General features: G+C 32.8%; 1 protein-coding gene and 2 long non-coding RNA genes across 3 annotated transcripts; all 3 read right to left on the minus strand.

The window, feature by feature from the left end:
- Positions 1–5,380: 5,380 nt before the first annotated feature.
- Positions 5,381–40,514, minus strand: LOC127734753 (lon protease homolog, mitochondrial-like). The gene is made up of 22 exons (XM_052244758.1): positions 39,952–40,514; positions 35,559–35,647; positions 33,422–33,550; positions 32,875–32,915; positions 32,299–32,582; positions 31,779–31,840; positions 30,935–31,002; positions 30,177–30,238; positions 28,760–28,843; positions 27,969–28,100; positions 24,014–24,102; positions 22,030–22,168; positions 21,214–21,336; positions 17,763–17,818; positions 16,620–16,707; positions 13,052–13,174; positions 11,555–11,671; positions 10,651–10,791; positions 9,826–9,991; positions 8,193–8,404; positions 7,621–7,785; positions 5,381–6,942 (listed from the first exon to the last, which is right to left on the minus strand). Exons 1-22 carry the CDS (start codon positions 40,507–40,509, stop codon positions 6,790–6,792), a joined length of 3,081 nt encoding a protein of 1,026 aa, XP_052100718.1. The 5' UTR covers positions 40,510–40,514; the 3' UTR covers positions 5,381–6,789.
- An 8,683-nt stretch (positions 40,515–49,197) lies between these two features.
- Positions 49,198–52,968, minus strand: LOC127734765 (uncharacterized). Its single transcript, XR_007997745.1, has 3 exons — positions 51,983–52,968; positions 50,317–50,377; positions 49,198–49,440 (listed from the first exon to the last, which is right to left on the minus strand). It is a non-coding gene; the product is annotated as an uncharacterized LOC127734765 (long non-coding RNA).
- Positions 52,969–53,028: 60 nt separating this feature from the next.
- Positions 53,029–55,777, minus strand: LOC127734764 (uncharacterized). The gene is made up of 3 exons (XR_007997744.1): positions 55,695–55,777; positions 54,565–54,627; positions 53,029–53,397 (listed from the first exon to the last, which is right to left on the minus strand). It is a non-coding gene; the product is annotated as an uncharacterized LOC127734764 (long non-coding RNA).
- Positions 55,778–72,089: the final 16,312 nt, after the last annotated feature.

The raw sequence follows: 72,089 nt of genomic DNA on the forward strand, positions 1-72,089 counted from the left end.
CTGGGCCACGTTCATTATAGATAGAGATAATTGTAAGCAGCAAGAATGTTCAGTAAAGTAAGATCTACAAACACATCACCATCACCAAAACACAATTTTGTCATGAATCCATCTGTGTCCTTTGCTTAATATGCACATAGACCAAGGTGAGCAACACAGGCTCTTTAGAGCCTCTAGTTTTTATACCATTTGTTTTGTGTGAGGTTTCCAGCATGTGGCATAACTTTACCTTATTTAAGTACAAGACTTGCCTGGATTTTGTTGTTTTGTTAACAAACGAATGAAAAAGAAATTACTGTCCTGTTCACTGCCGGGAAGTAGTGCTCTCATGGCAGGAAAATAGCCTCTATCCTGTCCTCTGTTCAACAATGTGCCAACCATGGAATGAAATTTTGTGCTGGTTTTCACAGACAAACAGGTTGTAGTATGTTCATTTGTACTGAGATTTGATATCAAAATGTGTACCAATTTGAGGGGACACATATGAAATTGCGATTAATATCTAATTTTGAGGGTTTGTTCAGTAAATAAGTACTGAATTTGTGAATTATACATCGTGTAGAGTAAGACGTAAATTCAGGTTTTGATTAGATATCTGCGATCAAAACTGGTGCTTGTTCTAACACAAAATGTCCATTTGATTTAAAACTGTGCGAGATAATGTCATAATCATGACATGAAAAATTCAACATAAATCAAATTATTTGTGCATCAGCGTGTATTTCTTTGTTATAATGGCATTTTCATGTAGCGTTGCACAAAGCAATAATGTACAGAGAATTTAATTGCAAGAAAAGGGAAGAAAAACAGTCACGAAATACGAAAAATTGATGCAAGACTGGTGTGTTATGTTTCATTTAGACATTAAATTCAAATACAAATGAAGTAATATTTGATTTAACAGATATTACGTAATTTTTGTTACGTGATGTAGTGGTGCCACAGTATGAGGGTCTGTATGGGGTCCTTCATTTCTGTATTCTTTAATTTTTTAGGTCATTTTTCTCTATTCTTTATACTTTTTGCCCATTATTCTCTATTTTGTAAACCCCCATCCACACCCTGCAATATCAGTACGATTATAGTGATTTTTCTTCTCCTACTGGAATCAATGAATCCTTTTTATGACATAGTTTCTTATGAGATTTGGTACTGTGCTAGTTAAAGGATAAAATAATCAAAATTATACCCAAAAAGTAAACTCATCATAGATACCAGGCTTATAAAATCTTGTACACCAGACGCTCGTTTCCGGTTTACAAAAGACTCATCAGTGACGCTCGAATCAAAAACATTTTAAAAAGACCAAATATAGTACGAAGTTAAAGAGTAGTGAGGACCCAAAATTCCGAAAGGTTTTGCCAAAAACAGTTAAGGTAATCTATTCCCGAGGTAGAAACCCTTTATAAAAAAAGGGTAAATAACATCTGATGACGTATTTTTTATCTTCTGATAATAATACATATCCATTGTAAGACGACGTGTACCTCTTCTATCCTTGTTAACAGCTAATGAATAAAACTAAAGGCTAATAGAAGTCCTCATAGACTCCTGCATCTTGACAAAATACATTTGTACACCGTAATTCACAAAGAGAAGATAAAAGATGACAAATTAGCTGCTGTGCTTTGTTTACATCAATCCCAATATGTTTCAAAACATTTCAACTTTTAATTTAAATATTTTAATGGTAAATCCAAATCAAAAATTGTATTGCAGCCCTGTCTGTTATCCGATCAAAACCGATTAAGGATCATTTTGTAGAAGACCTTTCGTACAACATGCGCGCAAAGTTTGATCAAAATTTGCTTATAAGTTTTAGACAAGAGTTAACAATGTAATTGTCCATACGGTTTCAGAGAGAAGTATAATTACCATTAATGCCGCCTTGTTTGCCAACCGATCACCATTAAATGAGGATCGCATGTAATCTTTTCAAAACATTTGTTATAGAGATTTGTTTTTAAATGTTGTAATCAGAAACTACGATTGGCTCTTACAGCCATGTTTTTTCATTCAATTGGAACTAAATAAGAATAACCCGTAGAGGATTTTCCCTGGAACCCTCTTATTAAGTTCGCGAGTAGTTTCGAACAATAACTGAAGGTGAAAAAGATTATTGTCATATGCTTTCAATATTTACTATCTGCCACAAATGCCGCAATGTTTTCTAGCGATCAACATTAAATGGTGATCGTTTGTAGACAAAGTGTCTTCTTACCATTTATCTCCTTAATGGCTGCCATTTTTTTTCATCACAAAGAACTTGATATTGTTATAGAGACGAGCGGAAGACAAACGCAAAAGTTTACATGACGCTATGGGCTAATTTGAGCTAACAAGTATTTGCATGAATTCTTAAAATTTGACAAACACAAAAATGAATATATAAGCAAAAGTAATGCTAAACATGTATTTCTCTATCAACAAAGATCTTTCTTTCAGCTCCCTTTGGATACTGGATTTTCTGATGTTGTCTTTTTAGCATTGACAACAATTGTTTCAATAACCCATCTGATATTTTTTTTCTGATGGTAAGGATAATTAATTCGATCCCGGCAAACCAATAAAATTGGCGGTGTATGCTGTATATTTTTTCATCAAATTAATGGATAATTCAGAATCTAGCCAATAATTTTCGTGTAAACAAGAGATCATTTATAAACTTTAAGTAGCAATTCTTGCTTTCTAAACAAGGAGTTTCTTCAATTATTTAACATTTTGCTTCTTTCTTTTTTGGGTTATTAATTCATGAAGTGTTTGGGCGTGATGTTTTACAAAAATATTTTATTGGTAATTTGACAGTTTTGTTGTAGAGATTGTAATTCGCATCAATTCATTTTTGCAGACTTCTCCTTGACATCGATTAATTCACTACACGATGTCTGTATTTTAGAGATTGATATTTGAATTTCTAGTGGTATTCTTCATACTGAAACTTGCGTCAAACAGCACATTTTTTCTTTCCTGTTTTAAGTTTTCTAAATATGGATGTTCCATTGGTTCCTTCTTATTGAGGGTTTTGTTCTCGGTTGATTCAACATGGGTTTGCAGTGACGTCTTTTATTTATGTTTTTATTCTCCTGTAGAGAATTTGTTGTTGATAACCAATCTGAGTCTCTGTAATGTTTATTCATAACTTCTGCTTTTGGTGATATAAATGTTGACTAGTCTGTCACGGGTCCAACTTATTGAAGTATCCACAATTTACTCCCTGAAGTTAACTTGGATTGTCTAAGTGTAGCTACATGTACCCTTTCCAACTTTTTCATAAAATTTACTCATACAAGTAAAAGAAGAGTGTACACGCTGAAATGTCTCGCCTGCTTTACTTACAGTGACTAAACTTATGATAAATGTCTGCAATATGAAGGTTTTACAGTATTACATTAACTAAATATTATCAATTGAAATGAGTACAAGGTCAGGTCAGGTCAGGTCAGAGGACAGACAGACATGTACAATATACAATCACACCATATATGAAATTAAATTAGCCTGCTTATGACATCTGAGAATCAGACCTAATTCCGAAAAATGATCATTGACCAATGAACCATGAAAATGAGGTCAAAGTCAGATGAAACCTGCCAGTCGGACATGTACATCGTACAATCATTCAATACACCAAATATAGTGGCCCTATTGCTGATAGTATCTGAGAAATAGACAAATTCACAAAAACTCCACATTGACAAAAGAACCTTGAAAATGAGGTCAAGGTTAGATGAAACCTGCCAGTCAGACATGTACGACTAAAAATCATTCCTCACACCAATCACAGATGTCCAATTGCTTATAGAATCTGAGACAAAGACTGGACTACTAAAACTTAACATTCATCACTGATCCATGAAATGAGGTCAAGGTCAGATGAACCCTGTCTGACAAACATGTAGAACTTGCAATTATCCCATATACCAAATATAGTTGTCCTATTGCTAATTGTAATGATGTTTAATTATGCTTTGATACGATTGTTCGAAAATATTATTTCTGGCAAATTTGACGATTTTGCATTACAAAATTCTGCCAACTTATGGCATACAAATGACATCTTTTTTTTTACACTTGTTGATAATCCTACATTTTAATGTAGTACCTGCTATTTGCCTGCTTTATATTCCTTAATAGGTGTCAAGACAAATGAAATTGTGCTTACATCTTAAATCTGCCGTATTTAGGTACTTGTTGACCGTGAAAAGTTATTGAATGTTAGCAAAATATTTTTTACACGCAATGTTATTGTGTGCTTTGAATGTTATAAAGGGATTTCCAACTGTCAAAAAAACGATTCAAACTGATCAGCTAATTTAGGTAATTACTATAAATTTACACACAAACATTTTACAATAAACTGCTTTGCCGAGCGCAGCTGGATACGACCGCAGAGGTCCAACCCTGAACAGTTGGGGCAAAAATGGACACAAAATTCAAGCTCGATACAGGTCTGAATTTGGATTGTAATTAAATATTTGACACATTATAGGTTTCTGACACAGAATAAATGTAGTCAAAGAACTTGAAATTGGTTGTATGATTTGAATTTATATTCAATTGAAGATTTCTTGCTGTTGTGCAATACACTGTGTTGTTGCGCAATACTTAGTAAATCTGTTTTCAGACTATATACAAAGAATTAGCAAAATAAATTGTGACCCCTAATTTTTTCTTTGAAAAATTGACAATTTTTTAATTCTTCATGGAAAAAAAATTGACCCCCCCCCCCCCCCCCCCCCCCCCTCCAAAAAAAATAATATTTGAAGAGAATTTTCTTGAGGAAAAAAAATTGCCCTCCCAAAAAAAAATAATTTTTTTAACCCCCCCCCTCCCCCCTTCCAAAAAAATTAATTTTGAAGAAATTTTCTTTTTGTAAAATGTGGTACAAATTAAGAGACATTCATACACTTAAACAAAAGTTATTGTCTGAAAACTAGAAAAATGCTTGTTTTAGACCCTTTTTGGCCCCTATTCCTGAACAGTTTGGGCAATTACCCCCAAAATGAATCCCAACCTTCTACTTGTGGTATTGATGTGTTCAATTCTTTATCATTCAAGATGTAATATGGTTTCCTTCACTGGTATAAATTGCTAGGCAGTGACTTTAAAATCCATGAGCAACTGTTTTCTCCCAAGAATCATAGTTTTTTTTAAGGAATCATGTTTTGGTTTTTAAATTAAATTCTATCAAAAATACAAATGATGCCAAAAAGACATTTGCAAATGTAATGTTCTTTTAATGCAATCATTTTGGATGTGTGTTAGAATATTCTTCTTGTTTTGGACTAATCATGTATATTAGATTCTTCTCTTGTTTATATCTAACAAGATTTCTGACTTTTCAATGGCCTGTCAAGAAAAGAGAAATTGGCAACAGGTGTTGTATTTTAACATTTATTCTATTTACATTATTTTTTTTAGTATACTTTTTTTTACATATCACAAAATGCAAGGGTAACTACAACAATCTACAATTTGTTCAAATATTGAGCAAAAAGTGTATTTCTATGAATGATAGTATTAATTTGATCTTTTACATATTGAAAATAAAAAATTAACACTTGCATGAAACTTTGATAGATATTTAACTCTAACCAGTGGTAAAATATAGTACATATATATCAATCTGCTTGAATAATATACTAAGAATTAGTATGTATGTATCCAGTGCTATCTACAACTATAACAGATCACTTCAAATAATAGCCTGTTTCAACAATGATATATGGATGAAAGGACAATGCAATCTTTTTTTTGTAGATTCTCCAAAATAACAAGACAATTTGGTCTTAAATAGGAGAATTTTTTTTGTTTTTTTTTAATTTTGGTGGGGTGGGGAGGGGTGATTTTTTTCAGCAGAATTTCCTTTTTAATACATTTATAGCTATCCCAAATTCATAGATTGTTTTATTATGAAAAAAAAAATATTAAATTAGAACCTCAAAATACCCATGAAGCTATGACATTGAGGGAAAGGCCCTGGTGAGAAATATATTCAGTGGAAACTAGTCCTACAGATTTATTGGCAAAATTGAACTAAAAGTAGAATACCTAATTAGCAGTAAACCATGGCAGTAAGTTTATCATAGTAATGTAAGATGCGTGCAACAATTATGTATTCATATACTGACATTAAATATTGTTGTGTAATAAATATCATTATTTGATACAAATATAAATTATATACATAATACAAAAACAAAAAATATCATATTAATCACAACAAGGTTATAATGAATAAATTAAGAGAAAAACACTTCTTCCTTTGAGGCCTGACTTCACGTAAAAAGGGCACATTAATCTAGTATGATTAGTTGCACTGTATTTCTAAATAAACATATACCTGATTAATAATTACAAAACATATAACTCCAGTCACAAATATGCCTACTCATAGAAATAACTTGTTTGTATCAATAAATCATTTTTGCAGTCTTATCAACAATTTATAGAAAAGAATCAGTAAAATTTGGCATTAAAAAAAAATCAAATTCTTATGTTAGATTAACATTTTAAGGTGAGTATTGTTTAATCAGTCCAACATATTTTTATGTTATATTTTTTTGTTGAATATTTCATTTTACATGAAGGAATTGTCATAAATATGGGATATATGCCTTAAAAAAATCTAACTTGGTGGTTGATTTGGTGAAATCACAGTTAAACATTTTATCATCATTAATAAATTTGCCTGCGACTTTTTATGTAACACTGAGATATAATACAAAAATATCTAATTGACTTTGCATTAACCTATGATAGAATCGTCTATTTTACAGTGACTTCCTGTCATGAATCTACAGGAAATGCAATGTCATATACTTGTTGATAATTCTCTACAAAATGTATTTCAACTCCATCTTTGATAAAGTCTGGTAAATCAGAATAATCTTTTCTGTTCTCTTCAGGCAAGATAATGCATGTAATTCCTGATCGCTTTGCCTGTAAAAATAATCATATATCATAGCCTAACTGATTTACTGACATTTAATAAGCTTTAATAAGCAAACAATACAATTTCTACGGCTTTTAAGTGTTCATGTAAACAATCAATTGATCCTTGCACAAAGTCTCTCAGTATATTCTGGTCCTGAGGACAATGATCTAGCCACAAAATCAAGTATCTTCATGACAATATCTTTTTTCTTAATCCAAGAAAATTGATTTTAACAATATTAATAAATAAATCAACTAATTATAATGGGCAAAATATGATATAAAGCTGTTTTTTTCCAGAAGTTAAGTTCAATTTAACAAACTATGGCTTGCATGAAATTATGATAAATTTAAATTATAAAGTACACTCTAAAGTTTAAGAAAGCTTAATAGTAAGTTAATTAAAGTAACATGGTTGAACCATTACTTGTTTTATGATCTGATATATTCAATGTTCTCATTTATCATGAGAAACAAATATTTCAATAAGCTTGAGTAAGCTGTTTCAAGAACCTTATGCATTCTGGCTAATATTTTTAAAATAGTACACCAAAACGTCGCGATTGGCTAATAAGGTCCAAAACAATTGAAATTCAACCAATGACGTGAAGTTGTTTTCAATTTGAGGTATGAAACAAGTTTAGATTAGCTGTGTAAGCACTGTATCTGAGACTTTTCACTTACAGCAATAGTTTTCTCCTTAATACCTCCCACTGGGAGCACCTTTCCTGTTAATGACACCTCTCCAGTCATTGCTAGGTTCTGTCTACATGGTCTCCCTAATGTCAGGGACAATAAAGCTGTTACTATGGTACATCCAGCACTAGGTCCATCTTTTGGTGTAGCTCCCTACAATAAAACATTTTATAGTAAGTATTGTAAAAGTGATTAAGGCTGTGTACTTTTCTTGTCTGGAAATTGCAGCATTATATTAATTTTGAATTTCAACTGTAGTCAAATTAAACAAGTAAAAACCTTCTCATATGATGCATAAAACTTTATGTGATCCATTTTTTATCAGAATTTAAAGGCATGTAAGCAAATCAGTAAAAGAAATTAATGCTTACTTTAACCAGCTTATGCAAAAGATGTAATCACTTTGTTAAAGGTGAGTGGAAAGTACACCTCTTACAAGATCTTATCCAATGGTAAAATAATCTCTACTTGTTAAAAAGATAGACAAGACCAAGATATGTATCTTCAAAGTGATGGCAAAATGAAGCTGACTTACAGAAATGAAAGCCTGGATGTCTTACCTCAGGGACATGTAAATGAAGCTGTGCCTTCTGTAGGAAGTTATTATCAGGTTCTGTCTGTGCCATGTATGATTTAGCATATGTATAAGCTAGCTGTATACTTTCTTGCATTACTTTGCCAAGATTGCCAGTTACTTCCATAGCGCCATCTTTGTCAGCACCTGCTTCTAAAGCTCTTTTCAAGACTGTTTCTATATATAACGTAGCACCACCTAAAACAATATAGAATACATTCAGAACATGAACATGTTTAAAATATAATATGCAACTTCAACAAACATATCATGGTGTTCAACACAATCAAACTTAAAGATCTTCCATGCCCATGAAGAAAATGAAATGTCCAATATGATTTTAAATGTCTTGTCTCAATCTATTGTACAGAACTCATGATATGTTTTCTTTTCTTTTCCAACTTATTTGTTATTAAAGTTATTCTAAAAAAACTGGATACCAAAACTAGTGTACATTGTCTTGATCAACTATTTTTTGGAAAAATATAATTGAGTGTTATAAAATCAGTTTAAAAAACGATGTTTGTTATGCATAATTGCTAGAATTTAAAAAAACATGTGCATGTTACTACATGAAGCAAAACAGCATCTAAAATATTCTGAACAAGAATGTGTCCATAATTCATGGATGCCTCACTTGCACTATCATTTTCTATGTTCAGTGGACCGTAAAATTGGGGTCAAAACTCTAATTAGAAAGATCATATCATAGGGAACATGTGTACTATGTTTCAAGTTGATTGGACTTCAACTTCATCAAAACTACCTTGACCAAAAACTTCAACCTGAAGCAGGACAGACAGAAGGACTAATGGACGGATGAACGAACGGACGCACAGAACAAACAAGCATTCTGTGAGTATTGCATGGCAATACATAGTCCCCTACCGGTTACAAATTTATTGTAATGGAACGAAATTCTAACTTGATCTATAACTTTTCATGGTGTAAACTACATAAAAATATCAAGTCAAAATCTTCAAGCATGACGAAAAAAACTGTTGAAAACTGATTATTTAAGTGAATTTTCTATGTCCAAAGACCATAACTCTGCACAAAATTATCAGACTGGAACAAAATTCCAACTTGATCTGTAACTTGTCATGATATACTAATTGTCAAATCAATATCTCCAAGAATGACAAACAAACCTACCACTAAATTCTTCAAACAATTTACCAAAGAAAAGGAAAAAAATCCAAAATGTCATTTTGTCTTTTAAAAAATGAGTTACTAGTATTTCCCTTTGAACAGAAATCTGTTAATTAATAAGTATTTCATCAAAAATTTAATTCTAGGGAAAGGGCTTTAACTGAACAAAGAGAAAAGCTAAAATCGTGAAAATTGAACTTGACCTGTAACTTGTCATGATAAATCAATAAACCAAATATCAAATCAATACCTTCAAGCACTAAGAAAAAAAGTCTGGAAAACTGATTTGCCGGACTGACAGACAGACACACAGACAGACAGACGGAGTGCAAACCTAAAGTCCCCTTTGACTTCGTCGGTAGGGGACTAAAAACATAATGCCCCTAGGTGGGGCATAAAAAGCCTGATAGCTTTAGGGACAAAGATGGTCATTGATATCAGTGCTCTTTCCATCTCATTAGACCTACCCATAGCAGTCCATGCTAATCCTGTGACAACCCCTGGTGGAGTTGTATTATACATCCTGTCTGAAGTAAATAATGGCTTCCCTACATAGTCTGATAAATTATCTGTAGATATCTCTATATTTTCTGTGTTTTCCTTAACCATTTTTAGTGCTGCTTTCCTAAATATCTGTAAACAATACATATCATTTCATAAACTAGGCATAATTTTTTTTCTCAGTTATATATAATAAACTGCTGTCAACTGTCACAAATCGAACACATAACATCCATGATCAGCAATAGAGAGAGAACTTGCTGTACATCAATTTCAATTTTAAATGAACAAATGTTTGTCTTTTGATAAGAACTGTATGTTGACCTCTAAATGACTTTTGGTTATTTGTGTTCTTGGGTTACTGTCTCATTGATGAATACCTCATATATCCTATTATTAATATTAAACATGCTAGTGACTTTACAGATAGGCAGAAGAATGAAAATCACAAATTACAGATAAATAGAACACCACATTTACAGATGGACTGAAGAATGAAAACCACAATATAACTAATTATCAGATATCAGTTTTCCCGTTTCACCTTGTTTACACCCTAGAAATGACAAGATTCTACATTTTTGACAGCAGAAATACTTGAGCTTATATCACACGATATTTTTACGCAAAAATCTTTAGTTTTGTTAAAAGGATATTATAAAATGTCACATGCTTGACTTAATCCATTTGCAGAAAACAGGTATCTTATAATGGGCTTATCAATGTATTTTGCCTGCATACTGTTGCAGATGAAGAGCAAAAATTACTATGTCCAAAAAACTAAATAATACCTTTTCAACCTGCTTTTGTAGATTTCTAACACCACTCTCCCTACAGTATTGTTTTATTAAAGTATTCATGGCATCATCTGATATAGAAACACCCTCTTTACTAATTCCAGTATGTTCCTGGGCTTGCGGCACTAAATATTTCTGAAATATAAATGTACATACGTTATACATTCCATCAACTTAACAGTTCAATTTGGCTGTAAATGATAACATTTAAATATATACTTTCATTTCATTGGTGGAAATGATGGAATTCTCAGTATTTGTCAGATAAATACTTGGTATTATATTTATTAATAAAAAAATAAAAATCTTGGGAATATGATGCACCAGTGAGCTTTGATTGATTGATTGATTGGTGTTTAACATCGCTTTCGGCACTGTTGGCTATATAGTGGCGACCAGCTTTTATTGGTGGAAGAAAGCCCGAGTGCCCAGAGAGAACCACAGCCATTGGTAGGAAAACTGACAATCGTAGTCAATTAAGATTGGAGTCAAAAGCACCTGCCAGCGCAAAATAATTTGATTTTTTTTTGCTAAATGTACTTCACTAAGTTTATCATACTAAACACTACCTACCTTTATCATACTTAACACTACCTACCTTTATCATACTAAACACTACCTACCTTTATCATACTTAACACTACCTACCTTTATCATACTTAACACTACCTACCTTTATCATACTAAACACTACCTACCTTTATCATACTAAACACTACCTACCTTTATCATACTTAACACTACCTACCTTTATCATACTTAACACTACCTACCTTTATCATACTTAACACTACCTACCTTTATCATACTAAACACTACCTACCTTTATCATACTTAACACTACCTACCTTTATCATACTTAACACTACCTACCTTTATCATACTAAACACTACCTACCTGAGCTATAGCTAATTTTTCTTCTGCTACATAACCAGAAACATCTATCATTTCCATTCTGTCTTTAAGTGGTTCTGGGATTGTATCTGTCACATTGGCAGTGCAAATAAATAATACCTTAAATTATAAATTATTTTCAAATTGTTTTAAAACAATAAAACTAGTTTTAAATCTAAATGAATGTTTATTAAAGCAAATAGTGCAACCTAATCAGACAATGATGAAATTAATATCATAATGAAATTATAAATATAAGTCTCAGTTAATACTGTTTAACTGCTGACTAAAAAATTAAACAATAACATCTGTTATAGTTAATTGGGTTGTAAAATAGACAACTGTGTTTGTTTTGTTTTTTTAAGTCATGCTGTTGTATAAATAGGGTAAATATTTCATTGGTCATAAAGTATGACACGGAAACAGTTGATTTTCAATATTTTTTTAATTTTAAATCCTCTTAAAAAGTAAATATCAAAAGGTCTTTGTATGTATCAGTAATACACAGTAAATCGAGACTGCATAAGAAATAAAATGCAAGCTTTTCAATCAAATTTGGATCATTTATTTTAAGTATATTTCAGAAAAAGTTGCAAGGATAATCAAATGCAATCAATTTTAGCAATGCATGGGTGGTGGACCATTTAGTAAACATTTGCATAGACGGTGGAGGTGAGGAAAAATGTCATCACAAAACAGTCTTCACTGTACCTGTAGAAAACTTATTCCAAACAGAATAGCACATCCTAATTTTTTACAGGAATGTTGTTTACTGGGACTGGAAATTTCGGTACAATCCAGGTAAACTTATCAATCATATATATAAACTTATTCTAAAAGGTTACCAATTCAACACTTTAATTAGATATTTGAAAATTGTTTTTATTGGTATAAATATTGATTATGTTATCAGTAAATTAAAACCATACTAATTATTATTGTTATACACACATGCACATTCACGGTACTACAATCTGTCGATACCTATATTTTGGCATTGCACAAGGTCATGTTTTTCTCTGACTGTTAATGACATCTTTACACTAAATCCATTGGATGTTGGATGAGTACTGATTGATATTTTAGTCTTAGATACCTGATTTTTTTATTAGTTGTTATTGGCTTTGAACTAGATGCAGTAACGGTGTGTACATACTCTCAGAACTTCACTTAGTGTCTTTTTTTGATGTGGGATGTATAGATTAGCTGCCACGTCCGGTCTGTGTTTTCATTAGATGTTTTCTGCTTTGTATGGATCTGATGAGTTATAAATTAGGCAGTTAGTTTCAATTGAATTGTTTCATATTTTTCATGTCGAGGCCTTTTATAGCCGACTATACGGTATGGGTTTTTCTCATTGTTGTCGGCTGTACGGTTGCCTATAATTGCTTACATCCACTTCATTTAAATTTGTACTTTGGTGGATATTATCTCATTGGCAATCATACCACATCTTCTTATTTTCATATTACTAGTTAAAATGTAAAAATGGTAACTTACTTTAGAACAATCAACTGTTACGTCAAGATAATGGTCAAGGAAGTTAGCATTTTGTTCAGGATCTAGTAACTCAAGTAAAGCTGAAGCGGGATCACCTTGGTAACCTTTACCTATCTTATCTACCTGTAAATATACAGAAAACTTTAAAAATTAACAACTAACTTATATTTATGTAAATCTCTTCTATTATCAAAACCAATCAATTATTGGGATGGTTTCATTTATTTTTCACATGTCAAACGTTTGTAAATGGAACTATTCAAGTCATGATGGTTCCAAGTATGAATTTTAATCCTATGCTTCCACGACATCAGCATGTAAAAGTTGAAACCAAACATAACCAAATTTCTGTTTTCATTAATATTACACAAATAATTTGTTATCATTATTTGATTTAAAAATAAATGGAGAATGTGTCTATGGGCCACAGATGCCCCCGCTTGTAAATATGCATAAGTCAACTTCCACATACAGATGCAGGACTCACGTAGTTAAGACCATTTTTTTATTATAAGCATTGTGTATAAGTTTCATAACATTTGGTTTAGGCAAACTAAAGCAATTTTTCCATTTATAAAGGGGCATAATTCAAGAACGGTAAAAGTGACGCCATCCAATTTCAATCTTGATCTGTGTTTTGTGGTAATAAGTATTGTGTATAAGTTTTATAACATTTGGTTGAGGCCAACTAAAGTTAGAGAAAGGAAACGAAAATTTCAGCATTTTTCATGTATATAAAGGAGCATAACTCATGAACGGTAAAAGTGACGCCACCAATTTCGAATTTGATCTGTGTTTTGTGGTAATAAGCATGGTGTTTAAGTTTTATAACATTTGGTTGAGGTGAACTAAAGTTAGAGGACGGACATGGGTAACACTTAATGCCCCCTCAGTTACGGCGGGGGCAAAAAAAAAAAAATTAAAAAACAGTTTACACGAGAAGTTACAGTTCTGTTAGACAGCCAGTTGTTAAAAAGACTACACGCGAGTTAAACTGTCAACAATAAACCAGTAGTTTCAGGTGCTGGCCTCTATAGCTTATTCATTATAATGTCAAGTTATTGGTAGCTTTGTTCTCTACAGCAACACGTTTCTAATCACTGGGTTTTACCCAAATAAAACTGAAAAAGACATATGGGCCTGCTTGAACTCATATACAGAAAATTAAAATTTCAGTTTTCGCGTGGAAAAATATCACAAATTACTCGCAATAGATAGGAAAATGTATGTATCCATCCTTGGTGCAATCATCAGATAACAGGTTGATATCCAGTTGAAATTAAACAAAAGAAACAAAACTCTTTATTAGAGAAGGTAAACAAGAGGCTCTCAAGAGCCTGAATCGCTCACCTGTATTTCAGAGAAGATTTTTAAATGTGAGCAAACTTGATGAACAAATTGTGTAAAATTGACTTTAAAGGGCAATAACTCCTTAAGTGGTCAATTGACAATTTTGGTCATATTAACTTTTTTGTAGATCTTACTTTGCTGAACATATTGTGGCAGCAACCCAACAATGGGTTGTTCAATTCGTCTGATAATTTCAGGGCCGATAGATCTTGACCAATTAAACAATTTTACCCCATGTCACATTTGCTCTAAAAGATTTAGTTTTTGAGATATAAGCCAAAAACTGCATTTGACCCTTATGTTCTTTTTTAGCCATGGCGGCCATGTTTGTCGATGGATACAAACTTCGGATAAAATTTATAAACAAGATACCCTAAGGAACATTTAGTTAAAGTTTGAAGGTAATTGGCCCAATAGTTTCAGAGGAGAAGATTTTTAAATGTTATCAAACTTGATGAACTAATTGTGTAAAATTGTCTTTAAAGGGCAATAACTCCTTAAGGGGTCAATTGACAATTATGGTCATATTAACTTTTTTGTAGATCTTACTTTGCTGAACATTATTGCTGCTTACAGTTTATATATATCTATAATAATATTCAAAATAAAAACAAAAAACTGCAAAATTTTGTTAAAACTACCAATTCGGTGGCAGCAACCCAACAATGGTTTGTTTGATTCGTCTGAAAATTTCAGAGCTGATAGATCTTGACCAATTGAACAATTTTACCCCCATGTCACATTTGCTCTAAAAGCTTTAGTTTTTGAGATATAAGCCAAAAACTGCATTTGCCCCCTATGTTCTATTTTTAGCCATGGTGGCATGTTTGTCGCATTTGCTCTAAAAGCTTTAGTTTTTGAGATATAAGCCAAAAACTGCATTTGACCCCTATGTTCTATTTTTAGCCATGGTGGCCATGTTTGTCGATGGATCAAAACTTCGGATACAACTTATAAACTAGATACCCTAAGGAACATTTAGTTAAAGTTTGAAGGTATTTGGCCCAGTAGTTTCAGAGGAGAAGATTTTTGAAATAGTTTACGACAGACGACGACGGACGCCAAGTGATGGCATAAGCTCAAATGGTTTTCAGGCCCCGGTGAGCTAAAAAGGCCAAGTTGGTATATTTGAACTGTTTACATCTGTTTATATGGGCTTTAAAAGTTAATGTAGGTGCATAATTTAGGATTTAATGCATCTTATATACGTGTTTTTACTTAAATTATAGTATGGAGCTTCCAGATATTTGTACACTTTTAAATTAAAGACAAATTTCCATAAAACAGTAGATTGAGGTAGGTGCAAATACATGTGGATCTTTTCTGTGCATAAGCACAGAAATTGGGCCGAAAAAAATTCCACAGAAAGATAAAAGATTGATCTTTTTAAAGCATTAATTAGCATCTCTGCCCGAGGCGACAGTTTTTGGGAAAAAAATCCTAAAAATGGGCAATAATTTCATCAAAAAGAGAAAGTCGAGTACACTTTTTTATGTTCAGGTGTGTTTGAGTCGACTATTTTGTATTGAAAACGTATCAAGCAAAAATATTTGATATATCTTCTCGATTCAGATTCTTTTATTTTTAAATATTTAGGCTACAGGTTGATAAAATAACATTAAAAACTCACAGTACTGAAAAATGAAATATATGGGTCAAGTGAAATACCTTTCTAATGAGTCATAAACACAGAGTGGGTGTGTTTGAATAACAAATTTTAACTAAAAGTACTTGACGACAGACTTTAAAAGAGGATCTTAACAACGTATAACTTCAAAAAAAATGAATTTCATTTTTTGTGTGTATGATCTAGGGTAATTAATCTTCAACCTCTGAAAATTTTTAGTCTGCCCTTCCATGAAATATTCAATTAGAACTTTTTTTAGTGTTTTTGAATTTTCGAAAATACCGATCAGACAATAGTTTAAAGATGAATAAAGGCCTAAAAGAACATTAAATGATGCTTAATAGCTAGAAGATGCATTTGTCTTTTAAAATACTATTGTCATATGAGGATCGTAATGATGCTATGTGGATAAATTTATCGGTTTTCGAGAGCTAAATTGACAGCGTGTCATCTCTACAAGGCTTCTATTTTTACGATAGAAAAAGTTAGGTGGCGTAATGGGGAGATAACTTTGACGAAGTAGAATCCTGACTGATAAAAAGGTACTGTGTAGATCTTTCAAGTAGACATACATCTCATAATAGTACTTACCTCATCAATAAGTACAAGTGGATTTTCAGTCTTTGTTTTCTTTAAACACTGTATCATTTTACCTGGCATCGCTCCAACATAGGTCCTCCTGTAAACAGGGTCAAAATATTAACTCCTTCATTTGTGTATAAATTATAAAGTATTGCGACAATAGAATTAAATCAATATTTGAAAATTTTACATTTAGCTACAAAATACACATTTTTTTTGGGTGAATGCTCTCAATCTTTAAAAATGTAAAATTTATAAAATTCCAGAGGGAGCTTAATACATCAATAGATATAAACAATTCACCAAAGTTTCATAAGAACTGCTGAGCATTTTTGAGTTTTTGTCCGAAAACTGGAAAATCCCCCTTTTTTTATGAATAAAACCCTGCAACTCGGAAACGTTAAATCTAAAATTTATAAAAATCGAAAGGGAGCTCATGTCAATAGATATAAACAATTTACCTCAATTTCTTGCCAGTTGGTGAAAGCATTCTTGAGTTATTGTCAGAAAACAGGAAAATCCCCCTTTTTTTAATGAATAAAACCCCATAACTCGGAAATGCAAAATCTAAAATTTATTAAAACGAAAGGGAGCTCTCGTCAATAGATATAAACAATTCACTAAAGTTTTATGCAAATTGGTTAAAGCATTTTTGAGTTTATGTCCGACATGTTGACGACGGACAGACGGACGGACGGACAGAGGTATACCATAATACGTCCCGTAAACGGGCGTAAAAAAAAACAACAGATTATCTGTTTATTTTCAACAGAAATTTTAAAAATAATAGTCATTCTTGTCTAAAAACAGACTATCTGTTTATTTTCAAAAGAAATTTTAAAATAATGGTCATTCTTGTCTATTAATAAGTATTTCTACCCATTTGTAACACATCAGTTTACATAGATAAATGAATGAAAGATAAAAAGATTCAAATCACTTTTATGCTTCTTTTTTATTTGCATGATAGTCCCACTAAAACTTATCTACCAACTTGTCAACAAGGATTTCAGTTTCAGCATACCTGATATATGCACACAAAAAAATTGTTTGTCACAAATCACTTTTAAATGCTTGTAGGTTTAATACTATTGCCTTTTCCAAATTTAAGACCCTACTAGAAATTCTTTATCATTGTACCATGAAAATTACCTATGTCCTTTGATTTCAGCAACATCAGTCATACCTCCAACACTAAATCTGTAATACTGAAAAAAAATCATTTAACATTTATGACTTTCTATCCATGAGTAAGCTATTGGTTTACAATTCTAAATTTATATTATTAGTATGCTGCAGGATATAAAAATGACTAAGTTTTACAGAAACTTAAGAGTATAAATTTATCTAATACTTTGTTAATACATTTTTATATACATCGACTCTCCAATTATTTTACAAAATATTGCTTAAACTTTCTTGACATGAATCTTTCATTTCTTTTCAGACTGAACAAAATTCATACATGTAGCACATTCATGGTTATCATTCATTATCCCAGAACAGAACAGTTTATTTAATATATGATATGTTCTTGTAATCTGATGAATTAACAACAACATTTTTTGTCTCATTATATAGTCCTTTAGCAATTGAAATGGCTATAAATGTTTTCAACTTGGATAACCAGACTATGTACCTGTCTGTTTAATTAATTGATTGATTGGTATTTAACGCCAATTTCAACACTATTGTGCTATTTCGTGGCGGTCGGTTTTTATTAGTGGAGGAAGCCAGAGTGCCCCGAGAGAACCACAACCTTCGGTAGGAAAACTGACAATCCTATTCAATTAAGATTGGAGTCGAGTGCACCTGCCCTGTGCGGGATTCGAACTCACAACCTCAGTGTTGACTGGCTAGTGATACAGTAGTTTGAATACTTAGACCACTCGGCCTCCAAGGCCCCTCTGTCTGTTTAAAGGTAAAGCAATAGATAAGGATATACTTCTTCTTGTTTTCTCTTTTGAAATATTTCACAGTTTGTAATGTCGATGCCTTTTATAGCTGACTATAGTTTATGGGTTTTGCTCACTGTTGAAGGCTGTATTGTGACCTATAGTTGTTTACATCCATGTCATTTGGACTTTGGTGGATAGATGTCTCATTGGTAATTATATCACATCTCCTTATTTGTATATGAATTTATATATTATTGGAGGACCAGAATGCTCTACACTCTATATAAGGCTTAACCAATAGAATTGGCTATACTTGTTTTATATAAAGTTGGAGAACCAGAATACTCACCTCTCTATTTAAGGCTTTAGCAATAGATCTGGCTATACTTGTTTTCTATATAGTTGGAGAACCAGAATACTCACCTCTCTATTTAAGGCTTTAGCAATAGATCTGGCTATACTTGTTTTCCATATAGTTGGAGAACCAGAATACTCACCTCTCTATTTAAGGCTTTAGCAATAGATCTGGCTATACTTGTTTTCCATATAGTTGGAGAACCAGAATACTCACCTCTCTATTTAAGGCTTTAGCAATAGATCTGGCTATACTTGTTTTCTATATAGTTGGAGAACCAGAATACTCACCTCTCTATTTAAGGCTTTAGGTGTAATACCACCAAATCATAGTACGTCACATCCGGTTGCATACGAAAATAGGTCGAAAAAAAATATTCCCTTGAATTTGACAGTTGTAGGTAATTGATCCTACATTTCATTGCAGTAAAACATTTCTGAGTCATAAACATATATCTTGGGTATTTCAAAGCACCATTATTTCTTTATTTGGGGTTTCAATAGAATATTTTGGAAACTTGAGGTTACATGGTTACTAAAGCTTGTACACAGGTTAAAAAAGGGGGAAAATTTGATTGGTTAACTTCCAGTGATGGTTATTTTCTTATATGCAATGAAATGTTATGTGAAATTTTTTCTATAGTACTGGACAGGATAAAACTTTACTCATGCCAAGTATTTCTTTATTTGAAACAAAGATAAATTCTGCACAATTTTTTGAAAAGTGCAAATTTAACAAAGACTAATAGGGGAAAATCAATGGTGGTATTACACCTAATATGGGAAGCTGTACATGCACCTTTGACCTTGTGAGTACTCTCATGTGTTAAAATTTCTTGCTATTTAAGTGAAATATTACAAATAATGAAATATTCTGAGTGGATTGAGTCTCCAAAATACATTTTATGAGAAAATTTCCTTGAAATAGGACTTTACCATGAATATTAGTTGACAGAACAAGCCATACTTAAGAGTCTTGGGGAGCTTTTTCTCCTTATTTCTTATATTCTGCTATACTAGAAAATTTTTCCTAAGAAATACTTTAATAAATATATAGTTTTAAGTAAATGAAATTATTTTTAAAGCAGTAACAACAAATTATTCACCAAAAGAGAAGTTTTTTATGTCCCTCTCTGGAACGCGGCGTAAATTTAAGTTTTACGCAAGGACTTATTGAAACCTCCTTGGAGACAGTAAACTTTTATACGGATAGTTCAAGCAACTTGAATACTTCAATTAATCATTTATAATAACATTCCTATCATAAATGAGTGAAAGTTACCCCAAAATTTTTATTTATTGGCTTAAAAAGTAGAAATTTTGAGGAAATGAGAGGTATAAATGGACCAAAAGAGACTTTATAAGGAAGAATAAGAGGTCCATTAGTAGTATTTATCATCCTAAAGTCATCTTTTGTATCATATTCAACTGTTTGTAGGCAGATGAGATAAATATTTGATCATTTATTGGTCCACACTATATTCTATCATGATGCGGCTTGGTTTGAATTTTTCGAAGAAATTTTGCTCGAATCGCTGTAGATGTCGTCTTACATTATACTAGATTTTTCTCAAACTATTGAACTGATTATGACAAAACTTGACAGGAATGCTTGAAATAACCAGTATTACAAAGGAAAAAAGTCACATTCAGTTTATTCAACAAAAAAGTCTTCTTTAGGTGTAATACCATCAAATCATAGTACGTCACATCCGGTTGCATACGAAAATAGGTCGAAAAAAAATATTCCCTTGAATTTGACAGTTGTAGGTAATTGATCCTACATTTCATTGCAGTAAAACATTTCTGAGTCATAAACATATATCTTGGGTATTTCAAAGCACCATTATTTCTTTATTTGGGGTTTCAATAGAATATTTTGGAAACTTGAGGTTACATGGTTACTAAAGCTTGTACACAGGTTAAAAAAGGGGGAAAATTTGATTGGTTAACTTCCAGTGATGGTTATTTTCTTATATGCAATGAAATGTTATGTGAAATTTTTTCTATAGTACTGGACAGGATAAAACTTTACTCATGCCAAGTATTTCTTTATTTGAAACAAAGATAAATTCTGCACAATTTTTTGAAAAGTGCAAATTTAACAAAGACTAATAGGGGAAAATCAATGGTGGTATTACACCTTTAGCAATAGATCTGGCTATACTTGTTTTATATATAGTTGGAGAACCAGAATACTCACCTCTCTATTTAAGGCTTTAGCAATAGATCTGGCTATACTTGTTTTATATATAGTTGGAGAACCAGAATACTCACCTCTCTATTTAAGGCTTTAGCAATAGATCTGGCTATACTTGTTTTATATATAGTTGGAGAACCAGAATACTCACCTCTCTATTTAAGGCTTTAGCAATAGATCTGGCTATACTTGTTTTACCAACACCTGGTGGACCATAAAAACATAATATTTTTCCTTGTGTTGATTTTTTTAACTGGCTAACTGCTATAAATTCCTTTAAAATAGAAAAATATAGAGTAATGACATATACTTGCAAGCAATATGAAAAATTGAATACTGTTAATTCAGACATTATTAAGAGGTTTTTATTAATGCGAATAATGTGACTGGATGAGTATGGCAATAATAAAAACTCACATTCTGATATGGGTTACATATAACTGTATGCAGTAAGTTATATGCAGTATGAGATTAATCTATCATTTTTGTCCTTTCTTCAAAAATCACAATAACTGAGTACAGTTGAAGTACTTCTATAATTAAGATTCTGAGAATATTTCACAAAATTCTGTCAAGTGATACAGAAGCAGTAGCAGTTACAAAAGTGGGACAGAAGAAAGAACAGACAGATGTGCAGACTACTGGACATATGAACATCTGCATCACTTCATACCCCCCACATGAAAAAAAATCAAAGTATGTTAACAAACTGTCTTAAGATTATTGAAAAAACATAACCTACCAATGATAGTTTTTTCAACTTTGAAAATAGAATTTGAAACTTTTCATGATATCACACTATTATCAAATAGATATTTTACAGTACTTATCCAGTTATTTTTTTCAAACAAAGAACATGTATCAACAACCCAAAACAAGGTTCTTACGAAAATAGTCAGCTTTTTAATAAATATACCTTGCTTTTTATACTTTTAACCAAACAAAATCCATTGTTTTTCCTACTCACAAGAATTCTATTTTTAACATCTTCCATTCCATAATGATCTTCCTCCAACACTTCTTTGGCTTGTTCTATTTCCAAATTTTCTTCACTATATTTACCCCAGGGTAAATTGGTTAACCAATCAAGATAATTTCTTGTTACACTGAAATAAAAATGCAAGTTTTTAACATCTTATTTTCATCTACAATTAATAAGGACAAAAGTGTATTTAAAATAACAAATTTCAAGAGGATCTGATAAACAAGAGGCTCCTATAAGACTGAATCATTCATCTGTCAAAAATATAATATATTTACAGGCTGAAATTGGTCCAGTTGTATCAAAGGATAAGACTACAATGATGGGCACAAAGTTATGGCAAAAGCTTGAATGGCCAATACAACCAGGCAAGCTAAAAATGAGGTCACTATCCTGGTAACAGTAATTAATGTGTGATATTTTTACAAGCACCCCCCTCCCCTCCCCCCCCAACCCCCTCCAAAAGAAATGGTCCCCCTATTTCAGATTTTTCTGATTATTGATCTCCAAGGTTTGGATGAGTAGAAACCTTAATACAAATTTCATGCAGATCTGATAAAAATTAAGGGGCTTTCCCTACGACAAGAACTAATATGGGGTAGTGAGACAACCTCCCTCCCCAAAATGGTCCGAGATTTAAAATTTTTCTATTTATAAACTCATATGAGTTTTGATGATTGGAAACCTTTATACAAATTTTAAATATATCGGATAAAAAAAGAAAAATAGGTGTAATCAAGGCGAAGGGAATTAAAAAAATTCGTAAAGGTTTCACGGAACCCAGTGTCTCGCCTACTTTTACTGTTAATCGCAGGCTCAACAAAAATGAGGAAGTAAATCAATAAAAATATTCCTCTTGATACTATCTTTTGATTGTAAGAAGCTTCTGTCCAAGTTTGGTAAAAATCCAGGATAGTTTATGAATCTAATAAATGTTTAAAAACTTTAACTGCAGACTGAATGTAATGTTAACTGGAAGAAAACAAAATTTCCTTCTAGATACTAGCATTTGATCATAAACAAGCTTCTGTCCAATATTTGGTACAAATCCAAAATAGTATAAGAAAGTTATTAAAATTTTAAAAACTTTAACCACAGAGTGAATATGTTGTTTCCTGGCAGAAAATCTAAGTCCATTTAAAAGTAAAATACGGAAAAAATGGATTTATTTTTTTACAAAATTTCCTTCTAGATACTAGCTTTTGATCATAAACAAGCTTCTGTCCAAGTTTGGTACAAATCCAAAATAGTATAAGAAAGTTATTAAAATTTTAAAAACTTTAACCACAGAGTGAATGTGTTGTTTCCTGGCAGAAAATCTAAGTCCATTTAAAAGTAAAATAAGAAAAAATGTATTTATTTTTTTACAAAATTTACTTCTAGATACTATCTTATGATCATAAACAAGCTTCTGTCCAAGTTTGGTACAAACCCAGGACAGTTTAAGAAAGTTATTAAAATTTTAAAAACTTTAACCACAGAGTGAATGTAATATTTCCCGGCAGAAAAACTAAGTCCATTTATAAGTAAAATACAGAAAAAATGGAATTTTATTTTTACAAAATTTACTTCTGGATACTATCTTATGATCATAAACAAGCTTCTGTCCAAGTTTGGTAGAAATCCAGGATAGTTTAAGAAAGTTATTAAAATTTCAAAAACTTTAACCACAGAGTGAATATTTGTGGACGCTGCCGACGACGACGACGGAATGTAGGATCGCTATGTCTCGCTTTTTCGACTAAAGTTGAAGGCTCGACAAAAAGCATATTTTGACTAGTAGCAACATATCTTTTTTGGTTAGGATGTTGCTCATATCTAAATATAAATACCAAGATCTCAAAATGAGACTTTTCTGGCAGTTTTTTGTGGATTCTAAAATTTAAGAGTTTGAAGGCTGAAAGCAAAAAAAAAAAGATAAATTCAAAACTATAAATCTGTCAAGACTAATGTCTTATGAACATCTTACTTGAATTCTGATGAATGTTGATCCAGGAAACTAAGTTTATTAGTTTCTTCATCAATGACTTCCATCACATGTTTGGGAACTACTAAATCCTACAATATATAATAACATAATTATGCTCCTCCACTAAGAAAATACAGAATTTGTATTATCCTTATAGTTCAGTAAAAATTACTTAAAGTAAATAGTTTATCAAGTGTCATAATCTTTTAGGTCCAACTTACATCTAATAGTGATTTTTGAAAAGATAATAATTTACAGCAAATGAATTATCTTCAAGTTCAGAAATTGAGTACATAATTCTAAAGATGCAAAAACTGTCGAAATTTTAAATCAATTACTTCCTCTTGTGTTTTTAAGACAAGTACATGTATGTTTGTGCTGGTATCATTTTTTCCAATCAAAATAAAACAATTTGATGTGTTGAAAATAAAAAGTGATGCTTGAAATGAAAGGAGATGGTTTAATGCCATTGAAGTGGACACACACTGATTGATATTTGAGTCTTAGATGCATGATTTTTTTTATTAATTGTTATTGGCTTTGTAACTGCAAGTACTCTCAGATCTGTACTTAGTGTCTTTTTGTTGTGGGGATGTATAAGTACCGTGCCACGTTCACTCTGTGTTTTTGTTAAGATTCATTTCTGCTTTGTATCCATCTGATGAGGTAAGCTCTTTTCAACTGATATTTATAGTTTGTATTTATGTTGTATTGTTTCACCACTGTCCCAGGTTAGGGGGAGGGTTGGTGCCTTCAAACTAGTTTAACCCCACCACATTCTATATGTGCCTGTCCCAAGTCAGGAGCCTGTAATTGAGTGGTTGTCGTTTATTGCTGTTTCTTATATTTGTTTTTCGTTTAACGTTTTGTATAGTTTGTTCTTGTATTATGACGTTGCACCACAGATCCAGGTTAGGGGGAGGGTTTGGCGCCAGCAAACTAGTTTAACCCCGCCACATGCTGTATGTGTCTGTCCCAAGTCAGGAGCCTGTAATTCAGTGTTTGTCGTTTGTTGCTGTATAGTGTTTCCCCTATCACAGAAAAAGGGCATCTAGAGTGTGCAAAAATTTATAAAAAGGGCACCTACAGTGTATTGAAAATTAACAAAAGGGCACCTACAGTATACTGAAAACATGAAAGGCAATAAATTGTCATATTGCATTGGTAAAGTATGGACTGGCAGTTGTTGATGGAATTAGAACTCAAGATAGCAAGTGTATTGTTTCAAAATAATATTGTATATGCATCTTTAAATAAAGATGAAAATCAACATTATTCCGGATAACAGCAAGGGACCAAAGATGTATGTATATTACTAGCTATACATCTTTGTCAGACTTTGAAGGACTAATGCATAAATTTACTAGGCAGTAATAACATGATTTGACTGATGTGGCACTTAAATATGAAGATTAGGATATAAGATCTGAAAATCTAGTTCAAAATGTCACTTCAATCAGTTTCAGGGGACAGTTCTGATCAACAAAAGTTGGGCCTCTTTTTTTAAACCAGGATTCACAGTATAAATGAACTTGTAGATATTTGTAAGACTATCACACTGCATAATCATTATCCTTATAAAACGTTTAGATCGATATTTAGAATTCATTTCTATAAAGTTGGAACCAAGGATTTGTACAAATTCTTATTGGAACGATTCTAATAACTGTAAATTGTAAATTAATCGAGAATTGATCACGTTTACTTTGATTTACAAATGAAATGTAAACGGGAAGTGACAAGTAGATAATAAATTCAAAATGAATCCGGATTCATCTACGGATTGGTTTGTTTTTAAAAAAGGCAGTAAATTATAATTTTTTTTAATATGATTTGCTTAGTAAGAACTATATTTGTCTCTCCAATTTATTTTAAACTAAATTTGTTTCGTATTTTACGTTTTAGAGTCTATAAATTCATAGGAATACTTTCACGTATGCGCAGTATATCGTAAACAGTAAAAGAAGCACTTGTTTGACTCGTGACGAAACTATGACAAAAGAACTGCAAATTGTGAACGTTTTAGAAATATTGAAATTAAGTAGCGAACTGTCTGGGGGAAAACAATTTTGTTCAAATGACGAAACTACGACAAACGAACTTCAATTGTGGTCATTGGCCTTGAGAAATATTGAAATTAAAATGCCAACTGACTGATTTTACTGAGGAAAATTATTATGGTGGTCAATTATGAGGTTTATTAATAATTAACTGATTAGTGATCCATCCGATGGCGATAAGCGGATTAACTGTAATCACAACTTATAACACCTGTTGTAAATGTTAATTAGCTGAGTGTCATAAACTTGCCAGAAACATGAAGACAGGAAGAAAGGGCATTTTTTGAGACAATGGCGTCACCCAAAGAAGTGAAAAAATGGATTGGCGTCATTTATTAAGACAAAAAAAGGGCATGGCGTTATTTATATAGGGCATGGTGTCTATCCATGCTAAACATGCTTGGGGGAAACACTACTGTATATCATATTTGTTTTCTGTTCGTTATTTTGTACATAAATAAGGCCATTAGTTTTCTCGTTTGAAATGTCTTACACATGTCATTTCAGGGCCTTTTATAGCTGACTATGCGGTATGGGTTTTACTCATTGTTGAAAGCCTTAAGGTGACCTATAGCAAGGCTTCCAAAACGGTCATATATGCCGGACATTTGTATAATGTCCAGTAAACGTCCGGCTGGGCAAAGCATGAAACGGTCATCTACTTTTTAGTTTTCAAGGCTTTAAGAGACGGTCATTTTAACATAATTCGCGATCTTTTTGACCCAACGTTTTGCCTTTAAGTTTCAATAACAGCCAAACATTTCCGGTCATAAAAGTGACATGATCATTAAGTACTATCAAAACAACCCCTACTTTAATACCTTCTCATTTTAATCAAGGCTAATTAGTTGTCAAACAGCTGAAATTTACCTGTTCAGGTGACAGGTAAACTATTTTGAACCAGACATTGATCGGTCTATTCTAAGTTATTTTCTTACATTTCAGCGGTTTCCATCTAATTAATTTAGTCAAAAAGATTTAAATTATCAGAAATACGTTTACAAATATGATTTGATGAAAATATTAAAAAATTGAAAATGAAAAATCGTCACAACCACGTTGTTTGAACCTAGAGACATGTCTCTGTTTGAACTAGTACATGTGTGCGCATGTGCGCAGGTGTGAAATTTAATTATGCATCCTAATTTCTTCAAAAATGCTTAAATTGTCATTGATACCTTTATCTCACGTTAATTTCGAATATTTTCTTGAAGAAATAACGTAGAAAGAGCTACTTCAACTCATTCACGTTTTGCAAACGTACACGGAATTAACGTATCCGTCTCTGGTCCATGTTTTACCATTGTTAAAATAACATCCGGTATAAAAACGAAAGTAAAGTTTTTGACAACGTTATTTTGCACAAATAAAGAGTCTAAGGCAGATATAAGTACACTGATGTTGCACACTTCGAATGATGCACTGCCAATTTAACAGTTTACGTCAGAACTTTGAATTTGAATCAAAGAAAGTTTAATATCGTTTTTTTTAATGTCAATCATTGGGATGGCCAACTCGGCAACTGATTACCATAATTGCCTTTTGTTTATTTAGTCTTAAGGGATTAAAATCGTGATAATATATAAAATGTCCGGCTGGCTAAAAATAATTTTGGAAGCCCTGACCTATAGTTGTTAATTTCTGTGTCATTTGGTCTCTTGTGAAGAGTTGTCTCATTGGCAATCATACCACATCTTCTTATGTTTATAAACAGGTTAAACGAAAATTGATGGCACAGTATTTATTTGGCCCAATTTCTTGTTGGAACAGAAATTTCAGGAAAAAAATCTTTCAATGGGTCATGTGACATATAGTAGAAAGTTTCAATTATGTTCTATACTTAGGTACTGTTACAAAAGTGTCAATATTTATTTATTGCAGTGTTAGTTGCATACCTTTATTCTTTCTTTAAACTTTTCTTCCAGAGCATCTTTATCTTCTTTCTCAATACCTAAGTCTCTTTTTATAACCTTTAATTGTTCTCTTAAAATATATTCTCTGTGTTGTTTCTGGACTTTCTCTTCAACCTACATTATAAAATGAGGAAAATGTAAGTTCATTTTAGCATGATTTATAAAAGGTTTAATTTTTTATCTTGAAATACATCAATCAAACAATAACTATCAACATTTGATTTAAAAATGGTCCAAAGTAAGAATCATTCTTCCAGTACAAGTTTTAGGTAGAAATGGACAAAAAAGTGATATCAATTTTTGCAATTTTAGAAAATAATGCATATAAATAATGTTATCAAAATTTAAATTATATTTTTGTTATTTTTTTCAAAACTTTTCCAGTCACAAATTTTGCCAGAATTTCAGAATTTTACAGTTGCACCTTTTTTTCTTTAGATTACCATACATGAAAGGTTATATAATTATTATGAACAAGAAAAAACAGATGCTTTAAAATTTCAGATATGTTTCCCATGAAATCTTTAAGAAAAATCATGTTATAGTTAATTCACTGTTACTGGTAAATTTTAGCAATAATCAAATTAACCAATTGTATTTATATATCAAATGGTACTTTCTTGTTATTAAAAGACACTTAAATAATGCCTACTAGGACCCACATATTAGGTAATAAAGTGTTGTTGTAAAACTCAACATTTCTGTTTAAAGACTCATGTTTCATTTCAGTTATTTAAAGTTCTGAGTTTATACACTTCTTTCAATCATCTTACCTCTTTAACTATTTTTCTCTGTAGTTTACAAACATCATATTCTATTTTAAGTAGTTCATATGTAAGATATAATCTTTTTGATATCTAAAAAAAATAACACATCATCAATATTAGAGGTGTTTACTCTTACTATCTTATAAAAATTAAGAACATTACATTTTCTTTCAGATCTGAAATGATGAAAATTACTTGATCAAGGCACAATATTAATCTACTGGATTATATGATGTAGAATATTGTTAAAAAAAATCTGAAATCCTTAATTATTTTTAATAAATGTCTAATTAACCTATAGATATTTGTATTGCTGTCTCATTAAGATATGTGCCAAACATCTTCTTATATTCATATCTGCTTAAAATTCATTTTCATACATATGAAACTAAAAAACAATAAAATGCTCCGCTGGGCGCAGCTTGATACGACCGCAGAGGTCGAACCTGAACAGTTGGGGCAAGTATGGACACAACATTCAAGCTTGATACAGCTCTGAATTTGGATTGTGATTAAATATTTGACACAGCATAGGTTTCTGACACAGAATGAATGTGGTCTAAGAACTTAAAAAATTTTAATTTACCTATTCAAACCATATCATTATTATTTGCTTTTATATATAAATCAGAAATAACCAATTTAAAATGGAAAATTTTAAAGAAAAAAAAAGGAAAAAAAGGGAAAAAAAATCCTCCCCCGCCCCAATTTTTTGAACCCCTTATGATTCATCACCCCCAAACTCAATCCCAGCCTTCCCTTTGTGGTATGGTACCTTGCAGTACAATTTCAGAGAGATCCATACACTTGAACACAAGTTATTGTCTGGAAACTAGAAAAATGCTTGTTTTTTTGGCCCCAAATTCCTAAACATTTAGGGCAATTACCCCCAAACTCAAACCCAGCTTTCCCTTTGTGATATGGAACCTGTTAGTACAATTTCATAAAGATCCATACACTTACACACAAGTTATTGTCCTGAAACTAGAAAAATGCTTGTTTTTTGCCCCCTAATTCCTAAAATTTTGAGGCAATTACCTCCAAAATCAATCCCAGCCTTCCCTTTATGATATGGAACCTTGTGGTACAATGTCAGAGAAATCCATACACTTACACACAAATTATGTCTGGAAGTTACAAAAATGCTTATTTTTGGCCCCTTTTAGGCCCCTAATTCCTTAACTGTTGGTACCATAACCCCCCAAAATCAATCCCAACCTTCCTTTTGTGGTATTGAACCTTATGGTAAAATTTCATAGAGATCCATTCACTAAAACTAAAGTTAGAGTGCGAAAACCAATGTGTCTTCGGATGACGATGACAATGACGACGACGACAACAACGACGCCAACTTCATACCAATATACGACCGCAAAATTTTTTTGCGGTCGTATAAAAATGTGAAAAATATAAATCGACTTACATCTGTTTCCTCAAGAACTTTCTGTTGATCTTTTGCTTCAACTGAATTAAGTAGCTGAGCAGCTAAAATTAAAATTACACAGATTAAAAGGCACAATAATAAAGTCTTAAAAGAACAATTGTTAACTAAATATAAAAAAAAACACAATTGTATTTGTAGATTTTTTCAAAAAGATATTTTTAAATAAATTAGCAGCGTGAAAATGTTTTTGTTTTCTCTGACTTCCTAAACATTGGACTACAGAAATACACCGTAGGATACATCTGTTTACTTGTTCTTATCCTACCTCCCTTCGCAAATATCAACCTGTTCTTATCCTACCTCCATGCCCTATTATCCACCTGGTCAGTTGCTTCTTAATTCTCTCATCACAGCTTTGAGACATGAGCAGAACTAATCAATGACGGTGACATCATAATGTTTCAGGAGATGTTATCATTGATATTACAACTCAAGATGAAAAGTTATCAAGCCTAATACTGTCTAATGGAGGATATAAAAACCAGACCAAGCATGATAAACTGATTATCAGATTTTCGGTGTATAGACATTGTAAAATATTAGTCACAAGCCAGGATGTGAAGCTTTTGGCATGTGAGTGCAGCAAACAAGCTAAAATGTGCAGAAAACCAGATAACTTATTCATTTTAAAATTGAAAACCACAGAGTTTATTCAGTCCTGTACATAGATCACATGAAAAAACAGATGACCAACAAAAAAGTCTTTATCTAATACAGATAGTTACTTGGTATCTTACCTAGATCACACATAAACACAGGATCACCTGCAACTGAACCTTTATCTAAAATTGATAGTAACTGATCTCTGAAAAAGAAAAATATACAGCTGTTTAAACCCTGTGACTTTCTTCCTTTATCATCAAACAGTGAAAAGTTTTATACTCATATTTTCAAAAACTGACAGTGGTTTCAATTTTATGTATGATTAAATCCAGGAAAATCACACACAATTCATTACACAGCCTATTCATTCTCATTTTGACACCATGTCATTCTTCAAATTTTTCCCTTTGAATTTTCATCAAGGTAGCACGAGACTATCAACAATGATAGAATTTTTTAGACTTTGCCAGAATATATTTCATATCATGCCATTTTTTGTTGTATGTCCAAATCATAATAATGAAGTACGTAAATATTTCAGGACTTGTTTTCAAATCATTGGATCTAAAAATTCAATATTTGGCAATGATTACCTTAGAAAAAAAACATAAAATAGAATTTTTAAATACAACAGGAAAAGATAACTTTCAGAGGGAAAAAAATGGAGTCACCATTTTCGTTTCCTTGTTGCATAATAAAACAGTTACATATACAGTTCAACCTAAAAGAAAACTAAGTCAAGATAACCTCTCATCAAAAACTTAATTCTTCAAAAGTGTTCTTTTATTTCAGTAAAAATCGATACGGTTCATCAGAGATTAAAGATTGTCACCATAACTTTTCTTTTCCTATACTACCTCAATATTCTAATGCCATCAAATTTAGACACAGATAGTTACTCATATTGCAAGCTATCTCACAGATGTTTTCCACATTATAATATATAAAAAAACAAAGTAAAATAGTAATAACACATACCTATATAAATGATTCATCATAAGTATTTCTTGAATAGTTTTAACAATTTCTGCAGTAAGGGCCTGAAATAATGAGAAATAATATATATACATGTATGACTAACTTGAATTCACACAATCTAAAATCAATCCATTGCATCTACAATATTTCAAATGCTTTTAAAAAAAGATCTATCTTGAAAGTCACAATGCAGGAAAAAAAATGATGGATATTGAATCCCTGATATCTTTATAAATGTGTCAGTAAAAGATCTTAAAATAATGTGGAGACAAGTCATATCATTTAATACAGTGACAAAACTTTTTAAATTCTAAACTTGCACTATGGAAATGTTTCATGGGATGGGGAATTATATGCACTCTATATTGAAAAGTAGACTGTGAAGCATGTCACTCAAAATAGCTTACCTGCTATATGTAAAACTCATCTAAAAAGTATTCAGCAACACAAAAAAATGAATTCTTCAAAAGTTAGAAGAAATTCCAACAAAATACATTCTTTAACAGAAATAAGCACAAACCTTTATTTTTGTATCGCTAGTTAAAGGTAAATCTTTTATATTTTCTGTTTCCACCATCAAAACTTTTGGCATCTGTGGAGGTGTTACCACTATACCTTCCAGTAAATCATTAGACAATGGAGGGGGAGTGGGTGTGATCAGTTCAGGATTACCATTCTCATCTAAATCAGATGCTTCAATTGGCAGTATTGGAGCTGTATCATCCTTGGGATTATCAAGCAATGCATCAAGGACATTGTTTCTCCTTCGATTTTTTCTTTTACCTTTCTTTTTTGCTTCATCATCTTCAAAAGTTTATGAACTTAGTTAAATTAAAATATTTCATAATACATGTAGTTTAAAACTAAATTATGATGTACATGTATTATACTTTTCCAAAAAGTTCTACTTTACCATATAAAGCTTCAGACAAAAATTGGGACTGTACAAAGGAGATAACTGAAATGTGATGTTCAATATGTACTCAATTCCCATTATTCAATATGGTATGCTTTTTGCATCTTGAAACTGACACTGCTCAAGAACTAGCTTTTCTTTTTTTCTTCTTTGTACCTTAAAGAATATTGTCATAATTACCTGATTTCTGATCTTCAGTTAACACAGACTTAATCATAATTCTGTAAAACAAGGAAATAGTATCAATTGTGTGAAATTAAATCTTAAATTTGTAAATCATACATACATGTACATGACATAGTTTGTAATGCAAAAACCTGTGCATAAAATAATCAATCATGAATCAAACCTACCCTTGATCAAACAATTAACTGTTAATTTGCTTAGGAATATGATTATTCATATACTGTTAAAATTCAGAAATTAATGCTAAACATGCTTAATGTTGATTAAAGTACGCAGATTTGGTCCATCAACACGGCAGATTGATTATATCTTTTTTTATTTATCTTTTAGGGTGAAATAATAAACAGTATAATATTTGAAACTCTTAAATAGCAATAAATCTGGAATATGCAAAGAAATAACACAGGGTTAACATTTCACTTTTTTTTAACTGCTGCCACCAAATGAAATTAGAGCACACAGTGACACCATAAAACATGATACATGTATACAGTATTTTCAGTAACTTTTTAAACTAACTTACATTCTAATTCGATCTTACCTCCTGTAAGCCTGTACTTCCATTATCATTTTTTTATCTGCAGCTTCCAGTACTTGCATGGAAAGAATCTTCACAAATACCCCAACATTATAAACATCACTTAAACTTTCCACAACCTCTGCATTATTACTGTAAAATAAAAAAAAAAAATGTGGATAGTGTCCACATGTGGACACAGATGATGCCTCCGCTTGCTTATCATATAGTTATAAAGGGACATAACTGAAGAACGGTAAAAGTGACGCCACCGAATTTCGTACTTAAACTGTATTATGTAGTAATAAGCATTGTGTATAAGTTTCATAACATTTGGTTGAGGCAAACTAAAGTTAGAGAACGGAAACAATATTTGTACTTGATCTTAGTTTTGTGGTAATGAGTATTGTGTATAGGTTTCATAATGTTTGGTTAGGGCAAACTTAAGTTACTGAATGGAAACTAAAAATTTTGCAATTTTTCGATTTATAAAGGGGCATAAATCAATAATGGTTAAACTGACACTACCCAAATTAAACTTGATCTGTGTTTTATTAGTGGAAGGCAAAATTAAACATTGCATTGTATAAAGCATTGATTGTAGTTGATTTAACTATAATCATGAACAAAGGAAGATAACTCCAATTTTAAAAATTACTTGAATAATGACATTGATATTTTTGGAAAAAATTGAAAAAATTAGCAATTTTTCCATTTGTAAAGGGGCATAACTCTAGAACAGTAAAAGTGACGCCCCAAAAATTAAAACTTGATCTGTGTATTGTGGTAATAAGCATTGTGTATAAGTTTCATAACATTTGGATGAGGCAAACTTAAGTAAGAAAACGGAAATGAAAAATTTTGCAATTTTTCCATTTATAAAGGGGCATAACACTAGAACGGTTAAAGTGATGCCCCCAAAATTCAAACTTGATCTTTGTTTTTTGGTATTAAACATTGTGTATAAATTTGATAACATTTGGTTGAGGCAAACTTAAGAACGTACATACGTACGGACGGACAAGGGTAAAACTTAATGCCCCCTCCGCTTCGGCGGGGGCATAAAAACAATAAAATCATAAAAAATGACTCTCCTACACATGACCATTAAAATATTGTTGGAATGCTATACCAAAATAAACTAGAGGCTCCAAAAAGTCTGATGCAAAAGTATGTTGATCATTTATCAAAATTTATCTCATGAAAGACACAGAGATCAATCAGGCAAGTTTGGCTTTGACCAGTTACTAGATTTCAAAAAGAAGGTTTTACTGTTAATTCTCTATATGGTCTGTACCTTTAACCAAATAATGCAAGTGAAACAAACATGTATAAATGGTATTTGCTCTCTTATGAGGTGCTTATATACAGTAAACCTCCTTTTTGGAACTCCATTTAGAAGAAATTGAGCAAGAGGTTTATATACTTAATATAGTCAAAATAGTCTTCAATGAAAGTTGTTAACTTCACTAATTCTGTTTCTCACTTCATAAAACTTTGTTTATGACTGATATTTTTCAACCAGTCTGGAGTCGTGGCAGCTATATTCAATTTCAGACATGATCACAATTATATTTCTGATAGGAAACTTCCTATTCATCATTTCTGACACATTTGTTTTCGCCTTCTAAAGCATATTCAATTATGAGACAGAGCAAGGATATTAAATAACTACAAAGTCAACATAAAATTGCGAATGGAAATGGGGAATGTGTCTAAGATACAACAACCCGACCAAAGAGCAGAAAACAAATCTGTTTATCAAAAGATAATCCATTAGCATGATTAAGAGTACATTGTATTTCTTCCATATTTGGCTTGATCTGCTTTATTTATTTTTGATTGAAGTCATCTAAAATGACAGTTGGTAAATATAAGGACTAGAGTAATAAAAAAAATAAGAGGCTCCAATGTCCTTGTTGTATATTATGCAAGCCACAGAACATAATTCCGAAAAAGGGCCTTTACATCAGAATTTGAATATTTGTTGAATGGTTCACAATAAAACAAATTTTTATCTACTGATTGACAATAGATGACATGTGATGGCAATAGCAAATACAAATGTATTGCTTTTATTGGCCAAAATGAAATGAACGATCTTATTAAGATTTTGATAAAAGACTTCCTGAAATGTAAGGTGAATATTTCTTCGTTATACCTTTCATCTTTTTTCAAAAACACACCGGCATATGGCTGTCGCAACTCCATCTTCCGTACTAAAAGACTTATCAAATCTTTATCTGTCACCTAAAACACAAATAATGTAGAAGCTAAATATTTTTAACACAAATAATGTCTTGGCCTGCACTTTTTATATAAGTTTTCTTACCTGTTCCTTAAATTTTATTGTAACCATAAGAGGCTCCAATGTAGTTTCTTTCTTCTATGTAATTTGGTCTCTGGTGGAAAGTTGTCTCATTGGCAAACATACCACTCTTCTTTTTTTATATTAGTTATCTGACTTTCAATCATTGGTATGTGATCAGTTACTGCTGAGAAACTTTTTTCAGTTTTCTAGTCATTGTCTTACTTTCATATATAGACTCCTTGGTCTCGCTACATCATGCTCAAATCAAATGCTGGGAGTTATGGGTTTGGATCCTGGTGAAACTAGAGACCTGTTAATTTAATTGCAGTTTCTACCCTAAACACGAGGAGTATGGGCAAAGACTGGTCGCCTGAGACAGGATTCTAAATAAGCGGTTGCTCTTAATTTTACATCGGGCCAGTAGACTTTTATGGACATCTACCATGTCTACCATGTTTACCCGCCGGGGTATTTCAATTTTGGTTGTAGCTTCACTGAAAATAGGGCAAATTACATTTTCTCGACTATTGTTCTAGACAGGATGTTTTTTTTTTAACCGCTAGCTTAATACTGAATATTGTCAACTAGTAATGTGTAAAACCAAGAAAATACTACATTACCGACACAAACAATTTCGAAAATTGGCTAACTGGAGGTATAGATAAAAGCAATATCAGATCTAAGGTCATATAATGGATTTTATTGCAGTTGTGTTTACTTTTCCAAACTGGAAAATGTGTATGACCAGTCAATCAAAATTTTTAACTTTAAACTAAATAAAATGCTCCGCAGGGCGCAGCTTGATACGACCGCAGAGGTCGAACCCTGAACAGTTGGGGCAAGTATGGACACAACATTCAAGCTTGATACAGCTTTGCATTTGGATTGTGATTAAATATTTGACACAGCATAGGTTTCTGACACAGAATGAATGTGGTCTAAGAACTTAAAAATTTTAAATTGGACATTCACCTATTATGGTCCAAAATCCAAATCTAAATACATGGTTAGATTCAGCATATCAAAGAACCCCAAGAATTCAATTTTTGATGAAATCAAACAAAGTTTAATTTTGGACCCTTTTGACCTCAATGTGGACAAAGTTGATAATGGGGCCAAAAAATCAAAAATCTAAATACATGGTTAGATTCAGCATATCAAAGAACCCCATATATTCAATTTTTGTTGAAATCAAACAAAGTTTAATTTTGGACCCCGATTTGGACCAACTTGAAAACTGGGCCCATAATCAAAAATCTAAATACATGTTTAGATTCAGCATATCAAAGAACCCTAAGAATTCAATTTTTGTTAAAATCAAACTCAGTTTAATTTTGGACCCTTTGGACCTTAATGTAGACCAATTTGAAAACGGAACCCAAAATTAAGAATCTAAATACACGGTTAGATTCGGCATATCAAAGAACCCCAATAATTCAATTTTTGATGAAATCAAACAAAGTTTAATTTTGGACCCTTTGGACCTCAATGTGGACCAATTTAAAAACGGGGCCCAAAATCCAAAAACTAAATACACGGTTAGATTCAGCATATTAAAGAAACCCAAGAATTCAAGAATAAAACCCCATTGAAATTGGTCAAGAAATAAGCAATTTATACGAAGTATCTTCTTTTGCACAATACTGTGCAATTAAATATTTCTTGCTATTGCGCAATACTGTACAATTGACAATTTCTTGCTATTGCGCAATATTGTGCTATTGGATATTTCTTGCTATTGCGCAATACTGTGCAATTGAAGATTTCTTGCTATTGTGCAATACTGTGCAATTGAAAAAATATCATAAAATTATATCTCAAACGATCACCTGGTTCCCTTTTAAATTGTCTACATTTTAAATTCGTAGAGGTACAAATCGATGTTGTCCCTATAAGATTCAATCATTAATTGTATTTGTACTCTGTCGCTTCAAAACTGTTCAAACATTACGAATTTCGAAATTCAATAAAATGTCAGCGATTAAATGATTAAAATATTGATTTTTGTTCCAAGGGAAATAACTCGAAATGGTCTTGCTAAAAGATGAATTGCAGAATCGATATTAAATTACGGTGGGGCGATCTAAAATACAACGGAAAAGGGGCATGCGCCAAATGTTTTTCCTAAAAAGGGCAGGGCGTCAGGAAAGCATGACGGGCGCCATACCACGCAAGGTTGGCAAAAAAGCGGTCAATACTAGTATTGACCAGGCTGGCGGTAAATACCGGTAAATACCAGGAAATACTGGCAAATACTGGTCAATACTGGCAAATACTGGTCAATTGAAATTTTGATAAGATATTACTATTAAATACAGTCCCTACCTGGTCAACTACAGGGTAAATGGACAAATATATTCACAGGACAGAAAGTCACTTATTTACTACATTGTAAAGGACAGAAAGTCACTTATTTACTACATTGTAAAGGACAGAAAGTCATTTATTTACTACATTGTAAAGGACAAAAACTCACAATTAATTAGTTAACAAGTTTTTGAATATGTAAGGGAAAATCCTTGAAATGAATTCATTGTAATGTTTATGAGATTGATAATGAACATGGTTAAATGAAGATTTATTAAATATTAATCCTACAAAGGATATTTCTTGGTACCATGAAGCCAGTCAAGAAAAAGACTATGGCAGCTTGTTTTCTTAACAGTAATTTCATCAAATGTAATAAAACAATGTCTTGAAAATTAGTCTTTTCTTAATCAAAGAAACAGTTCTTTCAAAATTGCATTGTGACTTTCTGTCCTGTGATATTTAGCCCTACATTCAATAACTCTTAGTCGTGAAAATATGAAAGTTTTCAAGTCAAAATTAGACTTTTTTAATGTTATCTTTTCTTATATAAATTGAAATTTTACATGAACACATCGTGGACAGTGATTTTTAGAATAAAATTAAAGAAAAAGAAAAAGCACCAGCCAAAGTATAGATCCTTCCATTTTCTGTATTTAGTTTTAGAAGATATTTATCATGCAGTTGAATAGTCAGGAATAAAATAATTGTTTTAAACAGTCTTCAAAAATAACTTTTATGACTTTTTTCCTGTTATGTCAACATTTATTAGGGGACAGTTGTAATATTGAATAAACTTTTGACACCTGCTTGCCATATAATAGGTAATGCCCTGATAATCTAGTCACCTGTTATTCTATTTACCTGTTAAAATCAAACCTTTTCAAGAAAAAAAAATATATATTTTAGAATGTAGGACAGAAAGTCACAGGACAAAAAGTCACAGACAAAAAGTCACGGACGAAAAGTCACAGGACAAAAAGTCACAATTCAGTTTTGAGATTATTTTTCTCTTAACAAGAAAACACTAATTTAAAAAATAAATTTTTGATTTTTTCTTGAACTATAATATATGAAGCAACTTTGTAATTAAAATTTATTCAATAAATATCAATGATGATCAAATAATTGTTATGATAACAAAATGTCAAAGTGGTTTGGCACTTAAATGGCTTCATGGTGCTAAGAAATATATCATTTGCATGATTGAAATTTAATAATTTTTCATTTATCAAGGCTTATGAACAATTTCCTAAACTTAAAAATGAATAAATGTAAAAAAAGAAATTATTTGAAGATCTTTCTCTTATATATTCAAAGAATTGTCTACAAATTATTTGTGACTTTTTGTCCTGTGACTTTTTGTCCTATCCAATTTGTGACTTTATGTCCTGTGACTTTTTGTCCTGTTACTTTCTGTCCTTTTACCATATTTTATACCTGTTGAAATAACTGATATAGCAATTTTATATCCATACCTAAACTATGTTATATCATTACCCATAAGAACTGAATAAGTCATCATTCATTCTAATAGTTGATAAAACATACCAATATCAATCCTTTTTATAAAAAGTTAAAATAATTTCCCCTATCAACTAAGATTTAACTACTATTGATAGTAAAATCTGTCAAAAGAACCATGAAAATTTCAATTGTCCAGTATTTGCCAGTATTGACCACTTGAGGAGTATTGACCGGGGCGGTAAATACCGGTAAATACCACTGGTAAATACCGGGGGTGGTATTTACCGCCCAACCTTGATACCACGCCAAAACATCCTACAGGAAACACAATCTTGAGATGCATATTTCATTAAGTACGATGTACAGCAAAATAATCCTTCTGTCAAGGACAAATTAAACATGGTAGATGGAGAAGAAAAAAATTAAAGTATATGAATTGCATGAAAATATCAAATGCATGTGTACTAACAGTTATTAATTTTCTAAATCCTGGGAAAACAATGTTACGGTTAATCGTCAAGACAGGTAGGTTTGGAAAATAATCTGGGACTGTAATAGGAGCTAATAATGTATTAGTTGCAGATGTTGTTTTTTCTTCCGGTGCAGTATCAGCTGATCCATCCTCTTGCTCTCCTCCACTGCTACTGGCTCCATCTTCACCATCACTACTGCTACTGTTACTGCTACAAAATCTTTTTGAAATATTAAATGTTGAGAAAGGATCATTTCCAGTAAAGGCACTACTGTTAAATCTATTGCCAAGAGAATAAAGAGAAGAGAAGTTTCTACTAATTGCAACTTGGGATTTTTGCAAAGGCAGACAAGTATGATGCAACTGTCCTTTGACCTCGTTTCTGTAATCAGTATTTGTATGAATTGAGTTTTTACATATACATGTCGTTGCTACAGGTTGAAGAGTAACTGTTCTATGAACTCCAGCACTCAAATGTCTAGATATTGTCATACAAATACGCAATTTTGCCTGTTTCGTAACACACGTGCTGGAAATTCGACCAAAAGTCGCCATGTTGAAAGTAAACTTCCGGTAAGGCGGTTCTAAATTTTGAACTTGTGACGGAGTTCATTTTTGTCAGATTTGCGGAAAACAAAACAAAATCACACAACAGCAACATAACACAATCAAAACATAGAAAAAACAAAACAAAAACAGAACAAAAACAAAAACAAAAACAAAAACAAAAACAAAAACAAAAACAAAACAAAAACAAAATCAAAAACAAAATCAAATACGAAATCAAAATCAACATCAAAACAAACACATACACAAAAAAACAAAAACAAAACAAAAAACAAAAACAACAATCATGCCCATATTTGTTTGACAAACCATTGTAGTTTACTCATACAACTTGTAATTTTCATAGTACTAATTTCTATTTTTAAAAAATGAAAAGTTTTAAGCATATCATCAGTAAGATAGCTCTGATATCATTTTATTCACCATAACGGACGGAAGAAAATAATCAGGCAAATAATTTATTTAAATTTAAATTCAGATGTTTATTCCCATATAAACTTTAAACATTTTAAGTTTATGACAAGTAAGACATAACTGAGACTTAGTATATAATATAACTGAAAATATTCAATATATATAGTGCACTATCATGTAACAGTTTGATTACAGTAAATAGTCCAGAGTCCCCTGTCTTCAGTTCTTATGAGGTTTTTTTTTTATTTATGTGTATAGAGTTGATGGATTGTGCATAAAAATCACACTTTCTTCAGCAGATAAATCTTGAACAGAAATGTTTCTTTCCAAAGATTACTTAACAAGTTTTCTCACTTCCCTATTTTGTTCACAAATTAATAACAAAATGTGTTTCGTCCTTTAATATGTTATCATGATTTAAGACATAATCTCTGCTCTCTAGGAATATTAGAATGTCTTCCCTTTTTTCAAGTTATATTTATGTCACTTTCATTGCCTATTGATTCCGAAAGATAATAATTTATAGCCTGGGATCCTGGCTCACTGCTCGACAGTAGACCGACGAAGTATTAGATTCAGGATGCCAGGCTAAATAATTTATAAATAAAGTCAGATAACCGTTGACTCGACAGATATTAGTCAGGGTAACGGGTTGGATACGAACCGAATTTTGATTTCGGCTTTAACGCCTCTTTCTATTAATGAAATTTTGAGAAAACTGCCAAATTGTTGTCCCATTTCAGATTTTACAATTTATATTAAGATATGAACAATTACATTACTCGAAGAAAAAAAATATCAGTTCGCTACGAGCTAGGTATCCAAGTAATATAAGATCATATCACGATACTAATTTATTGGCAAAATATTTTTCATAGTTAGGACATTATGTGACAAAATGGTTCTGGCATTGCAACTTCTACATTCTATATTGATCATAGTTCAACTTTAGCAAAAAAACAATCTTGAAGTAATGTTTCTGCATTTAGTTTAGTTTTTGGAAAAAAAGCTCTCTACTTTTGCATGTTTGAAGAGGGACGAAAGATACCAGGGGGACAGTCAAACTCATAGATCGAAAACAAACTGACAACGCCATGGCCAAAAATAAAAAGACAAACAGAAAAATAATAGTACAGATGACACAACATAGAAAACTAAAGACTAAGCAATACGAACCCCACCAAAAACTGGGGGTGATCTCAGGTGCTCCGGAAGGGTAAGCTGATCCTGCTCCACATGTGGCACCCGTCGTGTTGCTTATGTGATTACAAATCCGGTAAATAGTCTAATTCGGTAGGTCACATTCGTGAAAGGGAAGGATATTGTAGTTACGACATAAGGAACATATCCGATATCATCTGTGAAACGGTTATTCCATAACGGTCAACTGGCCAACTCGTGATGGCGTCCGTAATATTTACGAAGGGATGATTTCAACTTCACCATTTGGAACTCTTGGTTTAATAGCTTCCTTGTGAGCAGCAATCCTCTATGAAGGAAATCATGATAGGAAATACAAGCCGTGAAGCAACAACAAAAAAAAGAAGCCTAGGTTGAATTTGTTTACTTATTTGTTGAATTCTTTATTTATTTTCTTAAAGTCAACTCGAACCGTCTATAATGCCAAATGAACTCCAACAAAGTATAAACATAGAGTTTGTGCTTTTATATGATAACATGTTATATTTTACATAAAAGTATCGTTTAATGTAGATTCTTATTTCTACTTCATCACGGTGATTGTATATATTGAATAAAATCTTCATTAATTCATTGAATAAACTTATGAGTAATGGTAATTAAATTAAATCAATAAGCAATAAAATGTAAATTATTCTAAAAAGAATCTACCAAAATATTTCAAACGTTATTTACTCATACAGCTTTCAAACAACAGAAATTTATAAAAAAAATCTAAGGAGCGTCATTTAATTGTAAACGCCCCAGTTGTCGTTTTCGTCATTTATATATACTCAAAATCGACGTCAAAATTTTATTAGAGACTACTTCTCTTCAGTCACATTAAATCATTTATTTCGTCAAAACTCTTATTCTATACTTAGTCTTAGTTGGCGTTATAGATGGTTCGAGTCATCTTCGCTAGCCAAGGGTTACGATCCACTTTCCTCCTCTATCTTCGCTAGCCAAGGGTTACGATCCACTTCCCTCCTGGAGAGGAGGAAAGTGGATCGTAACCCTTGGCTAGCGAAGATGGGTCCGAGTAGACTTTTAGACGATCCAAGTTGACTTTATATACGGTCCGAGTTGATTCATTGGTGGTCCGAGTTGTCTTCATAGAGTTAATTGTTTTTTTTGTAGACCAGGCTGACTTGTCCCGCACCCGTCAAAAGACATTAGGTTTCCAGATAATAGAGGCGGTGGACAGGAGGGCGGGAACCCGGGAGTAAGAGGGGAGTGGGAGTAAAAGGGGGGGGGGGGTCAAGAAGCGGGAGTTAGGGGTGAGGGAACCGGGAGTAAAGATCAAGATGATTTTCCAAGATCAAAGGGGTAAAATTCAAAAAACATCGTAAGGGGTTCCACGGAACCGTGTGTCAGTCGCCTGCGATTGCTGCTGTCAGTGTAAAAGTGTAATGTTGGCTTAAAAAATGAGTCCATTTATCAATAAAATACAGAATTAAAAAAAAACTTTTTCTTTAGATGCTATTTCTTGGTCTTGAAGATTAGCTTCTGTCCATTTTTCATAACAATCCATGAAGGTTTACAAATTTATCATGTCAAAAAAATTTAATCCCAGACCGTCTGTAAATGTTAACTGTAAAAAACGAAGTTTATCTTTCAGAAAAATACTTAAAATGAAAAAAAAAATATTTTCAAAGGTTTGCTTGAGACATTATCTCTTAATCATTAAAAAGCTTCTGCCAAAGTTTCATAAAACTCTATGAAGCCAGGTTTGACGAAGAAATTGATGTGTAACAAACTTTAACCCCCAGACTGTATCTACTTGTTAACTGTAAAACAAATAAGTTCATTTATTAGTAAAATACGGGGAAATGAAAATAAATGTTTTCAAAATTTTGAACTGGATACTGTCTTTTGGTCTTAAACAAGCTTCTGTCCAAATTTCATAAAATTCCATAAAGGTTTAACAAAGTTATTGATGTCTGAAAAACTTTAACCTGACTATTTATCTGAATGTTAACTGTAAAAAAAACTAATATAAAAATATGGAGATGTGGTATGATTGCCAATGAGACAACTATCCACCCAACTTGCAAGTTCAAACGAAGTGGATGTAAGCAACCGTACGGCCTTCAACAATGAGAGAAACCCATACTGTAAAGTCGGCTATATAAATCCATTTTTTTGCAAAAAACGGAATAAATATTTTCAAATTTTTGCTCTGGATACTGTATTTTGGTCTTAAACAAGCTTCTGTCCAAATTTCATTAAATTCCATGTAGGTTTGACAAAGTTATGGATTTCTAAATAAACTTTAACCACTGACAGACTTAACCTAAATAGTGACGCCGCCCACGTGCACGCAGACGACGGAATCGCTAAGTCGATCTCGCTTTCGCGAAATAAATTTCGCAGGCTCGACAAAAAGAAGGGTAATCAATCCATGGTTACAGAACGATGGCAATTCGTCATAAAGTGAACTAAAACTTTTAACGACACATGATAAATGAACAACGGTTCTCGACTTTGGACAGGTGCACAAAAAACATTTGGCCCTAAGAAACAAATAAGTACTAGTAAGTGATCACAACTGACATATTGCGGAATGGGTACAAGCAATTGGAGGTGGACTGGTAGGTTAATCCTGGTCGGTTTGATCATTCCCAACCCATCTAAAGGTACTTTTGGTCTGTGCTCCCTCAGGGACTTTCTATACTAGTATATAGACTGTCCCTGCTCCCTGTAGATTCCTCTGCATTTGCTCGCTTATTCTTGGCTTTCTGTGCATGTTCTCTTTTGGTTATTTTGTGTTGTTTGTGGTATTTGTATTTGTTGGTCTTCATTTTAATTGGTTTTACACGTTATTTCCCTTTTTCTGACATTGACTACATTTTTACCAAATTAGGAAGTTGGAATATAGGGGAGGGAAGTGGGAGTATAGGGGGAGGAAAGTGGACGTAAGAGGGGAGGGAAGTGGGAGTAAGGGGAAGGGAAGTGGGAATTAATACCCCCTGTCCACCCCCTCATAATAACTGGAGTATAAGTGAATGGATCTCTATGAAATTGTACAACACGGTTCTATGCCTCAAAATGGTGGTTGGGATGGATTATGAGGGTCATGGCCCAAACCGTTTAGGAATTAAGGTGGCCCCTCATGGGCGTGTCCAAGTAATTACATAATCACAAATCTTTTGCCAATATAATCACATAATCATTAATTATTTTTTTAAACAAAATAAGGGAGATACCATTTGATTTTTATGGGGGGGGGGGGGGGGGGTGGCTAGAATGAAATTTGAAAAAAAGGCAGGACAGGAGTTTTAAGTTATAAAGAAAAAAGGCAGGATGAGCAACTTGGCAAAAAAAAAAAAGGGCAGGATGACAATTTATGTAAAAAAAAGACAGGATAAACTAATAGAGTGAAAAATAAAAATGCAGGACAAAATTTTTCATCCTGTATTTAGATTTTGAATTTTTGAGTACCGTTTTTAAATAGGTCCACATTGAGATCCAAAGGGTCCAAAATTAAACTTTAAAAATAAGAAGATGTGGTATGATTGCCAATGAGACAAATCTCCACAAGAGACCAAATGACACAGAAATTAACAACTACAGGTCATCGTACGGCCTTCAACACTGATTAAAACCCATACAGCATAGTCAGCTATAAAAGGCCCCAAAATGACAAATGGAAAACAATTCAAACGAGAAAACTAACGGCCTGATTTATGTACAAAATAATGAACCATAAACAATTATGATATACAGCAACAAACGACAAGAACTGAATAACAGGCTCCTGTCTTTGGAAAGGCACATACAGAATGTGGCGGGGTTAAACTAGTTTGAAGGCGCCAACCCTCCCCCCTTACATGGGACAGTGGTGTAACAGTACAACATAAGAGTAAATTATAATTAACTGTTATCACAGAGATATGTCTCGCTTTTTTGTAATTTTGATTATGCAAATGTTGAAATTAAAATGGCAATACTTAACAAGTTAGGCTAATATTCAAAGTCAATGAACCATGACTCAGGTACATGGCTAAACCATCTCCATGTAAATGAGATGCGCCAATGCAAATACAACTGCATACCAAATATCATTGACTTAATATAAGTTGTTCCCTTTAAACAAACCTAAACACAAACATTAACTTGTAAACTATGTAAAAGTTTCAAAGTCAATGAACCATGAAGAGGGGGTGGTGCTATATAATCTCCATGGAAACGATACTTACAAATGCCAATAAATTTGCATACCAAATATCATTGACTTAACATTAGCAGTTCATCTTAAACTGATCTTATCACAAACTAATACATGTAAACTAAGCAAAAGTTTCAAAATCAATAGGCCATGACTGAGGGGATGGGGCCAAATATTCTCCATTGAAATGAGATGTGCTAATGCTTATACAACTGAATACCAATTAACATCGGCCTACCACTAATGGTTCCCCTTGAACTGACCAATTGTTAACTAAGCAAAATTTTCAAAGTCAATAGACCATGACGAAGGGGGCTGAGCCAAATAATCTCCATGGAAATGAGATATGCCAATGCTTATACAACTGCATACCAAATATCATTGACCTACCACTAATGGTTCTTTATAAACCGACCTAACCACAAACTAATACATGTAAAATAAGCAAAAGTTTCAAAGTCAATAGACCATGACTATGGGGCAGGGCCTAATAATCTCAATGGAAATGAGATGTGCCAATTCTAATACAACTGTATACCAAATATCATTGACCTATCACTAATGGTTCCCCATAAACTGACCTAATACATGTAAAATAAGCAAAAGTTTCAAAGTCAATAGACCATGACTGAGGGGGCAGGGCACAATAATCTCCATGGAGATGAGATGTGTTAATACTAATACAAATGTATACCAAATATGATTGACCTAAAACTTGTGGTTCACCACAAACTAGACCTAATCACAAACTAATACATTGTTGACGCCCTAAACAGCATACCTATGTCTCGCTTTTAGACTCCGTCAAGCGAGACAAAAATCAGTTGAAAAGGATTTAACTCATCAGATAGATACAAAGCAGAAATACATCTAACAAAAACAGAGTGGACGACTGGCATGGTACTTATACATCCCCGCATCAGACAGACACCAAGTACAGATGTGAAAAAAAACCTGAATAACTGGGGTTGTATTATAAGCTGAATCTAACAGTGTATTTAGATTTTTTTATTTTGGGCCCCGTTTTCAAATTGGTCCACATTAAAGTCCAAAGGGGCCAAAATTAAACCTTGTTCGATTTCAACAATAAACTGTTATCACAGAGATATATCTCGCCATTTTGTAATTTTGATAATACAAATGTTGAAATTAAAATTGCAATACTTTAACATGTAAGTAATGCAAATATTCAAAGTCGATGAACCATGACTGAAGGTACATGGCTAAACAATCTCCATGGAATGAGATGTGCCAATGCTCATACAACTACATACCAAATACCATCGACTTATTATAAGTCATTCCCTTTAATCAAACCTAAACACAAACATTAACTTGTAAACTATGTAAAAGTTTCAAAGTCAATAAACCATGATCAGTGGTGGGGCTATATAATCTCCATGACGACGATACTTGCAAATGCCAATAAATTTGCATACCAAATATCAATGACTAAACATGAGCAGTTCATATTAAACTGATCTAATCTGTGACAAACTAATACATGTAAACTAAGCAAAAGTTTCAAAGTAAATAGACCATGAACGAGGGGGCGGGGCCAAATATTCTCCATGGAAATGAGATATATCCATGCTTATACAACTGCATATCAAATATCATTGACCTACCACTAGTGGTTCCCCATAAATTGATCTAATCACAAACTAATACATGTTAACTATGAAAAGTTTCAAAGTCAATAGACCATGACTGAGGGGGCGGGGCCAAAATTATGTCCATGGTAATGAGATGTGCCAATGCTAATACAACTGCATACCAAATATCATTGACCTACCACTAGTGGTTCACCATGAACTAGACTTAATCACAAACTAATACATTGTTGACACCGCCGCCGACGCCGGAAACAGCATACCTGTCTCTCACTTTTTGACTTCGTCAAGGCGAGACAAAAATTGAATATGTGGGGTTCTTTGATATGCTGTATCTAACCATGTATTTAGACTTTCGGCCCGCTATCAAATTCATTCACATTGAGGTCCAAGGGGTCCAAAATTAAAATTTGTTTGATTTCATCACAAATTGAATTCTTTGGGTTCTTTGATATGCTGAATCTAACCATGCATTTAGATTTTGGATATTGGACCATAATAAGTAAATGTCGAATTCAAAATTTTCAAGTTCTTAAGACCACTTTCATTCTGTGTCAGAAACCTATGTTGTGCCAATTATTTAATCACTATCCATATTCAGAGCTGTATCAAACTTAAGTGTGTCCATACTTGTCCAACTGTTCAGGTCGTATCAAGCTGCCCCCTGTGGAACATTTCATTTTAAAATAAAGCCTATATAAAGCCTATCTATATCAAAAGGCTTCACCTTCAACGGACACCAGTGGCGGATCCAGAAATTTTCATAAGAGGGGGCCCACTGACTGCTTAAGAGGGGGCCCGCTCCAGTCATGCTTCAGTGATTCCCAATATAATCAACCAAATTTTTTCCACAAAAGGGCGGGCCCGGGCCCCCTGAAAAACCCTCTAAATCCGCCTCTGGACACACCTTGTTCCATTGTGCCAACATGCAAAACTTTTAATGACGTCTGTAAACTGATGAAAGTCTAATGGATGCTTTGTAAACCAGTACACTAGTACTTCTCAAATAACAATTATTATACAATTTTGTTTATTATTAAGCAAAATACAATGTACAATAATATCATGCATATAAAAATAATGAAAACATATTTATACTGTAAATTCAAAATAATTTGCAAACATTTATTGCTTGGGATTGTTAAACATTCGACAAAAAAAGTTAAATTAATTATTGTCATTTAAGGACATGTTGCAAATAGATAATGCTATCACAATTTTAAAATATAATTTTATTTTTGCTAAATCTATCCCAGTGTAGCAATTTTCAGTAAAAAAATGTATAAAAAATCTGTGAATTTTCAGTAATATGAAAATAAATAACAGCATTTAAAAACAAAAATTTGTGAATTTACAGTAAATGGAAAATAAATAACTGCATTAAAAAAAATTGTGAATTTTACAGAATTGGAAAAAAATTACAGCATTAAAAAAAGAATCATTTGGCTTTCAGAATTATCATTAATCTTATTAAACAAAAAAGCAATATATGATTATTATTGTCCACAGGATTGACCACACAAGGCAGCAGCAGGAACACACCTGTAAAAGAAATAACATAATATTTCATTTGTTGACAATTCATAGTAATTAATTATAAATAACATTAAAATATATGAATTAGGTAATGTTTAAATATTTGAGTGGCAATTTTTCTTTTAAATAGACAGATATTGTTGTATGTAAAATATTTGTTTTCTATTCAAATCTATTGATTTACCAAATAGTATTGCTATTGCAATAGAAATTGTGCAGCTAAAATAGTTATAAAATGGAAAGCCATCTTACTACACCAATTTTGATTTTCAAGGTGTTAAATCACTATTACCGATATTGCATTAATCATTGATTGAGTGTAAGACAAGCGCAGAAGCTATTAAGCTGAAAATTTTTAAAATTTGCATACATGATAAAATTATTCAGGCTATTTTGATAAACTTTCATTGTTTGGTTCAAGTTTTATGACATTTACTTTTTCTCCATATATTGACTGAAGTAATGATTTCTTTGTAAATTTGTATTGAAATACAAAATAAATAAGAAGCCAAGTTTATTATAATAAAGACATCTGATCTTTGTGACAGCACTTGCCATTTCATTTCAAATGAATTTGAGGATTATCTCCCCTTTTCAAGTAAACACAATTCTTTATTATCATAAAAACAGTGATTCTCTTTATGATTCAGTACATGGTCATTAGGTAAAAGTTTAAAGATGGAATAAGAGAAAGTAGTTAAAAAGGACTATAAACCTTCTGAACTATAAAAACATCTGATTTACATCTATTAAGGTTACAGTAGAAAATATAAAGATGAAATATAATTGCAAACAATAAAGATTTATAGAAATTTAAACTGTCCATTATAAGGATTACATCAATTAATTAAATTTGTGTGTGGCAAATAAATATAGTCTCACCTCGAAGCATATCCAATTGCTACCCCAGCCAGTACCCCTAAGGACAAGCTGTGATGCTAACCTGTAATACAAAGTTGAATCAGTTATTTAAACTCTTCCAAATAATCTACTGAGGATTCATTGATTTTCATGGGGATTGAGAAAAAAATCAGATTTCTGTGGATTCATTAAATTTAACGGGGATTGAGGAGAAAATGGATTTCTGTGGATATTTGATTGAAAGTTGATTGATAGAAAATTGGTACTTCGATTCAAAATTGCTTCACCATTACTCACAAAATCCAGTGGGTATTCAGTTTAAAACTTGACAAAAAGAAAAAACATCAAAAACAATCTCTTTCTAAGCTTGGCAGTATTTTTACCATTTTGGACAATTATGTTCCCCCATTCCTCTGGAGCTGAATATCTTCATGTAATTCAATCTTTTCTAATACCTGAACCATTATTAAGGTGGATAATTGGTATATATTTCCTCAGATCGAATTTTCTTATACTTTGCCAGAATGTCGATTTTTCCATGCTTTTATCAAAAATATAATAAAAAGTATGGGTCACTGTGCTATTTTTCAAGCTACAAGTCGTGCAAAATTTCCAAAATTTGCATAGATTGTTCATGAAAAACTTTTTTTGTGAATAAAAAGAAATCTACGAGATAGAATTTTGAAATAAAATATGAGAAGATAGGTTTTAAAATATGCTTTAAGAAAATAAATAGAAAAAGTGGTGTCACCCACGTTGTTTTCTTGCTACAATAATAAATTGAAAATTTCTCTATCAATCCTCATAAAAATCTTACTATTTGAGTCATCTCCCCTTAAATGGCTAAGTTGACAATTTGATTCGAACAAACACAAATATTTGGTATGTGATAAATCAGTTTCAATAATGCAATAAATTACTTATTTTACTTTATTCCAAAAAACAGTCTAACCCTTTAATTTCCAATCTGTCTCAAAATTTGAAGATTTAAGCAAAGAACTAGACCTATTGTGAACTGCTATTTTACAATCCAAGATGGCGATATACACTTAATAAAAAATAATTGTTACCCTGCTGATTCATGTGCTGTAGTAGAATGAAAGCCTTACAATAACCAATGAAAAACTGACCAATTATTATGTTTTATTTGCTATAAGTTTTGTATTATCAACTTTCAATTTGTAAACTGATTAAGAATTGAATGCTTCTTTTTGTCAATTTATTGGGGTGTAAAAGCGTTGACCGGTTCATTTTGTATGAAGCACAGAAGGGCTTCATTCTAAAAAAAAATGTGCACACTGTCAATGCTTTAACAACCCTACACAATTACTAAAAGAAGCATTCAATACTTATAATTAAATTTTTTGCTAGGATCATAACACGATTTCTATCAAGTTTTTCTTTTATTTACCTGTGCACTTTATTGTGAAAGCTCGTGTGAAATGAAGGTTAATTTCAGAATGACGCAAGATTGCTGTATACTAGCCAATCAAAATAACGTATTATAATGAAACATACATGTAATGTAATTATATACAAATGACTATGGTTGCAAAGATGAAACAAAATTATGTTATGTATAAATATTGATATCCTAAAATCAATGTCAATAATAGAAAAGCATCATCAAGAAAATAATTGTTTTAATGCCTTTACTTTATACAGTTTGTGGAGTATCTAAACTTACCACAAACATTTCCTGGTAAAGCCTTAGACTTGGTTGATTTTATTGACCATTTCCAAAGAGCTGCTATCCTGGCTGCCAAGATGGCTTTCCCCGTATCAATGTCAGTGAATGAATGTCCTCCTCTTCTATGAGTTTTGTCAAAACTTTAAGACACTAGTTCATAAAAGTCTCCCAGGTTATTTTTGTTCAAAACAGTTCATTTTATCACTTGTCAATGTATTTGTTTTCCATTTATTTCTAGAAATACAGTTCTTCAAAAATATCAGATGTATGCACTTTCAACTGATCACATTTTTTGAAAATTTACCCAATAATAGTAGAGACCAAATAATTTCTCCCACAGCAAACAGTGGTGGATTCAGGGGGTGGCTTATAGGGTGTATGTCTCTCTTTTGATTGGAATAAACATCAATTTTTAGTAAAAAATCATCAAAAAAAATATTCTTCTCTTCTATGGAATTACTCCCCCAACAACCCTCTTTTCAGAAATCCAGGTTCCACCACTGGTAAAAATCTATTATTTAGAACTTTGTTTACACTTTTTTTTATTTACAGAGCTCTAAATAATAGCTTAGCAAACATCTGATATGTAAAAAAAATATACAAATATCATTAATTATGTTGATTAACAAAATGTCTGGTTATTGCCTACACTGAAGGATTAGTTAAACATTACTATTACCTCCCCTTGCCCCAATTTCACCCTCTTTGGACTTCATCAATCGCAGAACATCTTAAGTGATTGGCTTTAGTTTGATACATTTAGTCAGTAATATGTTTGTGATGGTAAGTAAATGACTATAAATAAATTTGCTACATGTAAAATCTTAAATATATCATCAATATTTCAAAATAAATCAAAAGGAATTTTAATTTCCATTTAAAAAATATAAATAAACATTTTTTGAAGGATTAAACACAATTTTTCACCTTGCTCTCTTTTAACAAAATAAAAAATTCAATTGAATAATAAGAATTTTATAAAAAAAAAAAAAAATCGAATAAATTTCAATATGAAATTTAGTACTATCAATTTTCACCCTAGATGTTCTTTTTAAACTATGCTGTTTGCAAAATATACTAAAAAAAAATTAACATTGGTTTTATTTTCTCTTTTTCTCTCTTCTGTTAGATTCTCCATTCTGAACGACTGGAAGTGTTAACTAGACAAGGACCATCTGTTCAACACAAGTTATAAAAGATTAGCCATTTTATACCAGGGACAATAAGAAATTTTTCTAAATTATAAATTTAAGTTACCCAGTAATTCAAACTTCTGATCGATTCAAAATGGAGAATCATTACAATTTCTTTTTCTCAAAACACTAAAAAAAATTATTGCTTCAATTACATTCTTTTACTTATTTACAGAATTGATTACACAGATATTTTATGCAGTCACAGTAAATACCATCCTGAAAAAGAAATGAGATTCTTTTTAATTCATTTGTCATAAACTGTTAAAAATATTTACAGCAAAATAATAGTAAAGTGGGAATTACAATAATAGTGTTTCATAGCGATTATGTGCAAAACTTCATTTTTTAATTAAAGAGATTTATAAGTAAATGGGAAAACAGTTTGATAACAAAATAAATAATGTAATAACAAACTTTAGAAAAAAATTGTTTTTCAGTATTTATGTATCTTGACACCTCTTTTCAGATTTTTTTATACAGAATTATTATTGTTAACATTTAAATACAGGATGGATGGATGGCTGTTAAACGTCCAGTGGCAAATTATATGCATATTCAGGACAAGAACATGCAAGGGCAATGTTAATATGAAAACTGCCTTTACTAGACATACTGAGCTACACTTTTAACGTGCTAGTTCACAAGGTAACAGTCCATAAGAAGACATGTTGCCCTACCTGTACACTTTATTCTGACCAGTCTTTGCTCTCACTCCTAAATGAGGCGTGATTTGGGGAAAATACCAATTTTCAAGTCTTTGGTTTGACACAGATGGGGATTGAAATCACGACCTCCTGCATTCAAGACAAAGACATTATCATGAGACCACCAAGGCAGTTATAAATACAATTAAAGATTTTTTGTGAACATGCTCACATACCCCATGCCCCTCATTGTCACTGGGCAAACAAAATCTCACCAGATTCCTAAGTTCAAAGACTCATAACTCCTAAAAAACTGATAAAAATTTCTTGTGGATATGCACATCTACATATTATGTCCTCATTAACTACAAAGTTTCATGAAATTCAGTTGTGCTGTTTCAGAGGAGTTGCGATGACAAACTGTTACAGCAGTATAGGACAAAATTCTATGTTCAAAAGGACATAACTCCTAAAAAAAAAATTGATTCAATTTCCTGTCAATATGCACATCTACATAGTATGTTCTTACTAGCTACAAAGTTTCATGAAATTCTGATGTGTGTTTCCAGAGTAGTTGCAATGACAAGAACATGACTGACAGATGGACGGACAGGTCAAAAACATTACACCCTACCTACGTGAGGTACAATAAGATCATCTGAATATGATACAATAATATAGAACATTTACATGATCTGAGATAAGAAATTCATAAATCTATATAGTGTTTAAATCTTACCATAAAAGTCTGCTCCAATTGCCATTTCCAGTCCCAATCCTTGTGGTCAAACTGGAAGCTAACCTGAAAAATGTAATGTTTAAACATTCAAAATTGTTAAGAACTTCCATTGGTATATTGTATGTATATATAGAAATAGACTATATATGACTTAAGTAAAAGCAGATGCGAGGGAAATATCAATTTTACAGCAACCCAAGAACACACAAGTTTAAGACTTCAATGTAATCAATTGGGTTCTTCACATTTAGTCATATAGATTCGAAATACAAATAATTTCCCAATAAGCGACAATAGTATCCCTCTGAGATAGACTTTTTAGATCGAAACCTTGCTCAGAATTAAAGGGCTGGAGTTTAAAAAATAATCCTCCATTTTGATAAAAAAAATAATCTGACCTATTCAGTTGCAAAAAAAAAAATATTTTGGCCTCAATTTTAGGAAGGATGATATGAATGATGTATACAAAAATTGTCTTGCTTAATATTCTGGCTTCATTTAAAATCCCAGGCCCCACCCCAAGAAAATCAAATGGTCCATGCACAATAATGATACTTCAGTTTAAGAAAACATGATTTATTTCTTTGTCTCTCTAGTTTCTATGTTATTTGTTTTTGTGCCTCATACCGATCTATTGAGTTAAGCCAATTGCAACTTATTCTTACAGTTTGTTGTTATGTTGTGCTGTAACACCACTGTCCCAGGTTAGGGGAGGGTTGAGCGCTCACAAACATGTTTAACATCGCCACATTCTTTATGCACCTGTCCCAGGTCAAGAGCCTGTAGTTCAGTGGTTGTATTTGCTTCATGTCTGTCATATTTGTTTTCTATTGAATTATTTTTTTCATGTCAGGCCTTTTACAGCAGACTATACTGTATGGGTTTTTCTCAATTTTGAAGCTGTTTGGTTGCCTATAATTTATTACATCCACTTCATTTAAACTTTGGTGGATAGTCATCTCATTGGCAATCATGCCACATCTCCTTATATTTACAAAGGTTTATTGTAACCTATAACGATATTGATTACATATTTTTTCAATCCTCAGGTCACATAATTTTTCCTATATTTTTTTTATAGTATATAAATGAACATATCATTTGTTTCAAAAAAGGTATTATAAACCTACTTATATCTTAGCTGTAGTAGGCCACCAAGCTGTTCTCCCAATACCATGAAACATGTCCCAGAAATAACCTAAAAGGAATGAAAATTGACACAAATTATATATTTTTCCAATTTAACTAAACTATCATCCTTAAACTTTATAAAAAAAATTCCGTTTCTTACTACCCAATGATATAGCATCAGTCCTGTCTGTGTAAAAAATTTTAGAGCTGGAAAAAGGTTTGATTTTAATTCCAACTGCACAAAAATTATCAGAGTAATCTCCCATTGAATGAAACATTATTGTTTGTTTGTACTTGTCTCCCCTTAAAGATAATTAAATTTGATATCATAATTGTTTTCACATACCTTGTAACTTATTATAACATATATGAAAATGATAAATGAACTCATTATTGGTGTTATGAATGAGAATTTCATTTCTATAGAATCTATAAAAATTGTATGGCTTAAATAAACTTGCCTGATTTCGTTCATGGTAAAGCCTCCGACTTGTTGAAGATCTAGTTAACTATCTTTCTTGGAGCTGCTATTGATTCCTTACAGCTTTTAATTGTTTTTCGACATAGGTTTTTATGCTATCAAAATCCACTGTCCATTTGAATAACTGAAATGTCTGCTTCATTCACAATAACTTATAATATACAGTTTGTCACAAAAATGTTTATTTCTTTTCTCACAATAATTTCTTTTTTTCCGATAAAGATGATTTACTGGATTATTGCAATGTATTAAGTACCAGATGTGCGTTAAAACATATAAAATATTTTGAAAATTTCAGAAAAGTTGGTTGTAACCCACAATTTCTTCCACCCTTTAAAACTATTATCAAGAACTCTGCTTACAGAGATTTTTATTTACAAAGCTCTATATAATAGCAATAGACTAGCTAACAGACATCTGATATATGTAAATACTTATACACATTTAATATACATAATTAAAAAACGTCTTCTTACTGCCTACACTGAAGGAACTTACAGTATGAGGAGTTAAACAGGGGTATTACCTCCCCTTGCCCTTAAATTCAGCCTGTTAAGACTCCCAATCCATCACAACTGAAACACAGTACCTGTAGTGATAGGCATTTGAATGATACATTTAGTCAGTAACATGTCGGTAATGGTATGAAATTAAAAATTAAAAATCAATTAATTTTGTTGACTGTCTCTTTTTTTTTCTGAATTTGTGCAGAGTACTCATGGTATAGTCATGAATAAAGTGTGTCTTCTACAAATATAGAGATAATGTGTCAATAAAATTGAAATTAAAGTCATATCAAAAATCAACATTACAAAATAGTTGGCAATAATATTAAAAAGACTTATGGTTTGGATTCCAAGTAGTAAATTTTTTATCCTCTGAGAAAAATATGCTGTCTTTAAAAGATCAAAGTACAAAATGTATTCAAAACTAATGAATTTCTTATTCTAAAATTCAACAAACTTAGATGAACTATATATATGAAACAAAATAAAAATTGCCTTTTTGTTTTGTTTTTTTTTGTATGCAGAATTTGTCAAAATTATGAAATATGAAATCAAGTATCTAGGAAAATTCTAACTGCCTTTGATTGACTTATTATCTCTGATCACGATTGTCTCCCTTGCAAACTATATAAAATCGGAAATCAACATCTTTACGTAGATCTTACAAAATTATGTTTCAGTGCTCGTTATGATCAAGATAGTGCAATTGGGACAAGTGGTCAAAATTGTGTAATGCTCGCCTAAATCATGCAAGTTGGTACCAATGAGAATGGAAATATCTAACGTAAGTGGTTTTAAACTTCATATATTACAGCAAAATATAATGTGAAAATCAACACAGGGAAAAAAACTGAAACCTAGATGACTTATTTCCTGTGAACTAGTATTTAGTATAACCCGGGGGATTTTTTAAGAATGGTTATGTTACATTTTCAACATTCACAATGTTAAATGGTTTAAGGAACTATTCACAATGAGAATCATACACAAGTTTAATTTTAAAATAATACCCAAATAAATGTTTCATCTGATGTATAGAGAAAATATATATGACAAGCTAGCAAACGTCAAGGTTGAAAATTAACCGAAGGTTTGAGATAATTTATGTGTGAATTATAAAGATTACTGGCAGATGATAGTTTCAGATGACTGATTGAAAGTATTGGAAATAATAGATATAATCATTACTTCTTTTCTTTTCGGTCCAAACAATATAAAACATGTGAAGTACCAAGATCATTCAGATTAGAATTATGAAATATTATTTTTACTGCAGGTCTTCCTTCGTAGCCATCTTGGCTTTTCAGAACCAAATAAACATGTACTTTATGGATTTTTTCAACTTGCGCTTAAATTCAATTTGATATAGACCGTACAAAATTAAATTTTATTTAAAACTGCTTAAATTTTATTAAATATTCAGATTGAGTTTTTTTTTATTTCCGATGCATCATAATGTGTCAAATACAATTAGATTTTGATTTAAAATGTATTTTAACTTCCTTTTAAAAAATTTTAAACGAAATTAAAAGCTTAATGTGCTAAGATTGGTCTTTTTGATCTCAATAACGATCAAATATCAAATGTATATCATTTCAGAATTACATTAAAAGATCCCTTTGAATAACACACACCATATCCTGAATACATAGAAACCACTGAACCATCCATGGAACAAAAGCAAGAAACGGACAATAAAACCTGACCAATCAGAACTAGCTAAAAAACAACTATGTTAAATGTTAGTAAAGACGCAGCACTTGAAGCGCAATGTATTTCTGAAATGATCATTTGATATTTTTTCAGTCTATAGCAAACTTTTTTCAGATCAAGATTAATATTCTGTTACAAAATCTTACTTTTAACCATTAGTTTAAATCAATTTCAATTCAAGATTTATGTTGTTCTACAATCTGACAATCATGATGCATTGAATATACAAAAAAAGAAAAAGAAAAGGAAAATATTTTCCTTATGTAAATTTGAAATTTGAAATAAAAATATTGGAAGGCCCTTTTTACAAACCCTTTATCACTTACATAAGAACTGATAGAGCTAACCAAACATATCTCTATAAACAGTTCACATACATTGCCTATATTTCTTCCAGTCTTTCACTTTCTGCTCATGGTTCTTCTGCCATCCTTGGTATAATTGGAAATAAAAGAAAGTCATTATTATTCAGAATCTACACAAATCACAAACTTTTTATATACAATTTTTTTAAACATTTTAAAATTGATGAAGAACTTGTCTGTGAACTTGATCATGCAAAACAGCAATCAAATAAAAGGGTTTCTTTGTTGTGTACCAAGTATATTTGACATTTTCGCTCTCTTTTTTCTTTTTTCTGTTTTTCAGCTTCTTCAACAGGGACCTCAGAAAGAAACAATCAATTAAACAATCTAATTTAATGGGTAATATCCATCCTCACACTTCTACCAGTGAGCGTATCTTTAGTTTGGCTGCATCATTTTTCCATGTAGACTGCTTCCAAATAATAAAACCAGATAATCTCCAGAAAACTTCAGCATGATATCTCAAAGTCCCCTTCTACAGGCATAGGCAGGAAGCCTGTAGCAGTCGTAGGTCGCTTGCGAACATCTTTTTGCCGCCCGTCCTCGCGAGTCAGCGACGGAGGCCATCTCGACATCGATGACTGTCGTCCCGTTTGGAGGTAACCAGCTAATTAAAGGAAACACCACAAACAGCAAAATTACTTAATATTACTTACATTGCCTACATTTCTTCCAGTCCTTCAATTTCTGTTGGTTCTTCTCGCCATCCTTGGTATAATTGGAAATAAAAGAAAGTCATTATTATTCAGAATCTACACAAATCACAAACTTTTTATATACAATTTTTTTAAACATTTTAAAATTGGTGAAGAACTTGTCTGTGAACTTGATCATGCAAAACAGCAATCAAATAAAAGGGTTTCTTTGTTGTGTACCAAGTATATTTGACATTTTCGCTCTCTTTTTTCTTTTTTCTGTTTTTCTGCTTCTTCAACAGGGACGTCAGAAAGAAACAATTAATTAAACAATCTAATTTAATGGGTAATATCCATCCTCACACTTCTACCAGTGAGCGTATCTTTAGTTTGGCTGCATCTTTTTTCCATGTAGACTGCTTCCAAATAATAAAACCAGATAATCTCCAGAAAACTTCAGCATGATATCTCAAAGTCCCCTTCTACAGGCATAGGCAGGAAGCCTGTAGCAGTCGTAGGTCGCTTGCGAACATCTTTTTGCCGCCCGTCCTCGCGAGTCAGCGACGGAGGCCATCTCGACATCGATGACTGTCGTCCCGTTTGGAGGTAACCAGCTAATTAAAGGAAACACCACAAACAGCAAAATTACTTAATATTACTTACATTGCCTACATTTCTTCCAGTCCTTCAATTTCTGTTGGTTCTTCTCGCCATCCTTGGTATAATTGGAAATAAAAGAAAGTCATTATTATTCAGAATCTACACAAATCACAAACTTTTTATATACAATTTTTTTAAACATTTTAAAATTGGTGAAGAACTTGTCTGTGAACTTGATCATGCAAAACAGCAATCAAATAAAAGGGTTTCTTTGTTGTGTACCAAGTATATTTGACATTTTCGCTCTCTTTTTTCTTTTTTCTGTTTTTCTGCTTCTTCAACAGGGACGTCAGAAAGAAACAATCAATTAAACAATCTAATTTAATGGATAATATCCATCCTCACACTTCTACCAGTGAGCGTATCTTTAGTTCGGCTGCATCATTTTTCCATGTAGACTGCTTCCAAATAATAAAACCAGATAATCTCCAGAAAACTTCAGCATGATACCTCAAAGTCCCCTTCTACAGGCATAGGCAGGAAGCCTGTAGCAGTCGTAGGTCGCTTGCGAACATCTTTTTGCCGCCCGTCCTCGCGAGTCAGCGACGGAGGCCATCTCGACATCGATGACTGTCGTCCCGTTTGGAGGTAACCAGCTAATTAAAGGAAACACCACAAACAGCAAAATTACTTAATATTACTTACATTGCCTACATTTCTTCCAGTCCTTCAATTTCTGTTGGTTCTTCTCGCCATCCTTGGTATAATTGGAAATAAAAGAAAGTCATTATTATTCAGAATCTACACAAATCACAAACTTTTTATATACAATTTTTTTAAACATTTTAAAATTGGTGAAGAACTTGTCTGTGAACTTGATCATGCAAAACAGCAATCAAATAAAAGGGTTTCTTTGTTGTGTACCAAGTATATTTGACATTTTCGCTCTCTTTTTTCTTTTTTCTGTTTTTCTGCTTCTTCAACAGGGACGTCAGAAAGAAACAATCAATTAAACAATCTAATTTAATGGGTAATATCCATCCTCACACTTCTACCAGTGAGCGTATCTTTAGTTTGGCTGCATCATTTTTCCATGTAGACTGCTTCCAAATAATAAAACCAGATAATCTCCAGAAAACTTCAGTATGATATCTCAAAGTCCCCTTCTACAGGCATAGGCAGGAAGCCTGTAGCAGTCGTAGGTGGCTTGCGAACATCTTTTTGCCGCCCGTCCTCGCGAGTCAGCGACGGAGGCCATCTCGACATCGATGACTGTCGTCCCGTTTGGAGGTAACCAGCTAATTAAAGGAAACACCACAAACAGCAAAATTACTTAATATTACTTACATTGCCTACATTTCTTCCAGTCCTTCAATTTCTGTTGGTTCTTCTCGCCATCCTTGGTATAATTGGAAATAAAAGAAAGTCATTATTATTCAGAATCTACACAAATCACAAACTTTTTATATACAATTTTTTTAAACATTTTAAAATTGGTGAAGAACTTGTCTGTGAACTTGATCATGCAAAACAGCAATCAAATAAAAGGGTTTCTTTGTTGTGTACCAAGTATATTTGACATTTTCGCTCTCTTTTTTCTTTTTTCTGTTTTTCTGCTTCTTCAACAGGGACGTCAGAAAGAAACAATCAATTAAACAATCTAATTTAATGGGTAATATCCATCCTCACACTTCTACCAGTGAGCGTATCTTTAGTTTGGCTGCATCATTTTTCCATGTAGACTGCTTCCAAATAATAAAACCAGATAATCTCCAGAAAACTTCAGCATGATATCTCAAAGTCCCCTTCTACAGGCATAGGCAGGAAACCTGTAGCAGTCGTAGGTCGCTTGCGAACATCTTTTTGCCGCCCGTCCTCGCGAGTCAGCGACGGAGGCCATCTCGACATCGATGACTGTCGTCCCGTTTGGAGGTAACCAGCTAATTAAAGGAAACACCACAAACAGCAAAATTACTTAATATTACTTACATTGCCTACATTTCTTCCAGTCCTTCAATTTCTGTTGGTTCTTCTCGCCATCCTTGGTATAATTGGAAATAAAAGAAAGTCATTATTATTCAGAATCTACACAAATCACAAACTTTTTATATACAATTTTTTTAAACATTTTAAAATTGGTGAAGAACTTGTCTGTGAACTTGATCATGCAAAACAGCAATCAAATAAAAGGGTTTCTTTGTTGTGTACCAAGTATATTTGACATTTTCGCTCTCTTTTTTCTTTTTTCTGTTTTTCTGCTTCTTCAACAGGGACGTCAGAAAGAATCAATTAAACAATCTAATTTAATGGGTAATATCCATCCTCACACTTCTACCAGTGAGCGTATCTTTAGTTTGGCTGCATCTTTTTTCCATGTAGACTGCTTCCAAATAATAAAACCAGATAATCTCCAGAAAACTTCAGCATGATATCTCAAAGTCCCCTTCTACAGGCATAGGCAGGAAGCCTGTAGCAGTCGTAGGTCGCTTGCGAACATCTTTTTGCCGCCCGTCCTCGCGAGTCAGCGACGGAGGCCATCTCGACATCGATGACTGTCGTCCCGTTTGGAGGTAACCAGCTAATTAAAGGAAACACCACAAACAGCAAAATTACTTAATATTACTTACATTGCCTACATTTCTTCCAGTCCTTCAATTTCTGTTGGTTCTTCTCGCCATCCTTGGTATAATTGGAAATAAAAGAAAGTCATTATTATTCAGAATCTACACAAATCACAAACTTTTTATATACAATTTTTTTAAACATTTTAAAATTGGTGAAGAACTTGTCTGTGAACTTGATCATGCAAAACAGCAATCAAATAAAAGGGTTTCTTTGTTGTGTACCAAGTATATTTGACATTTTCGCTCTCTTTTTTCTTTTTTCTGTTTTTCTGCTTCTTCAACAGGGACGTCAGAAAGAATCAATTAAACAATCTAATTTAATGGGTAATATCCATCCTCACACTTCTACCAGTGAGCGTATCTTTAGTTTGGCTGCATCTTTTTTCCATGTAGACTGCTTCCAAATAATAAAACCAGATAATCTCCAGAAAACTTCAGCATGATATCTCAAAGTCCCCTTCTACAGGCATAGGCAGGAAGCCTGTAGCAGTCGTAGGTCGCTTGCGAACATCTTTTTGCCGCCCGTCCTCGCGAGTCAGCGACGGAGGCCATCTCGACATCGATGACTGTCGTCCCGTTTGGAGGTAACCAGCTAATTAAAGGAAACACCACAAACAGCAAAATTACTTAATATTACTTACATTGCCTACATTTCTTCCAGTCCTTCAATTTCTGTTGGTTCTTCTCGCCATCCTTGGTATAATTGGAAATAAAAGAAAGTCATTATTATTCAGAATCTACACAAATCACAAACTTTTTATATACAATTTTTTTAAACATTTTAAAATTGGTGAAGAACTTGTCTGTGAACTTGATCATGCAAAACAGCAATCAAATAAAAGGGTTTCTTTGTTGTGTACCAAGTATATTTGACATTTTCGCTCTCTTTTTTCTTTTTTCTGTTTTTCTGCTTCTTCAACAGGGACGTCAGAAAGAAACAATCAATTAAACAATCTAATTTAATGGGTAATATCCATCCTCACACTTCTACCAGTGAGCGTATCTTTAGTTTGGCTGCATCATTTTTCCATGTAGACTGCTTCCAAATAATAAAACCAGATAATCTCCAGAAAACTTCAGCATGATATCTCAAAGTCCCCTTCTACAGGCATAGGCAGGAAGCCTGTAGCAGTCGTAGGTCGCTTGCGAACATCTTTTTGCCGCCCGTCCTCGCGAGTCAGCGACGGAGGCCATCTCGACATCGATGACTGTCGTCCCGTTTGGAGGTAACCAGCTAATTAAAGGAAACACCACAAACAGCAAAATTACTTAATATTACTTACATTGCCTACATTTCTTCCAGTCCTTCAATTTCTGTTGGTTCTTCTCGCCATCCTTGGTATAATTGGAAATAAAAGAAAGTCATTATTATTCAGAATCTACACAAATCACAAACTTTTTATATACAATTTTTTTAAACATTTTAAAATTGGTGAAGAACTTGTCTGTGAACTTGATCATGCAAAACAGCAATCAAATAAAAGGGTTTCTTTGTTGTGTACCAAGTATATTTGACATTTTCGCTCTCTTTTTTCTTTTTTCTGTTTTTCTGCTTCTTCAACAGGGACGTCAGAAAGAAACAATCAATTAAACAATCTAATTTAATGGGTAATATCCATCCTCACACTTCTACCAGTGAGCGTATCTTTAGTTTGGCTGCATCATTTTTCCATGTAGACTGCTTCCAAATAATAAAACCAGATAATCTCCAGAAAACTTCAGCATGATATCTCAAAGTCCCCTTCTACAGGCATAGGCAGGAAGCCTGTAGCAGTCGTAGGTCGCTTGCGAACATCTTTTTGCCGCCCGTCCTCGCGAGTCAGCGACGGAGGCCATCTCGACATCGATGACTGTCGTCCCGTTTGGAGGTAACCAGCTAATTAAAGGAAACACCACAAACAGCAAAATTACTTAATATTACTTACATTGCCTACATTTCTTCCAGTCCTTCAATTTCTGTTGGTTCTTCTCGCCATCCTTGGTATAATTGGAAATAAAAGAAAGTCATTATTATTCAGAATCTACACAAATCACAAACTTTTTATATACAATTTTTTTAAACATTTTAAAATTGGTGAAGAACTTGTCTGTGAACTTGATCATGCAAAACAGCAATCAAATAAAAGGGTTTCTTTGTTGTGTACCAAGTATATTTGACATTTTCGCTCTCTTTTTTCTTTTTTCTGTTTTTCTGCTTCATCAACAGGGACGTCAGAAAGAAACAATCAATTAAACAATCTAATTTAATGGATAATATCCATCCTCACACTTCTACCAGTGAGCGTATCTTTAGTTTGGCTGCATCATTTTTATCATGTAGACTGCTTCCAAATAATAAAACCAGATAATCTCCAGAAAACTTCAGCATGATATCTCAAAGTCCCCTTCTACAGGCATAGGCAGGAAGCCTGTAGCAGTCGTAGGTCGCTTGCGAACATCTTTTTGCCGCCCGTCCTCGCGAGTCAGCGACGGAGGCCATCTCGACATCGATGACTGTCGTCCCGTTTGGAGGTAACCAGCTAATTAAAGGAAACACCACAAACAGCAAAATTACTTAATATTACTTACATTGCCTACATTTCTTCCAGTCCTTCAATTTCTGTTGGTTCTTCTCGCCATCCTTGGTATAATTGGAAATAAAAGAAAGTCATTATTATTCAGAATCTACACAAATCACAAACTTTTTATATACAATTTTTTTAAACATTTTAAAATTGGTGAAGAACTTGTCTGTGAACTTGATCATGCAAAACAGCAATCAAATAAAAGGGTTTCTTTGTTGTGTACCAAGTATATTTGACATTTTCGCTCTCTTTTTTCTTTTTTCTGTTTTTCTGCTTCTTCAACAGGGACGTCAGAAAGAAACAATCAATTAAACAATCTAATTTAATGGGTAATATCCATCCTCACACTTCTACCAGTGAGCGTATCTTTAGTTTGGCTGCATCATTTTTCCATGTAGACTGCTTCCAAATAATAAAACCAGATAATCTCCAGAAAACTTCAGCATGATATCTCAAAGTCCCCTTCTACAGGCATAGGCAGGAAGCCTGTAGCAGTCATAGGTCGCTTGCGAACATCTTTTTGCCGCCCGTCCTCGCGAGTCAGCGACGGAGGCCATCTCGACATCGATGACTGTCGTCCCGTTTGGAGGTAACCAGCTAATTAAAGGAAACACCACAAACAGCAAAATTACTTAATATTACTTACATTGCCTACATTTCTTCCAGTCCTTCAATTTCTGTTGGTTCTTCTCGCCATCCTTGGTATAATTGGAAATAAAAGAAAGTCATTATTATTCAGAATCTACACAAATCACAAACTTTTTATATACAATTTTTTTAAACATTTTAAAATTGGTGAAGAACTTGTCTGTGAACTTGATCATGCAAAACAGCAATCAAATAAAAGGGTTTCTTTGTTGTGTACCAAGTATATTTGACATTTTCGCTCTCTTTTTTCTTTTTTCTGTTTTTCTGCTTCTTCAACAGGGACGTCAGAAAGAAACAATCAATTAAACAATCTAATTTAATGGGTAATATCCATCCTCACACTTCTACCAGTGAGCGTATCTTTAGTTTGGCTGCATCATTTTTCCATGTAGACTGCTTCCAAATAATAAAACCAGATAATCTCCAGAAAACTTCAGCATGATATCTCAAAGTCCCCTTCTACAGGCATAGGCAGGAAGCCTGTAGCAGTCGTAGGTCGCTTGCGAACATCTTTTTGCCGCCCGTCCTCGCGAGTCAGCGACGGAGGCCATCTCGACATCGATGACTGTCGTCCCGTTTGGAGGTAACCAGCTAATTAAAGGAAACACCACAAACAGCAAAATTACTTAATATTACTTACATTGCCTACATTTCTTCCAGTCCTTCAATTTCTGTTGGTTCTTCTCGCCATCCTTGGTATAATTGGAAATAAAAGAAAGTCATTATTATTCAGAATCTACACAAATCACAAACTTTTTATATACAATTTTTTTAAACATTTTAAAATTGGTGAAGAACTTGTCTGTGAACTTGATCATGCAAAACAGCAATCAAATAAAAGGGTTTCTTTGTTGTGTACCAAGTATATTTGACATTTTCGCTCTCTTTTTTCTTTTTTCTGTTTTTCTGCTTCTTCAACAGGGACGTCAGAAAGAAACAATCAATTAAACAATCTAATTTAATGGGTAATATCCATCCTCACACTTCTACCAGTGAGCGTATCTTTAGTTTGGCTGCATCATTTTTCCATGTAGACTGCTTCCAAATAATAAAACCAGATAATCTCCAGAAAACTTCAGCATGATATCTCAAAGTCCCCTTCTACAGGCATAGGCAGGAAGCCTGTAGCAGTCGTAGGTCGCTTGCGAACATCTTTTTGCCGCCCGTCCTCGCGAGTCAGCGACGGAGGCCATCTCGACATCGATGACTGTCGTCCCGTTTGGAGGTAACCAGCTAATTAAAGGAAACACCACAAACAGCAAAATTACTTAATATTACTTACATTGCCTACATTTCTTCCAGTCCTTCAATTTCTGTTGGTTCTTCTCGCCATCCTTGGTATAATTGGAAATAAAAGAAAGTCATTATTATTCAGAATCTACATAAATCACAAACTTTTTATATACAATTTTTTTAAACATTTTTAAATTGGTGAAGAACTTGTCTGTGAACTTGATCATGCAAAACAGCAATCAAATAAAAGGGTTTCTTTGTTGTGTACCAAGTATATTTGACATTTTCGCTCTCTTTTTTCTTTTTTCTGTTTTTCTGCTTCTTCAACAGGGACGTCAGAAAGAAACAATCAATTAAACAATCTAATTTAATGGGTAATATCCATCCTCACACTTCTACCAGTGAGCGTATCTTTAGTTTGGCTGCATCATTTTTCCATGTAGACTGCTTCCAAATAATAAAACCAGATAATCTCCAGAAAACTTCAGCATGATATCTCAAAGTCCCCTTCTACAGGCATAGGCAGGAAGCCTGTAGCAGTGGTAGGTCGCTTGCGAACATCTTTTTGCCGCCCGTCCTCGCGAGTCAGCGACGGAGGCCATCTCGACATCGATGACTGTCGTCCCGTTTGGAGGTAACCAGCTAATTAAAGGAAACACCACAAACAGCAAAATTACTTAATATTACTTACATTGCCTACATTTCTTCCAGTCCTTCAATTTCTGTTGGTTCTTCTCGCCATCCTTGGTATAATTGGAAATAAAAGAAAGTCATTATTATTCAGAATCTACACAAATCACAAACTTTTTATATACAATTTTTTTAAACATTTTAAAATTGGTGAAGAACTTGTCTGTGAACTTGATCATGCAAAACAGCAATCAAATAAAAGGGTTTCTTTGTTGTGTACCAAGTATATTTGACATTTTCGCTCTCTTTTTTCTTTTTTCTGTTTTTCTGCTTCTTCAACAGGGACGTCAGAAAGAAACAATCAATTAAACAATCTAATTTAATGGGTAATATCCATCCTCACACTTCTACCAGTGAGCGTATCTTTAGTTTGGCTGCATCATTTTTCCATGTAGACTGCTTCCAAATAATAAAACCAGATAATCTCCAGAAAACTTCAGCATGATATCTCAAAGTCCCCTTCTACAGGCATAGGCAGGAAGCCTGTAGCAGTCGTAGGTCGCTTGCGAACATCTTTTTGCCGCCCGTCCTCGCGAGTCAGCGACGGAGGCCATCTCGACATCGATGACTGTCGTCCCGTTTGGAGGTAACCAGCTAATTAAAGGAAACACCACAAACAGCAAAATTACTTAATATTACTTACATTGCCTACATTTCTTCCAGTCCTTCAATTTCTGTTGGTTCTTCTCGCCATCCTTGGTATAATTGGAAATAAAAGAAAGTCATTATTATTCAGAATCTACACAAATCACAAACTTTTTATATACAATTTTTTTAAACATTTTAAAATTGGTGAAGAACTTGTCTGTGAACTTGATCATGCAAAACAGCAATCAAATAAAAGGGTTTCTTTGTTGTGTACCAAGTATATTTGACATTTTCGCTCTCTTTTTTCTTTTTTCTGTTTTTCTGCTTCTTCAACAGGGACGTCAGAAAGAAACAATCAATTAAACAATCTAATTTAATGGGTAATATCCATCCTCACACTTCTACCAGTGAGCGTATCTTTAGTTTGGCTGCATCATTTTTCCATGTAGACTGCTTCCAAATAATAAAACCAGATAATCTCCAGAAAACTTCAGCATGATATCTCAAAGTCCCCTTCTACAGGCATAGGCAGGAAGCCTGTAGCAGTCGTAGGTCGCTTGCGAACATCTTTTTGCCGCCCGTCCTCGCGAGTCAGCGACGGAGGCCATCTCGACATCGATGACTGTCGTCCCGTTTGGAGGTAACCAGCTAATTAAAGGAAACACCACAAACAGCAAAATTACTTAATATTACTTACATTGCCTACATTTCTTCCAGTCCTTCAATTTCTGTTGGTTCTTCTCGCCATCCTTGGTATAATTGGAAATAAAAGAAAGTCATTATTATTCAGAATCTACACAAATCACAAACTTTTTATATACAATTTTTTTAAACATTTTAAAATTGGTGAAGAACTTGTCTGTGAACTTGATCATGCAAAACAGCAATCAAATAAAAGGGTTTCTTTGTTGTGTACCAAGTATATTTGACATTTTCGCTCTCTTTTTTCTTTTTTCTGTTTTTCTGCTTCATCAACAGGGACGTCAGAAAGAAACAATCAATTAAACAATCTAATTTAATGGATAATATCCATCCTCACACTTCTACCAGTGAGCGTATCTTTAGTTTGGCTGCATCATTTTTCCATGTAGACTGCTTCCAAATAATAAAACCAGATAATCTCCAGAAAACTTCAGCATGATATCTCAAAGTCCCCTTCTACAGGCATAGGCAGGAAGCCTGTAGCAGTCGTAGGTCGCTTGCGAACATCTTTTTGCCGCCCGTCCTCGCGAGTCAGCGACGGAGGCCATCTGGACATCGATGACTGTCGTCCCGTTTGGAGGTAACCAGCTAATTAAAGGAAACACCACAAACAGCAAAATTACTTAATATTACTTACATTGCCTACATTTCTTCCAGTCCTTCAATTTCTGTTGGTTCTTCTCGCCATCCTTGGTATAATTGGAAATAAAAGAAAGTCATTATTATTCAGAATCTACACAAATCACAAACTTTTTATATACAATTTTTTTAAACATTTTAAAATTGGTGAAGAACTTGTCTGTGAACTTGATCATGCAAAACAGCAATCAAATAAAAGGGTTTCTTTGTTGTGTACCAAGTATATTTGACATTTTCGCTCTCTTTTTTCTTTTTTCTGTTTTTCTGCTTCTTCAACAGGGACGTCAGAAAGAAACAATCAATTAAACAATCTAATTTAATGGGTAATATCCATCCTCACACTTCTACCAGTGAGCGTATCTTTAGTTTGGCTGCATCATTTTTCCATGTAGACTGCTTCCAAATAATAAAACCAGATAATCTCCAGAAAACTTCAGCATGATATCTCAAAGTCCCCTTCTACAGGCATAGGCAGGAAGCCTGTAGCAGTCGTAGGTCGCTTGCGAACATCTTTTTGCCGCCCGTCCTCGCGAGTCAGCGACGGAGGCCATCTGGACATCGATGACTGTCGTCCCGTTTGGAGGTAACCAGCTAATTAAAGGAAACACCACAAACAGCAAAATTACTTAATATTACTTACATTGCCTACATTTCTTCCAGTCCTTCAATTTCTGTTGGTTCTTCTCGCCATCCTTGGTATAATTGGAAATAAAAGAAAGTCATTATTATTCAGAATCTACACAAATCACAAACTTTTTATATACAATTTTTTTAAACATTTTAAAATTGGTGAAGAACTTGTCTGTGAACTTGATCATGCAAAACAGCAATCAAATAAAAGGGTTTCTTTGTTGTGTACCAAGTATATTTGACATTTTCGCTCTCTTTTTTCTTTTTTCTGTTTTTCTGCTTCTTCAACAGGGACGTCAGAAAGAAACAATCAATTAAACAATCTAATTTAATGGGTAATATCCATCCTCACACTTCTACCAGTGAGCGTATCTTTAGTTTGGCTGCATCATTTTTCCATGTAGACTGCTTCCAAATAATAAAACCAGATAATCTCCAGAAAACTTCAGCATGATATCTCAAAGTCCCCTTCTACAGGCATAGGCAGGAAGCCTGTAGCAGTCGTAGGTCGCTTGCGAACATCTTTTTGCCGCCCGTCCTCGCGAGTCAGCGACGGAGGCCATCTCGACATCGATGACTGTCGTCCCGTTTGGAGGTAACCAGCTAATTAAAGGAAACACCACAAACAGCAAAATTACTTAATATTACTTACATTGCCTACATTTCTTCCAGTCCTTCAATTTCTGTTGGTTCTTCTCGCCATCCTTGGTATAATTGGAAATAAAAGAAAGTCATTATTATTCAGAATCTACACAAATCACAAACTTTTTATATACAATTTTTTTAAACATTTTAAAATTGGTGAAGAACTTGTCTGTGAACTTGATCATGCAAAACAGCAATCAAATAAAAGGGTTTCTTTGTTGTGTACCAAGTATATTTGACATTTTCGCTCTCTTTTTTCTTTTTTCTGTTTTTCTGCTTCATCAACAGGGACGTCAGAAAGAAACAATCAATTAAACAATCTAATTTAATGGATAATATCCATCCTCACACTTCTACCAGTGAGCGTATCTTTAGTTTGGCTGCATCATTTTTCCATGTAGACTGCTTCCAAATAATAAAACCAGATAATCTCCAGAAAACTTCAGCATGATATCTCAAAGTCCCCTTCTACAGGCATAGGCAGGAAGCCTGTAGCAGTCGTAGGTCGCTTGCGAACATCTTTTTGCCGCCCGTCCTCGCGAGTCAGCGACGGAGGCCATCTCGACATCGATGACTGTCGTCCCGTTTGGAGGTAACCAGCTAATTAAAGGAAACACCACAAACAGCAAAATTACTTAATATTACTTACATTGCCTACATTTCTTCCAGTCCTTCAATTTCTGTTGGTTCTTCTCGCCATCCTTGGTATAATTGGAAATAAAAGAAAGTCATTATTATTCAGAATCTACACAAATCACAAACTTTTTATATACAATTTTTTTAAACATTTTAAAATTGGTGAAGAACTTGTCTGTGAACTTGATCATGCAAAACAGCAATCAAATAAAAGGGTTTCTTTGTTGTGTACCAAGTATATTTGACATTTTCGCTCTCTTTTTTCTTTTTTCTGTTTTTCTGCTTCTTCAACAGGGACGTCAGAAAGAAACAATCAATTAAACAATCTAATTTAATGGGTAATATCCATCCTCACACTTCTACCAGTGAGCGTATCTTTAGTTTGGCTGCATCATTTTTCCATGTAGACTGCTTCCAAATAATAAAACCAGATAATCTCCAGAAAACTTCAGCATGATATCTCAAAGTCCCCTTCTACAGGCATAGGCAGGAAGC

Source organism: Mytilus californianus, unplaced genomic scaffold (genome assembly GCF_021869535.1).
Source record: "Mytilus californianus isolate M0D057914Y unplaced genomic scaffold, xbMytCali1.0.p SCAF_3, whole genome shotgun sequence".
Lineage (NCBI taxonomy): Eukaryota > Metazoa > Mollusca > Bivalvia > Mytilida > Mytilidae > Mytilus > Mytilus californianus.

Bases quoted from the DNA above. Each gene is read 5' to 3' on its own strand.
- LOC127734753 (XM_052244758.1), bottom strand. From the start codon at position 40,509: ATGGCGACTTTTGGTCGAATTTCCAGCACGTGTGTTACGAAACAGGCA. The intron at 33,551-35,558 runs GTATAACGAAGA...TTTATTTTACAG, and splicing joins TTTTTGAAAAAAGATGAAAG to TAATAATGCAGAGGTTGTGG. The intron at 6,943-7,620 runs GTAAGTGAAAAG...TTATTTTTACAG, and splicing joins TTAAGGAGAAAACTATTGCT to GCAAAGCGATCAGGAATTAC.